General features: G+C 40.8%; 9 protein-coding genes and 1 non-coding gene across 20 annotated transcripts; 6 read left to right on the top strand and 4 right to left on the bottom strand.

Annotated features, from left to right (window-relative positions):
* The first annotated feature begins 7160 nt into the window (after positions 1 to 7160).
* On the top strand, positions 7161 to 11312 carry LOC120568781 (uncharacterized protein CXorf38-like). Of its 2 annotated transcripts, none has more exons than XM_039816485.1 (6): positions 7161 to 7380; positions 7766 to 7900; positions 9709 to 9831; positions 10430 to 10579; positions 10668 to 10862; positions 10971 to 11312. In XM_039816485.1, the coding sequence occupies exons 1-6, from the start codon at positions 7264 to 7266 to the stop codon at positions 11079 to 11081; spliced, it is 831 nt and encodes a 276-aa protein (XP_039672419.1). In that variant the 5' UTR covers positions 7161 to 7263; the 3' UTR covers positions 11082 to 11312. The 2 variants fall into 2 exon arrangements, with proteins under 2 accessions (XP_039672419.1, XP_039672418.1); XM_039816484.1 differs by having other exon boundaries at positions 7163 to 7467.
* Positions 11313 to 12503: 1191 nt separating this feature from the next.
* LOC120567607 (SH2 domain-containing protein 1A-like) lies at positions 12504 to 18511 on the top strand. Of its 2 annotated transcripts, none has more exons than XM_039814515.1 (5): positions 12504 to 12591; positions 13852 to 14026; positions 15230 to 15290; positions 15374 to 15521; positions 15729 to 18511. In XM_039814515.1, the coding sequence occupies exons 1-5, from the start codon at positions 12504 to 12506 to the stop codon at positions 15773 to 15775; spliced, it is 519 nt and encodes a 172-aa protein (XP_039670449.1). In that variant the 3' UTR covers positions 15776 to 18511. The 2 variants fall into 2 exon arrangements, with proteins under 2 accessions (XP_039670449.1, XP_039670450.1); XM_039814516.1 differs by having other exon boundaries at positions 12538 to 12591; positions 13820 to 14026.
* Positions 18512 to 19553: 1042 nt separating this feature from the next.
* Positions 19554 to 30092, bottom strand: LOC120568679. Of its 3 annotated transcripts, none has more exons than XM_039816336.1 (11): positions 30037 to 30092; positions 24097 to 24159; positions 23332 to 23405; positions 22789 to 22835; positions 22529 to 22686; positions 22193 to 22368; positions 21005 to 21138; positions 20726 to 20870; positions 20397 to 20502; positions 20184 to 20265; positions 19554 to 19978 (listed from the first exon to the last, which is right to left on the bottom strand). In XM_039816336.1, exons 3-11 carry the CDS (start codon positions 23396 to 23398, stop codon positions 19901 to 19903), a joined length of 993 nt encoding a protein of 330 aa, XP_039672270.1. In that variant the 5' UTR covers positions 23399 to 23405; positions 24097 to 24159; positions 30037 to 30092; the 3' UTR covers positions 19554 to 19900. The 3 variants fall into 3 exon arrangements, with proteins under 3 accessions (XP_039672270.1, XP_039672269.1, XP_039672272.1); XM_039816335.1 differs by lacking the exon at positions 30037 to 30092 and adding an exon at positions 26260 to 26448; XM_039816338.1 differs by lacking the exon at positions 30037 to 30092 and adding an exon at positions 25732 to 25750.
* On the bottom strand, positions 25198 to 25269 carry trnae-cuc. Its single transcript has one exon. It is a non-coding gene; the product is annotated as a tRNA-Glu (tRNA).
* On the top strand, positions 25338 to 28528 carry LOC120568677 (caspase-8-like). Of its 4 annotated transcripts, none has more exons than XM_039816334.1 (6): positions 25338 to 25577; positions 26279 to 26644; positions 26776 to 26813; positions 27083 to 27185; positions 27287 to 27836; positions 28239 to 28528. In XM_039816334.1, exons 2-6 carry the CDS (start codon positions 26299 to 26301, stop codon positions 28387 to 28389), a joined length of 1188 nt encoding a protein of 395 aa, XP_039672268.1. In that variant the 5' UTR covers positions 25338 to 25577; positions 26279 to 26298; the 3' UTR covers positions 28390 to 28528. The 4 variants fall into 4 exon arrangements, with proteins under 4 accessions (XP_039672268.1, XP_039672267.1, XP_039672265.1 ...); XM_039816333.1 differs by having other exon boundaries at positions 25339 to 25573; XM_039816331.1 differs by lacking the exon at positions 25338 to 25577 and adding an exon at positions 25710 to 25842.
* Positions 29118 to 35378, top strand: LOC120568680 (ciliogenesis associated TTC17 interacting protein). Of its 2 annotated transcripts, none has more exons than XM_039816340.1 (9): positions 29118 to 29457; positions 30085 to 30270; positions 30388 to 30443; positions 30560 to 30646; positions 30901 to 31068; positions 31158 to 31282; positions 32966 to 33042; positions 33175 to 33242; positions 35091 to 35378. In XM_039816340.1, the coding sequence occupies exons 1-9, from the start codon at positions 29316 to 29318 to the stop codon at positions 35274 to 35276; spliced, it is 1095 nt and encodes a 364-aa protein (XP_039672274.1). In that variant the 5' UTR covers positions 29118 to 29315; the 3' UTR covers positions 35277 to 35378. The 2 variants fall into 2 exon arrangements, with proteins under 2 accessions (XP_039672274.1, XP_039672273.1); XM_039816339.1 differs by having other exon boundaries at positions 33172 to 33242.
* Positions 35379 to 35787: 409 nt separating this feature from the next.
* Positions 35788 to 46669, top strand: casp8 (caspase 8, apoptosis-related cysteine peptidase). 3 transcript variants are annotated; one of them, XM_039816525.1, is made up of 12 exons: positions 35788 to 35967; positions 38425 to 38583; positions 38726 to 38901; positions 39063 to 39168; positions 39645 to 39774; positions 39862 to 39905; positions 39993 to 40026; positions 42862 to 42929; positions 43027 to 43138; positions 43310 to 43437; positions 44679 to 45070; positions 46273 to 46669. In XM_039816525.1, exons 2-12 carry the CDS (start codon positions 38476 to 38478, stop codon positions 46406 to 46408), a joined length of 1434 nt encoding a protein of 477 aa, XP_039672459.1. In that variant the 5' UTR covers positions 35788 to 35967; positions 38425 to 38475; the 3' UTR covers positions 46409 to 46669. The 3 variants fall into 3 exon arrangements, with proteins under 3 accessions (XP_039672459.1, XP_039672458.1, XP_039672460.1); XM_039816524.1 differs by lacking the exon at positions 35788 to 35967 and adding an exon at positions 36445 to 36604; XM_039816526.1 differs by lacking the exon at positions 35788 to 35967 and adding an exon at positions 37182 to 37200.
* A 781-nt stretch (positions 46670 to 47450) lies between these two features.
* On the top strand, positions 47451 to 57154 carry tmbim1a (transmembrane BAX inhibitor motif containing 1a). Its single transcript, XM_039816319.1, has 12 exons — positions 47451 to 47713; positions 50215 to 50580; positions 53240 to 53307; positions 53448 to 53512; positions 53600 to 53653; positions 53764 to 53814; positions 53904 to 53943; positions 54456 to 54493; positions 54591 to 54678; positions 54762 to 54857; positions 54952 to 55005; positions 55130 to 57154. Exons 2-12 carry the CDS (start codon positions 50220 to 50222, stop codon positions 55277 to 55279), a joined length of 1065 nt encoding a protein of 354 aa, XP_039672253.1. The 5' UTR covers positions 47451 to 47713; positions 50215 to 50219; the 3' UTR covers positions 55280 to 57154.
* Positions 57044 to 60124, bottom strand: si:ch73-71c20.5 (DUF4748 domain-containing protein). The gene is made up of 3 exons (XM_039816320.1): positions 60027 to 60124; positions 59505 to 59745; positions 57044 to 57709 (listed from the first exon to the last, which is right to left on the bottom strand). The coding sequence occupies exons 1-3, from the start codon at positions 60067 to 60069 to the stop codon at positions 57538 to 57540; spliced, it is 456 nt and encodes a 151-aa protein (XP_039672254.1). The 5' UTR covers positions 60070 to 60124; the 3' UTR covers positions 57044 to 57537.
* Positions 60125 to 60200: 76 nt separating this feature from the next.
* mcm6 (minichromosome maintenance complex component 6) lies at positions 60201 to 66583 on the bottom strand. Its single transcript, XM_039816866.1, has 18 exons — positions 66265 to 66583; positions 65941 to 66087; positions 65647 to 65757; positions 65328 to 65415; positions 65015 to 65176; positions 64743 to 64908; positions 64441 to 64589; positions 64154 to 64304; positions 63906 to 64047; positions 63619 to 63760; positions 63428 to 63535; positions 62897 to 63052; positions 62536 to 62664; positions 62270 to 62434; positions 61472 to 61598; positions 61113 to 61319; positions 60874 to 61013; positions 60201 to 60768 (listed from the first exon to the last, which is right to left on the bottom strand). Exons 1-18 carry the CDS (start codon positions 66360 to 66362, stop codon positions 60661 to 60663), a joined length of 2496 nt encoding a protein of 831 aa, XP_039672800.1. The 5' UTR covers positions 66363 to 66583; the 3' UTR covers positions 60201 to 60660.
* Positions 66584 to 67282: the final 699 nt, after the last annotated feature.

Genomic DNA, 67282 nt, shown 5'->3' with positions numbered 1-67282 from the left:
ATCCTCCCATTGATCTACTTCACAGAGTTCAGTCTGCACCAAGGCTTCTGGGTTGGGGGTTAAAGATGCCGAGGAATGTCTGTCAGAGTTTGCAGCACTGGGTGCCAGATCTTATTAAGCCTAACGCTGGCCGAGCTGTGCTTTACAGTACGGTGTCCAACTTGTTTTCAAGGTGCTTTGCTTATATGAGGCAATGTTAATGTTTTATGAGGTTTTCTTGCATTTGCATAGATTCTACCCAGATCATCATTTAGGCTTTTGTAAAGGATACAAAAATAGGTTATGTGTTTAGCACAAGCAATTAAAAAGCATATCCGCTGCAACTTGTAGGCACTGGATAGGGGGGCAAATTAATTCACCTTATTTTCTAGTTCCTTCCTTTCCTTTGAAGTCCAGGAGGGGGGGAGTTAGACTGGAAGGCAGAAGGAGAGAGTGGAGGGTGAGGATGAAGACAGGGAACAATAGACCAGTGAGCCATTACCTCAGCTCTGCCACTGGGCCTCCCTCTTCTCAACGTCTCCATCTACTGGGGGCTTGACAAACTGAAGGCTTGTCCTGGATGATTCTGCTGACTGGCACTGCTGAGTTGACAACATGGCAGTCTGTTTTAAATAATGTCTGTTGTAACTCAATAAACACCTGAATAAAAAAAAAGAAAAAGATAAAGTAGTTGCATTTCACATCACTTACCACCAACAGTTTAAAGCAAATATTTAGCTTATGAAAACACATTTCCAGGGGCAATTAGTCTGAAATCTTCATGTTATCCTATGGCTTCAAAAGAAATGTCTTGCAATTTTTGCTTTAAAGAAAAGTTAAAAAGACATAAAAGACATTTTGGGGATATGTTTATTTGCTTAATGGCCAGAGTAAAGTCAATACCACTCTTTGTCTGTAAGCTCCATTAAGCATAAAAACAGACAGCAAGAGGAAGTCACTGCACTCGGCACTTGTCATGCCCAGCTCCCAATCCTAGGTCATGTTTTTTAGTTTCACATCCACTTACTTTGCTCACTTCCTGTTTTATTTTGAAATTCACCGTGTGTTTGTGTTGCAGGTCACTTTCCTTCCGGTCTTTGTCTGTCTTCCCGCCTTGTGTGATCACCTTCCCAGTCCAAATGTCTTGCACCTGTGTCTAATTGTCTCCCCCCCTATAAGCCTATAAGAGTGGTATCAATTTTCTTATCTGACTCTTGCCAAGAGTAAAGGCCAGAGACACACCAACCCGATAATTGGCCGTCGGACAGTCTGGCAAGGTCAGTAACTCGAGTCTGTTCGGTGTGTTCCGTGCCATCGTCCGTCGGAGGGGCCATCGGCCTTCATTTTGGCTAACCTGACTTTCTGGGTCGGAGGGAGGGCAGTCGGACTCAATGACCAATCTGATTGGTGGAGTGCTAACGCGGAAATGACAAGCGGGATGAGTGACGGACGCCTCTCAAAATCTGACGAAAATCTTTTAAACTGACCTTTGTCGATCTGAAATGAAGACAGATCCAGCAACTGTATTTCCCGCTTAACAAGTTTTCAGAAACACGTTTAAGTGAACTATTTTCGTAAAATATGAGATTGTATTTCGAACAAAGCCGCCATTATGTTCGGCTGGAGAAGCCAGACCCACGTGACGCGTTCGTCATTTCCGGTTTTCGTTTTTTGGGTGACAATACAGATTAGCTCCGCCTGCTGTTATGGAGACGTATTACATCTCGCGCACGCACAGAACATGCACTCAAGTCTGCGTCGCTTCAGTGTGTTCTGAGGCACTTTTTAGACCTTGGGGAGCCGACAGATCAGTCCGACTGCCTTTTCTGCCGACGGTCGGCCGTCAGGTTGGTGTGTCAGGGCCTTAAGAGTGGCAAGTGATTCTTCCCAAAATGTCAAACTATTCATTTAATCTTTACTTTCTCTTACAGCACTAAAAAGTACAATATTGAATTTAACAATGCTTCGGTCAAAGTGAGGACAGCTCTGCTGCTACACAAATCGACATGTGTGAGAAATAGAGATACGAAGAATGAGCGAGAATGTGGTTCAGGTTGTAGAGGCATGCGGTTTGGTCAGCGTGTATTAAACTGATGTTTTTTTATTCACAGCCAACTGTGAACGTGTTGGATTAGACTTATCAAATGGCTTTTTTGCCTCATAAACACTATAAACACTCATAGGCTAACTCACACACATAAACACGCACACACCTACTCACACTCCTCCGTCTTAACCGCACAATTTTTCGAAGCTTGGCGAAATGCATTGATAAGCAAGTGCGCACATGCACACACACACACACTGCAGTGTGAAATTGGGTCAGCAGTGGAGAGTGGGCTTTAATGCTGAGCACATACGCTCTCTAAAACTGATCTGCATATTCATGTGGGTGGCTATCAAAATGACACACACACACACAAGTAGACACGCATAGATACATGCGTGCACATAAATAAGTACATGTACAAGTACACATTGGCCTGAACTTATCCATCCCACACACACACACACACACACACACACACACACAACAAAGCAAAAAGAAAACCCTGAATCTCATACAACGGCAACTGTCAAGGAGCCACAGGGGGCATTTATACTCATTCTAATTCTGTGGTGAAAAATTAGCTTTTTCCTCTCCCAGCTGTACCATGTCAATCATTTCTCTCCTTTTCCTTTCACTTTTCTTCCTCCATTCCCCCCTCTTTCTCCCGCTGGCAAAAGCAGTGACCATCTTTCAGAGCAAAGTGAAGTGTGGCTGATGCCGGCTGCCCAGCAGAACAGCTCTCATTACTTCACAACTTGTGAGTGAGTCGTAACATTGTTGAAAGTCTTAAAAGTGCTCACATTTCTCCGAAGAAAAATATTCGAGCACCAAAAACAGAAAATCACCAGGAATCTTTTGCTGCAGAGAGTTGGAGGAGGAGAGGCAGACTCAAAGAAAGGTGTGAGCGATGGGGGTGGTGGGGGAGAAAAGGAGGAAGATGGAGAGAGAACTAGAGGTCTTTCCCTAAGGAAATACTTGTCAAAAACCCCTACTTTGCGTTTCTGACTTTTTCAGCGATGAACAACAGTTTTCTCTGACAACGCATTTTTCTGCTTATTTGCAGACGGAGGAAGGAGACGGGGCTCAAGTTGGAACGTGAGAAACTGAAAGGATGTAACAAAGGATTCAGAGCCAGTAAGCAGATAGCTCTGAAGGCCGCTAGGGGCCGGGGAGAGGATGGGGGAGGGGGGAAGGGTGAAGGGAAGGGGTGGTCGTGGTGGTGTCTTTTGAAGAGAGAGATGGTAGGGGAAAGAGAAAGGAGGAGACGGAGAAAATGAGACACAGAGAGAGAGAGTGTGTGTGCGTGTGTGTCTCCTGTGTATGTGTTTGGGGACCCACACAGTGAGGCCTGAGCATGTGATTTATTTCAGAATACTAATGTCTCTTTGATCTCCTCTGCTTAAAAAACACCCTGCTGGGATTGTGGGCACACACACACGCCAACACATGCACACAAATGCATATATGTATTTATATACAAGCTAGCACACGCCTGTACATACCTGCGAGCACACACACCCCCCCACGTTTTTACCGTTCAGTGTCACACACACACACATACACACACACACACACACACACACACACACACACACACACACACACACACACACACACACACACACATACTCCAGGGTGTCTAATCTACTTTAACTATCGTCAAATCCATAGAGATCCAATTACAAAGATAGAGGGATATTTGTTTTTCTCTATGCATGCTAAAAGACTAATTAAATTTTCATGTAAAGATGAAATTATTTGATACACCACAAACGTCTTTTCATTTTCATAATTGTAATGGAATATGTTTTAATTGGGGATCCTGTGACTGTTTCTGTCTACCTCAGCTGCATTTCCAAGCCTGTTATCCTTTACAAGGATTAACAGTCACACAAAGAAAACTGAAACGTGGCATACTCTACTAACCTTTCTTGAATGTACTTACCTTTCTTGAATGTATCATTTCCTCATTATTCCAAGTCTGGGTCATGGGGGCTAGAGCGTATCCCAGAATGCACAGGGCAGAAGGCAGTCAATCAAAGAGCTAACAAAGAACACAAGGAAACAAATATTCAAATGGAGAATTTCAGACCTCCTGAGTTATTTGTCTTGATTGTCTCCCCTTACCCTGAAAAAATAAAGTGCATTATATGTAAATGTCAGATAGATGCATGTTTCAGGTAGTGTTACAATAGGAGATAGTGTGAGCACCCAAACTTAATGATAAAGGAATTCAACTTTAAACATAATCACAGCTCTAATTGTCCAGGCTAGGTCATTGCCCCTCAATATGTATTATAAGAACACACTACTACCCTCCATTGCAGGTCTCTTGACCACTTAACAAGACTAATAACAGTCTTAAGCCATGCTAGCAGCTCTGTGAGGCTGTACTACTAAATGCTAACATGGCAATGCTAATGTGCTGATGTTTCTTAGATGATGTTTAATGTTTACAGGGGCGGGGCTAGAAGGGGAGCACAAGGTGGCATCGGTCCGCCCTGAACAGTGGCGGTGCGTGGCAAATTTTACCAAGGAAGCCAGTGAGCTTAGTATGGAGATCATATTGCCTTATAGTTACATAATGACTCTTGAAACGAATTCCGGAAGTCAAATGTAATTTGAAGAGAATTACATAACAATCGATACTAATCAAATGCTGAAATTACTATTCAAATGTATATTTTTTACAAATGTGTTGGCCAGCAAATCTCGCCCTTATCACGCCTATCCCCATGTAAAAACGATATGCTTTTGTCACTTCACTTCTAATGAACAATAAAGGGACTGAGTAACACAAGATGCAATATTCCTTTATTTGTCATTTTTATGCACCAGCACCACATAAAAACGAAATTGTGTTTCACACATCCACTAGTCAATAAAGAAGTCAACACAAGGCATCGTCATATCTTAGGGCACGGCGCTAACTTTACGGTAGAAAGATTGAGTAATGTTAGTAGTACTGTTTTAACCTGAATTTAAAATTGACATCCACCAAGTCAAAATGCTTCTGTTGTCATTAATAAGCTCGTTCTTGTTTCCTAACTGCTTATAGGACCTCAGCTGGGAGCTTCATGTAGACAGCTAATGTTAATCCAGCTGTCAGAATCCGCATCAACTTCATATATTAACATCTGTATTCTCATTAACGGGACATGTGCTTTGATTTGTAATCTACATATTTATTTGTTTTAAGCCGTTCACTGTTTAAACAGAGTGCACACATTTCTACATTGTAGGGTTAAATAATTTTCTGTTATATTAATCATTATGTTTTAGTCCATTGTTACCATGCTGGTGGGGAGGTCCATCCTAGCAGAGAAAAGGCGTGGCCAAGGGTGGAGGACTGTTAAATCCTGTGGCCTTCCAGTATATAGTATGTCCCCCTGTGTCTCATTCAGTTAGGTCTGTTTGTTTTGTTCACATCCTGTTTTGTTGTTGCAATTTTAGTATAGTTATATTTTGTTGACCTCTTTTATAGGCCTTGATATTAAGTTCTGTGTTTATATTGCTTTGCCTTTTTTTTGGGTAAATAAAAAACCCTCTTTTTCATTCAAAACTCCTGTTTTCATTGACTCACTGCTTAATTGGTCCCTGACAGTGGTGCTTTTGGAAAGGTCAGGGGATGACCAAAGTCATTATAGGATACATCCCAGAGGGATCATGAATGTCTATACTGTAAGTTCACTTCAATCCATCCAATAAGTGTTGAGATATTTAAGTGTGGACCAAAGTGGCGGTCCAACTGACCAACAGAGCAACATTACCATGCCTAGAGCCACGCTGCTAAATGGCTAAATGGAATAGCTTGTAAGAAACAGCTCCTTCATTTTATGACGTTTTGTACATCACGTGAGTTGTTTGAACATTTTGAAAATTACAGTAAGGCTATGGTGGATTTATCTTGTCCACTCTTAGTTCAGTGACTAACTTCCTAAATGAAACCCCAGCTGTATAAGCACAATGGTTGCTTGATAAACTTATATCTGCCTTTTCTATAATTCATTCTTGTATAATTACAATTCAATATAAATAGGCAGCTCTGCACAATATTAATTAGCTGTGGACGAGCTGGGACACAAGCTCTGGGACACTTTAGTGCGTGCAAGCATTTTACTGTAATGTACTGATGGGGCTTTAGTGTTTTAAAGTGTATTTTCTTTTAATACTTTCTGCATATGTGTCCATCCTGCTCAGTCTAGCCTCCCTCCTGCTGCAAGCCCTGAGCCTCAGTTGATACATGGAATCTGTCAGAAACTCCAGCTCGCCTCCCTGATGAACACCTCCAGCAGCAGCCTCAGGGACATCAGTGCATGCAGCTGCTGGCCCGAGTCCTCTGGGTTTTCCAACCCTCGTCTTCACCGCAGAGGTATAGCCGCTTGGTGATGCCACCACTCATGAGGGGCTGCCTCAGGGTGGCACAATGCACCGAATCCAGGGTTATGAAACTGGATATAGTCTAACATTATACAAAGGCTATAGATGATCTGACCTGCTTAGATGCTAGCAGCTAGAAGCCTCTAAAAACAAATCCAGAATTGTAGGCTTCATTCATAATTTAAATAAGCAGCTATAATATAGCCATGGACCGACCCTGTCACGTCAAACATTCATCCTCTTTTTACATGCAAAAACATTTCCTTTTTTAATTATTATCCACACTTCCACTACTTAATCAAGCTAGACTTCCTTTTTCAATCATGAGGCATCAGCTGCAGCGTTCATCAGCCAGCCTTGCCAGCCTTGCCAGCCTTTAATGTTTGCAGCCATATCAGCAAAAGAACTATATAATGGTTGGAATAATTATTATTTTTAGATCATTAATTGTGCATCTGTATGCAATAGAGAGGTTCCCTCTAACGCACCCACACTCCCAGCTCTACAGGACGCATAGAAAACTCATTAGCATTAGCGCCTGCAGTTTCCTGGGGGAGAGTCAAAATAGTTCAACACACTATGGTCATCCTGACAAAGTTGTTAGGCTAACCTTACAGCAGGTGCTTTGCCGCTTGGAGCTTCTCTCTGGGCCAAACAAGCCCTGTCAGCACCCCTGGCCTGGACGAGCAGTCCATAACAGCCCCATCCTAGTGTTTCTAAAGTAGACGGCGCCATCTTGTGGCCGCTCTGTTGCTAGCACCGAGAGGGTGGAGCTAAACATGAGGAGTTAGCCTGAACTTGTCCTCCTGCTTCTTTGTTATGTTTTTATATCGGGATCGGGAAGTAAGGCCGAAATGGTTGGCGAGGAGCTGGCGGTACGTCTCAACGACAAGGAGTATAAAAACTGGCTGAAAGCTGGACGGTGTCTTCTCATACTGAAGGATGGCCTGCATCCCTTCATAACCGACCACGTGAGAGCTTTCCACCGAGATCTGCTTAATCAAAACACTCTGCTACGGAAACCGTGTGTGACTTCTTGCAAACCCAGAGGGAATAGGGTTAGTCTCTAAACCCTGCTTAGTTGAGGTCATTTAATTCTTGTTATTCGTGAAACTCCTGTGGTATAGCGGCTAACTATAACTCAGTAATTATGAGTTAATTGCGACCAAAACTTCAATCGCTGTAATATTTTCTCTTATTCTCACAGTAACTTGCCTCACAGTAACTTGCTACATACGTCGTAAGCTAAGCTAAGTGTGTGTGTGTGTGTGTGTGTGTGTGTGTGTGTGTGTGTGTGTGTGTGTGTGTGTGTGTGTGTGTGTGTGTGTGCGCGCGCGCGCGCGCGTTTTTGAGTAGCTTTCCTCAGCATGCAGGGTGTGTTCCGAGTGGCAGACAGTGATCCTAAAACACCACAGACAGCCAGATTCCACAGTGAACTGGGACAACTGTTTCCCTCCCAACTGGAGAACAGACCACTGGGAACTGGCCAAGGTAGTCCACACACACACACACACACACACACACACACACACACACACACACACACACACGCAGTGGAATAGTTGTCATAAACAACACAAGCACAGTGAGCCCCTGGATTTCACAGGAAATAACCTTTATGGGTGCACAACACAGCAAAAGGCGAAGTTGCCAAAGCAAGCAGGTTTATCAAGTGGAATTGGTCTTGGTGCCAATCAGATAAAAATAAAAAGGCTATACACAAGAATATACAGTACATAAAAGACAATCACATAGACAATCATTCAAACCAATAAAAAGCTGTAAATTATGGAGCCGCTAATGCCTTTTTTGTTATCGATTAATCTGACGATGTTTTCTTATTTGTTTTGTCTATTTAAAAGATTTGAATGCATGGGACAGCTCAAAATTATTGATGTTGATTGCCTTTTTTTTTCTACCAGCAGTCCAAAACCCAAAACAATTAATTTAATATATATATTCAATTCAGTTTATTTTAGAAGGGTATAGTGCAAGTTAATAAAATGCATGTTTATACGTGGGTTAAAAATGCCAGAATTACCTAAAAGGCTATTTTTCATCTACATATGTATGACAAGGAAAGTATCAATTCCTAATGTTTGGGAAGCTTGAGCCAGTACATATTTGGCATATTTTCATGAAAAATGTATATAATGATTAGGCCTAAGTGATTATCAAAATAGTTGGTGATTTATTTTATGTTGATCAACTAGTGAAGTTATTGTTGAAGCTCTTATATTTATTGTCACAATAACCAGTAAACTCCCAATTCCTGGAGCACTAGGTCTTTGTATCACATATAAAAAGGACTGTATCTTGAGCTGACAGGACTTAGGGGCTCCTAATTTTTTGACATTTCATTCGCTGACAATGATGGTGCACTTCTACACGGCCACTCACCCGCTCCATCACCATCTGGTACGCTCCTGCCACTGCTAAGGACAAGGGCAGAGTGCAGCACATCATCCTCTCTGCTAAGAAGGTGATTGGCTGCAATCTGCCGTCTCTCCAGGACCTGTACGCCTCCAGGATACTGAGGCAGGCAGAAAAGATTGTGGCCGATCCCTTTCACCCCGGACAAAAAAAAATGTTTTAACCTCTCCCCTCTGGCAGAAGGTTGCGGTCCATCATGACCAAAACCTCACACCACAAAAACAATTTCTTCCGCTCTGCAGTCATCCTCATCAGCAAGGCCCCGGACCCCCACTGAGACAATGCTCTTAACCCCACCTCCACCCCTAGTCACTACATTTAGCATTAACCTACATCCTGGACTATACACTTGCCCATTCCACATACTATATATTTTTTGCACATTCTGCACCCATTCAGCCAAACATTTTCTTATTATGTTAAACAGCTATTTTGTATATCTTGTTTCTGTTTTTATTGTTTATTTCGTATTAATGTTCAATATGTTTGTCTATGTATGCACCAACCATCCAGGCAAAATTATTGTAAGTATTTACTATAAACTTTTTTCTGATTCTGACTAAACAATTGATCAATCAATAGAGAAAAAGATGGAAATAACCATGAGTTGCTTGCAGGCAGGAATATGTTAAAACAAGTAAAGCTTAATTTGGTCAAATTAACGTCTGTCGAGAACATTGTATCACCTAACTGAAGCATTTCTTGATTTATCAGAACAATATGACAGGCCGAAAAGTTCTCAAAGGATCTGGATATTCAACATAGATTCAAGTGAATGTGTGAGTCTAATGGATGTCGTTCTTTCTTTCTCTCTCTCTCTCTCTCTCTCTCTCTCTCTCTCTCTCTCTCTCTCTCTCTCTGTGTAGGCCTACATGCCACGGGGTCAGGGGAAGGTCAAGGGGGCAGATCAATGCGATGCCTCGGCTCTGCTCAACCTAATCAACTACTGTGATTGTTTCTGCTCTGTGGATCCAAAATTTGTGAGAGAGGTAAACAGTCATATTGTTTAAAAATGAGCATGCTATGCATTGTCACGTTGTGAAGTCAAGCCTTATATACCAGGGGGCAGAGGCATAAAACTTGTAGGTTCAAGACTAAAACTCTGTGTACACAGACTACAAGAGTCTTCACAAATGGCTTCAAAATGAAATGGATGTGAACACCAGAAAGTGGGGGCAGCAGAATTACCAAAAGCAGAAGAAAACACTGAGCACACAAGAGTCAATAAAGAAAAAGTCAACGATGCACATTGAATAGCATCATTTAAACTGCTAAGAGTGAAGCGCTCAAACGATCATGTGCACTCAGTATTCAACTCCCCACAAAAATAATAAGTTGCATGTTGGATTCAGTTTCCCACCTTATTTTTACTTATTGTTGAATGCATATGAAATATTTTGCATCAACAACTTAGCTTTGGAAAATATCAGTGACTTGGCCGCGAAGTAAAGATGGAGGAGTTTAATTACAAAACAAAGAGCTTTGTATTTGTTAGATTGGTCCAGAAAGTGATGTCATCATCGCTGGAGGTTATGTTTGTTTTGCTTTCCGACCTTTTCAAACGAATGTGTGCGTGTGTGATTCTAGGTGATCCGGTTCAGGAACGAGTTGATGCACTCTTATGAGTTCCGTGTGACGGATGAATGGATGAGGCAATACCAGACCACTGTGAAAAAGCTTGTGCGGCAGTTCAGACACGTACCACAGATGGCAAAAGTTGGCCAACAGATCGAGGAGGTGAGCGTGTTTGTCTGAGTGTGTGCCGCTGCTGCGTCCGTGTTGTTTTGTGTCACAGTTTGTCTTCATGTGCATTTTGTTTGTCCAGATGCTCAGCGTTGACTTGTCAATATGTGTCTCTGGTTTGGACCAAATGGATTCTACTACCCTGTATGGAATAGAGTGTGATTCTGTCAGCCAATGGGAGGCCAGCGCTGACTTAATCTGCCAATGGGAGGCTGAGTTGCTACAAGAGAGTCTGCAGGAGTTACTACATGCTGCTGATGATGATACAAAGACACCGGTGCGAATAACAAATATGTCCATGTGCACTTGCACACTTATAAATAATACATACACACATATATAAAAAGTCGTCCCATTACTTTAACCGACTCTGTCTCTTCCTTAGGACACTGAGCAGCTGAAGAGGCTGGGTGGTTTCCTGCAGACCAACAGAGACCTGAGTGAGAGGTTTTCTGAAGAGCTCCGAACCATCAACTCACTAGAGGCCGGAGAATAAACAGGAGAAAATGGTGAAAAAGACAACAAGGAGCATATTGCGCATGATGTCTTTATATTTACTATCTGAGTTCCTTGTATGTGTTAAAAAATGTACTTGGCAATAAAAAAAAACTTTCTGATTCTGAAATAAGTCAAAGTCAGAATTGAAGCAGATCAAGGGATTTGTGACAGATTGTGCACGTGTATAGTATGTCATTGAAAATGTAAATAAAAAATCTGACAAAACCCATTGACTTGTTCCTGATTGACTCACTGACCGATCTTTATTTTGGTCTTTAACTTAAAGTGTTCATATTATGCTCCTTTTCAGGTTCATAATTGTATTTAGAGGATATAGCATATATTTTTTTCATAAAATATTTTTGCCATACTGCACATTGCTGCAGCTCCTCTTTTCACCCTGTGTGTTGAGCTCTCTGTTTTAGCTACCGAGATAGGCATCGCACTTCTGTACCATCTTTGTGGGAGTCTCTGATGCGCAGTAGCTAGGTAAGAACTACTAGCCAGTCAGAAGCAGAGTATGAGGGCGTGCCACGCTAACAGCTAGGCGAGCATTATAACGTGTGTTACAAAGTGACGAGCGTTTGTCTCTGAAGTAAAGCCTGGACTACAATAGAGCTGGTTGGAGCAGTTTGTGAACAGTGTTTTCTGTTGGAGATGGTAAGTCCCTTTGGGGTGGACCTTGGGCTTTTTCACTGTATAACATGCACAAATAAAAGATATAACACAATAAAGGAAAGGGAAAAAGCACAATGTGAGCACTTTAACTTCAAATAATGATGAGAACCATATTAATAAAAAGTACCCAGGTGTTTATACAGCCAAAAAATTACGAATCAATCAAAAAAACATTGATAATGACCATAAATGTGTAGGCTGAAGACATAACTTATTACAACTCTCCCTCTCACAATGCAACAGAAACTTTATAAACTGCTGCAGTATAGACATTAAGTAAATGTTAATTATGCCTATACACATTCCTGACTTAGTAGAGTTAGCTTGTGAGGCTTTCATAAAATCATGTAATTTAGCCTTGCATCTTTCCAATAATAAACAGTGCTTCAGTGTCAAGTGTCTATCTTTGACATGGGCAACTAGTGGGGGCATTTATGTGTAAGCAGCATTTCAAAGTTGTAGCTGTGCTGGGTGGAGCTGCTTTTCCCTTCTTGGTATCCTGGGTAGCTTTTTTCTTATAATGTTATAATGTGTATGAATAATAGTGCATACAGTTGTATTAGCGGGCCTTTAAAAGGAGATGTAATTCCTCAACTTAGCACTGTATTTCTCCACCTCATTGTTGAGTCTGAAGGAAAGGCACTTGTGTGCAGCCACAATACCCAGCTGAGAAAACCACACCCTAGCTGGTGGCAGATTGATCGCTTTCTATTCGGTTACAATTTTTTTTCTGCCCAACATGATGGATGTCTGGACCCAGTTTGCCTGTGGTGCAAGTAGAGGTTTTAGAGGAAAAGGATCACTCAGTACGAACAATCTCGGGCAGAATGGTATGTCTAATTTTGATATTCAAATGTATGCAGACCAGAATTTTTGGACAACAGGGCAGGACCACATCATGTGGAAGAGACGCCCACCTGGCACCCCCAGCAATTCGGGCTATAGGGCCTACTTTAATTTCACCCTATATAATAGAGGAGGACCAGTATACTCTGTATACATTGTACTAGTCTGGTTCTGAGTTCCAGCAATGTTTTTTATAGCCTAGTTCTTTAAAGTGTTCTTTTTCTGTGAACTATAGGTTAAGATCAGCCTCCCAGGCTAATTTAAAATTATAGACTGTGTTGTAGGCCTATGTCTTTTGTTTTTAAATAGACCTCAAGTCTAACAATAAAGCAATAACCTAAGCAATGCACATGTTGCTTTTTCCGAAAAGGAAACCGCTCTATTTTATATTTATTATTGCTCTTCAATAAATCAAAAGTAGAACTTTATTAATCAATTGAATAGGCCTAAAATAATCGATAGCTGCAGCCCTAGTTTGAACTAATTATAACCATTAGATGATGTCGTATTCTGTTGAAGTTCTCGTTAGTTTTATCTTGTTAAAGAAGCTGAATAAGGACTTCATGTAACCACTTTAATAAGAAATGTGCTGTGAAATACTTCTTGTGTTTGAGTAAAAGCTCTGGAGACAGCACCAAATCAAATCTCAGCTATAGGTTGGATGTCTTTGTTTTTGTGCATGTGTGGGTGGGTGGATTGGTTGGTGGGGGGGGACGTTGCTTTATGCACGTATCTGTCTGCTAAAACTCATAAACCTCTGTCTTCTGACTTTATCATAAACCACTTTCACACAGCTTTTAAATCCTTTAAATCCGCTTTTCCTGCTTCACACCCTGATGGTGTAATAAAGTAAATGCCATCAGAGTCCAACAGACAATATTTCATCTTTCATCTTTCATCATTCAGGCTACATTGTGACAAAAACACAATACACACAGGGGTTATCAGAAAGGCAAAATTATGGAGCAGGACTGAGTAATTAGTTGTGTTGTGTGAGTGTTGTTTGTTTTGTGACCCCAAAAAAAAAAAGTCTGCTACTTTTACTTTTACTTTATTATTACTAAAAATATACGTTTCCATTCGAGAGATAAAAGACATTATTCTGGTTAGACACAGTGCACGAGGTGTGAGGTGCAGTTGCACGACAACAAAAAAAAAAGTGTGAAAAGCTTTTCCTGTCTCAGCGTTTCACACACTCATCTGCTGCTACAGTCTGCTGCACCCTCACCTCCTTAAACACACAGGGGTGCCAGTCTCAGAGGCAAACATGGAGAGGGAAGGGATGCTGGTCCGGTCTATTTACTACGGGAGAATTGGAAGCGGAGCCACAGAGAGGCTGCTGGAGAGGTTTGGACATGATGGCAGCTTTCTGCTGAGGGACAGTGAGACCGTGCAGGGGGCCTACTGTCTGTGTGTGAGGTGAGCTCTGAGAGTGGTTGTACAACAATTAGCGAAGTTCATGTACAGTATGTGACACCTTCATGAGTGTGTTGGGTCATTGTACAGTATTACAAGTACAATTACAAAATTTGAAAAATAAAACAATTTAAAGTAGAAATAACTGGAAATCCAAATCTACAGTATGTTCACTTTACTAAAGTAGAACGCTATAAACATGCACAACATACTGACCGTGGTGGAAGAACTACTCTTAGTAGTAGTAGATCTTTTACTTAGTAAAAGTAGCAACACCACAATAAAAACATACTGTTAATAGTAAAAGTCTTGCATTCAAAATCTAATGCTAAAACTATTATAAGAATTTAATTCCTGATTCATTACTGTCTGAGCAGCATCTGACTGTCTAAGCCGCATTACTGCAGCATCATCTGAACATGGTTATTTTAGCAACTATATGTACTGCTGGGTGGTTTGTTTCATAACAATATATATTTTATAAACTGATTATACCTGTACATTTGACGTATAAAATCTTGATCTGAAAAGTAACCAGTAGCTGTAGCTGTCAGATAAACAGAGTAGAGTAAAAAAAAAAAGTACAATACAACATAGTAATGGTAATAGTACAACATTCCCAACAAGTATAAAGTAGCATTAAATGGGCCTATTTAAGAATTTAAATAGGCCCTAGGGCCTATTTACCTCAAATTTGTACTCACGTATTACTTGAGTAAATGTATTCTATTACATTCCACCACTGTATACTGGGGACTCCTAGGACAAAACATTCTACAAGCTTTGTTTTCAAGTAGTTCAGCCATAATATTTTAAAGGTCTAGACAATAAGAATTACAGCCAGAAGTCATGACATTTTTTTGTATCTTCAAACTTTCTCAGTGCTTCAAAATGGGAGTAGACCAGACTTTGAAACATATTTACATAATGAATCCATATACAACATTTTTGAAAGACAAACAGAATTATAATAGGGAGTGAAAAATTAAGAAAAAAGACAATTGAGTTCCTAAAGAAAAGAAAAAGCCTATAATGTATCCTAACACCAGTGTGCCAAACACGTAACTGAAATAGTTCAGCCTCCGCCCCCAGATCCACATACAATCTCTCGTTGCATTTAATTATTACAACATGTGAGTACACAGTTTCAGATTTTACACATTCACAGCAAATCTCTTAAAATTCCTAAACTTGGTGTTTTTGCAGGAGAGCGCCGTTTGTGCACACCTACAGGATTGTACGCTCCGCTGAGGGCTGGTGTCTTCAGGTGGGTGAACATCTTCAAGAAGATTTGCACATATCCACACTCGCACACACAAGGATGATATTTATGGTTTGTGTGATATGCAGGATTTAGGAGTCAGACTGCGTCTGAGTTTTCGGAACCTGGAAACACTGATAGAGAGCTACAGAAGGGGTACAGGCTCAGATGTCGGTATAGCCCCCCTCACAAACCCACTGGACAAAACCCAGCTACAGTACACCAGCTTTGGACAAGGTATGAAAGACACACACACACACACACACACACACACACACGTACACACCATACTTGTTACACTACAGGTAAATATGGTCCATGGACTCACACAGGCACAAACACACACACACAGTGAGTTTTATTTATACTCTGAAATGTCCATCGTGGCTAATGGCTCATGTACTCGCTCAACTCTCAACACATTTTCAATGGTGTCCTCCACAGAGTTTATCTACATGGAAACGTGTAACAGCAGCAGCTCGGTCTATTGAATCCTGACAGAACGAAGCCATTAATCAGGTGGACAAACAAGATGGGAGTAACAGTACGTGGCACATCAAGGATCCGTGTACGGTCTGTCATAATTTTTGGCAGGGTTTTTCTTTCTTTTTTTAATCAATAATTGAGTCACTTTAGTATAAGTTTAAAACAAAAACTTCCCATTCGGTGTATTACATTTGACAAGATTATCAAAAAGAAGTCACTGTAGTGTATGCAAACCTTGTCAATTACAAGTACATATTTTACCACGTACTCCAGAGACCTTGAACTGTTTTTAAATTGCTGTTCGAGTGAGTGTGGGAAAAAAAAAAAAGAAGAAAGAAAAAAAAGATTCTGTGCAAATATATCACACACTATCTCTATTGCTGTGGTTTTATTTCGGAAGACCGATGTCCTTCGTATGTGGTCCGTCATTTTCTGTGTGAGGAAGGCTGTGTTTGCCTGTTAAAATACACAAATGGTTTCCAAACTAATGGCCTCAGTAATAAGTCTCTGGTCATCTGCGTGTATTATGATGTTTTGTGTGATAAAAGAAAAATGGTTTACATCGTTGTGGTGATGTATTGTAATTGTTTTTTTGTCTGCCGAACACACAGACAAAGAGTTTTTATGTTTCATTTCTGCTTGGGGAAGTCACCCTTGAGTACAGTAATCTATTTAATCTGTGTGGCTTGTCTGCATGCATTTTATCTTATCCGAAGCCACTGTGGCAGAACAGAGGGTGAAAGCAGCACAGGAAATGTGAAATGTGACTTTTTTTATTTTGCAACTCAAGGTTTTTCTCAGTCACTGGCGACATCCAACCTACAAGCCCATTTTCAGGTCTTATAATGAGCTCATACTGATCTTAATCTAGTGTAAAAAAGGAAGGAAAATGTGTGTTTGCTGTTCTCAACATATATGTCAATCTGCCAGACTGAAACACTGTTTTCTCCAAAGTTCCTCTGTGACATTTCCTCTTACCCACTGAACTGTGAACACTTACTTTGTAGCAGTCAAATTGTCAGATTTGCCACATTTTGAGCCTTCACTTACGGCAAACTTGAATCCGAGCTTAAATATTTTCAGTCTGAAGTATCTGCAAAGTGTTCCAGTAAACATATTTTGTGCACAATGCAGTCATAAAGCGAATAAACAACTTTGACCCATGACTGTGGCCTCAGAAAGTACCATTTGACTTGAACACACAATGATGTGGTTACTATCTGAGCGCTGCGGCAAGCTCTGCAGGGCTTCATCTTTACTTGCGTCAGAGGCTACATCTACACTGCTACATTTACGCCTCGTGTCCACATTACTGCAGCATTTAGGAGCCCATAAAACTGATCTTGGAAACACTGCCGCCCCCTTTTTTGGTTTAAAAACTCCAGGGTTGTTTTGTAGTGTGGAGGGGCACGAACGGAGACCTTTGGAAACGATGACGAACATCAGTCAGTCTTAGGTAGGCTTACAGACCTTTCAGTAACAGTCCAACCTCGTCGTCAGTCCAAGCAAATACATCTCTGGACTTACTTTTCACCATCGTGACCAACTTATACATTATTGATTTTCAGCCGCAGAGTAATATCAGACAACCTGCTTCCTGTTTGCATGTGCACGTGCATGCCCAGTAGAGCCCGGCCAATATTAGGCATTTTCCAAACTATCGGTATCGACATTTATAATGGCCAATAAATTAATATTTAAAAAATAAAAACGGACGAAACACCCTTCAACCATATTATGAGTGTTGGTGTTGAATAGTTTGTTCACCAGAGGGCGCTCTACCACGTCCCTGTTGGCAACACTCTTGATTTTTTTTTTGTTATTGTGTTTTTGTTCAAATGACTGTAAATTTCATATCTTAAGTTTGTATTTTTATACATTTTATTTATCAGAACTTTAATATATTTTGATGTTGCTCTGTTCTGTACAAGTTTATTTTCTGACAATATATCGGAATATAACATTTTTAAATCACCAAATATTTTGTATTAAAAATCCTTTATCGGTCGGGCTCTAATGCTCAGTGTATGCGAATGGTCGCTATATGATTGTCAGACGTGTTAATATGGAGGGAGATTAGTTCTGCTATGGAGCCTTTTTAAAACTCGTGTGGACGGAGATTGTGTTTGTCTTAAAATTATGCTTAAAAATTAAAACGTAGTAGTGTAGATGTAGCCAGAGACTGAGCTCACCACCACTACTACTACTGCTGCTGCTACTACTAAAGTTATCTTTTGCTTTGTCAATTGCTGTGTTTCTCTTCATTTTTGCCCCAAAATTTTACAAATAGACAGACGATAGATTATCGTCCGTCCCATGCCATGCTTAGCATCGTTAGAAAATAGAAAGTTCAAGCTATAAAATGAAACTTGAAGGCACCTTAACACAACAAAACCCATGAAGACAATGACATAAATCTATGTTCTTGTCAAAATATTTTACCATGGCTTATGTTATTTTAGCCCAAAACAGCAGATTAAGTTACTCACATGCCTTCTGTGGGTGAAAATAGCCTGACACAATTGTCTGAGCGTGGTATCCGCCATTTTAGTTCCACTTTTATCACATGTTCCATGCACTAACAAATGATTAGCTGGATATTTATCAATATCAATTGTGTTTATTGTGATTTCAATGTTTTCGGAAGCTTTATGTTATTTGTAACATGGCTATATGAAAATAAGTATTTTGTAGTTTGAAGTAAAAACTCTTCATGCAGTACAATACAATGTGAACTACAATGTTTTGTGTGTATTGATTTCCTTTCCGTTTTATTGGAACAAATATATTGGATACATAGTTCTTAAAGCTATTATGTAATAAAGTAAAACGCATATTTATATAAAGTGGCCTAATAGTTTATATTTGTTCTTGTTTCTTTGCATGTTTAAAGCTATAGTGCGTAGTTTTGGTCTCCCCCATGAGGAATTTTTGGTGATGACAACGAAAATGATTAAAAAAAACATGATGGTCTCTTCAGAAGAGGTTAATTATCTTCACTAGATTTGCTGCGTGTGGAAGTCACCAGACAACACTATTTTCTGAGCATAGCCATGGTGAGAAATACAGAGAGAGCTGATAATCTTAATTATCTTTGTATCAACTCATTTGACAATGGCTTAAATTAAACGGATGTTCATTAGCCTACTGTAATATAAAAAAGTTACACACTAAGGCTTGAACTTAAAATGCTTATTTTACACATGACTCCAGAATTATTATTTATTTAAATTTACTAATGATTTTTAGTAATGACTACTAATGTAAACTTGTTTTGTCTACTGCAACAATTTACTGCTCTGTGTTAATACAACTTAATCTGTTAAGTATCACCTTGTGTAAAAACTTAGATGGTTAAAGGCAATAGGCAAATTTGTAGTATAAGTCAACTAATTCGGAATTCTATTCCTGATTCATTTTGCATATTTTGTTTTAGTCGTTTTGTTTCAAGGGATAGGGCTATAATGCAAGATCTGGTTTGCTGTTATTTTAAAAAAACGCTTTAAACTTTTTATCCTTGTGCTTTATTTGCTCGATGGTGTTTTAAGCCCCCAACGTCTCATTCCAGGCAGCGCTGCGACCCTAACCCTAACCTTAACCATTGCCTAATCGACTTCATGGCAGCGCTGCGACCGTTGACTTCAAGGCAGACGTTGGGGGTCTTAAAACACAGATAAACGCTTTATTTGCATTGTTGGCTCCCAAGTGTGTGAACTGCTCTCATTGGACCGCCGTGCATAAATACAGATTGAATAAATGATTTCATTTTAAATGAGTACATGATATTAGTGCATCACTAATCTTTATTTCACAGCAAAAAGGTTTACATTTCAGAACTAGCTCATCAGCTAGTTCAGGCAGAGCAAACGTATTTCATCAAAACTCATCAACTGACACATTCCCTTTGTTTCAGTAATAAGAAGTCCATGAACAAGCAGAGCAAAAGCTCCCTAAATTTGAGATCCTTAGCATGTTTTGCAGTCATATTGGTATACTTTTACATGTCACAAGAGTCACATATAACTTGAACAAACTTGCTTTGCTGGCTAAGGCTATAAAAGACATTAGCAAAATAAAACCATAACTTAATGTAATATGAATGTGTCCTTCACATATTGCTTTTATTATATCTATCGAGGCTTTAGTTCTGTGTCCTCCACCTCTGTGATCTCCTCTACAGGCTCAGCTGATGGGGCAGGGTGGAAGAGCTGGAAACAACACACACACACACACACACACACACACACACACACACAAAAAAGTGTTTGTGATTGGGTGAGTGGTAAAGTGTGTGATGTCTGCGTCTGTGTGTGTGTATATGTGTGTGTGTGTGTGTGTGTGTGTGTGTGTGTGTGTGTGTGTGTGTGTGTGTGTGTGTGTGTACGTGCGTGCGTGTTCAGTATGTGTACTTACATTAAATGTGTCATTTTTTTCCAGGAAATATTTGTACTTTGGCGGGGGGCAAGGAATCTGAGGAAACAAAACCTTAGATACCCTGAAACACAAACACACACACACAAAATGAGCCTTGATATGTATATATAACAAATAGTTGATCAAAATATATGTCAGTGTGTGTATGAGTCACGCAGGAGTCAACACACAGTAGTAGAGACACAACAGTACCTCTGATGGCGCACCAGCAGCAGCGCAGCCAGGAGGATCATGGGTATTCCAAGTGAAATTGAGATGATGACCAGAGTGTTGAGTTTGTAAAATGACCGTTTCACCGCTACAAACAGACACACACACACACACACACACACACACATACACACACACACACACACACACACACACACACACACACACACACACACACACACACACACACACACACACAGACACACACATACAGACCGAAAATGTAACATAGTGTGCAGGTGGCTGGAGATGATAAAAGGTCACCAGCCTTTGGTAAAACCACTATTCCAGATTACTTTAATAGCACTCACTGACGGTGTGACTCCAGTCACTCCACTGAGCAGATTGTTGGCACATGGCACTCATTCTCGTTCTCATCCTCACATTGTAGGTTCTGTTAGGATCTGGACTGGGTTCTATATATAACAGCTTGTTGGTTAAGGTTTTGAATCTTTCCTGTTTTTAAAAGATAAAGATTCACCAGGAAACACTCAGTAGGTTCACTTCATTTAGATAGTTCTTGTTTATGTGCACTGGGACATAATGCACTAAATGGTATATCTAATTTCTACATACTGTCCATACTGTACCTGGTCGCCCATGTCTAGCTGGTATTCAAAGCAATGGGAGTGAGGGTTTACACGACTGTGGGGTAGACCCCATGTCACTACCAGTCCTTCATCTTTGACTGATGCAGAGATGTTTGGGGGTGGAGACAGGACCTCTGTGGCACACACAACCACAAAATCAGTAAAATCATTGATAAAAGATTAAATTCAGAAGGTCTGCTGTAGACTCTTTACAACCTACAGTGTTGTACCTACTAACCTGAACATTCAGCTACCAAATGAATATGTACCTAACTATAGGTGGCGTGTGCCAAATTAACCAACAAAATGCCAGTCAGCCTACCATCAGGCCACCTATAGGCTGGACAAACTACACACACAAACGATAGAAACAATCAACTATTGATGAAAATGGGCACAGTTTAGTCACCTGAAAGCAAGAAAAAAAGAGCAAAAAAACATTTGTATGACAATTTATTAGGAAGTCTGTTGGAGAGGGGCGCTAGATTGTGAGAACAAGGTAATAATGTTATAGAAATAAAGTTTTAAATAGTATTTAAAAAAACTTTGATGATATTTTATCCAGCAGGGGCCCCAGCATTCACTTGTAAAGTCAAGATTTGATGATGGGCCTCTCTGGACTTTCAGATATAGGAAGGTACATTTAAGTTGGAATGAAATCTAGTTTGGTATTCAATCATCAAACACAAAATAGATAATATGCATTATTTTTAGCCATGGTGGCAGCTTTATGGATGGCAATACCGCTCTGTCTGTTGGACTGTCGGTTGACCTCTTTGGTCCAGACTGAAATATCTCAACAACTATTAAATGGACTGCCACATTGTTTTGTACAGACATTCATGGTGCCCGGAGCAGAAATCCTAATAACTTTGCTAATCCCCTAACTAGTCTTGCAGCGCCACCAGCAGGTCAAAGTTTTCACTTATTCAGTAAAATATCTCAACATCTACTTGAAGGATTTAATCCAGACATTCATGGTTATCACACAGCGCCACCATGAGGTTCACATTTGTGGTTTTGAGTGATGGGATTCTGTCCACTGTTAAAGAGTCAGTTGGGGAGAATCTATTAAAGAAAAGGGCTACCTACTGCATTATTCAAATAGTTGATGCCATTGAATACCATCTGTGGTATTATAATTTGCAAATACTCAACTCAATGACAGTGTTTGTCTTTGAGTATTACCTAGCTTGTTGATGTCGAAAGGGCTGATGTAGACTGTCCACTTGTCGTGCAGGGTTAGGTTAAAATGGAGGATTACATACAACCCATCGTACGCGTGCAGAAATGAAGACATCGATCCGACTCTCTCCTCAGACGAAAGGTTCAGAGCGGGACCTGCTCCACGATCATCACACACACTAGGTGAATAGACAGAGAAATTGATACTCAGTCAAAACAATTTATACATTTGTTTTTTATTGTAAATATGCATTCATATTTATGAAATACTCATCGAATCTATGCTTTGTGAGTAATGTGTTATTTAAAAAATTTAATATTGTAAAATAAAATTATAACCTGATATTGACAAAGATCTGAGTATCCTTTTGCAAAGTGGGAAATGACCAGGAGCAGTTGAGTATATTTGTTGGGTAAAAGAGGCAGTGAAAGTTTTTTGCATCCACCGTATCCTCCTCTACGTCATGTCCTGGGTCTGAAGAAATGTGTGGATAGATCTGAAACAGTTCCACAAACATAAAGGACCGAATATAAAAATCAAAATATACATCTGTCTTATCTGTGGCCTTTAGAAGTTAAAGTTAAAAGGTGATTCTCACATTGCCATGGTCATCAGGACAGACATCTGGATTGATGGCCTCTGTCTCTGTTAAAAGAGGCCATATATCTAGAGTTATAGCATGAGGAAAAACACTATTGCATAAAAGCCATGGATCATCAAGTTCTAACTTTGAGAATGCACACACACACACACACACACACTGCGATATGCAGACCAGTGTGGGCATCAATGCAAGTCCATTGAAATTTAAAACACTTCTGCACATTCTTTTCTGCGGTACACCATGCTTACGTAATTCATCAACGTTTTGGGGTATTCTTAATCAGGGTGGTGGCTGTATATAAGGAAAGAGGAAACTGCGACACCACCCTGATGGAAGCAAGATAGCCAAAAATATGTGACGGATCAAACATGGTGTACGTAAGAAGAGCTGTGGGACATGTTTTAACTTTAATATCCATGGATCATCATTCACTGAGTTGTGTGTGTGTGTGTGTGTGTGTGTGTGTGTGTGTGTGTGTGTGTGTGTGTGTGTGTGTGTGTGTGTGTGTTGTGTGTGTGTGTGGTCAAAGTTACCCACCATTTTGTGAGGCACACAAAACCAGCAAACTGGACCAAAGTATTGAATGGACAGGAAACAGCTTCATAGCCAATCTAAGGGTTTTACACACACACACACACACACACACACACACACACACACACACACACACACACACCACACACACACACACACACACACACAGACACACATACAGACACACAGAAACACACACACACACACACACACACACACACACACACACACACACACACAGACACACATACAGACACACAGAAACACACACACACACACAGACAAACCCAAACACAAATACAAATACAAACACAAACACAAACACAAACAAACACACACACATGCAGTTCATAGAGAAGCCATTTCAGTCCACGCTAAGTGATTTCCTGGCTGTTCAAACTTCCCCTTTTTTAATGGTACAGTAAATGATTTTGTGACTGACACATCTCAATGGGCATATAATCAAATACAAACAAACAGCTTTTCTCATATTAGTCTTAATTCTCCTCTCGATTACATTTAATTGGGAGTTTACACACATACATACACATTTCCACTACCTACAAAAACCTTTTACATTTTCCACACAAAAAAGAACAAAAGTAAAAAGTTATTAGTGCTTTGGATTGTTAACACACTCAGCTCTCAAAAATGCTAAATAAATAAACCCATGATTAGCTATTCTAAGTATAGGCTTTATTAGAAATTAAATCTAACACAAAATCTGAAGCACTGTGATTGTAAATAGCATTACTAAGAAGCCGTTACCTCCTGCTGTCCGTCCACTCAGTCGCTGACTGTCGGTGTTGGACTGAAGACAATGACACATTTCTGGGGAAAGAAGAAGCATGACGTCACATACTGTACAAAGCTTCAGGAAACAATGAGTTTCTTCCTGTTTCTTTATTTGTATTTTTCTAGAACATAACACGGAAAAATTTCTGCTTTTCTGGTTACATATTAAGCAATGTGTTACTGGTACATACACTAAAAACTAAGTAAAAAGACTCAGTCAATAACTTTTTAATAAATAATTGATCAAATTGGTTACATTTTTAAACCTTACAAAATCAGTAACCTTTTTATAAATATCTGTAACTCTCAAAAAATTACAGAATCCTTAACGTTTTAAATACATTTAGTAATTTTTGAAAATGTTACCAACAATAAATAAAGTGGACATATTATGCTTTTCCGTATTTTCTGTCATATCTACAATGTTATAAAGTCAGATTTTCATGTTTAAACGTGGCCAAAACTTCAAATGATGAGGTAAACGTAGTTTAGAGAAATCCCTGTGAGCTAAAGCTTTCAGATTTCCAACTGTTCTGAATGTTTTGAACAGGTTTTATGATTCGTCATTTGCGCCAGCCAGGCAGGACTGGATTGTTGTTGTTTGAACTGGCATCTCTCCAGTACATTCTGTACTTCGGTCAAATTTCCAGTGTATTTGTGTGATTGTGGGACTTGTTATTGATGATGATCTTGGTATTTCTAAAATCGTTTATATACTGTACATCTGTTGAACTGGACACTTATGTGCTATCCACTATTATGGATGACTTTCATTCAGCTATAGGCTAGGCTACTTGAACAGTAATTTAAGATCTAAATTTGTTTAGATATTTCTCTGTAGGATGGTAAGAGGTTACAAACATCTTCCCTTGACAACACATGACCACTACCAGCTCTGGGTTGCTACTCCATAGCAACTGAAAACATAAAATATTTTGGCCTACAACAATATGAAAAAAATTCTACTAATGCATTACTTTTCCTGAAGATTCCCGTTGCATGAATTTGGTGATTGGATATTATTTGATGTTATCGTCGGTGTGGCTACTAGACATAATTGTGCAAAATGTCCAGTTCCCTGACCGGGAATCGAACCCGGGCCGCGGCGGTGAGAGCGCCGAATCCTAACCACTAGACCACCAGGGAAAGCTGCCCTGTATTGAGGAAGTATTTATTTTATACGAGCTGGCCTGTTCGTGTAGTACCTGGTCTATCTTGTCAAACAAACCACTTGTCCTCAATTCTGAGGCACTTTCTATTTAAATCACTTCCAATAAAGTATAAACTTCAACTTCTTCACTTCAATGCGGCGCGTCACTAAGGGAGCCTCATGTTGATCCTAGTGGCCGATGGTAGAAAAACACCATAGCTGTTTTCCCTCACTCACCATCGACCACGATCAAGAACGGATTTACAACTTTCTACAATCACTACTCTACAGCACTAGGTGGTGGGTAAGCAACACACTCACACACTTCCGTTGTCTGAATCTGTCGATGCATCCTATTACTTACTCAATGAATTGCTTGCATAGGGCACATTAGACCTGAGCAGACGAATGAAGAATTGAATAGCTTGTAGTTACTGAAAATTATGCAGAGACGTTACCTTTGTTAGGGTAAGGACCAACGCCTTCTGCCATCTCTGACCTCCGAGTTTTGAAAACGAAAGCAGCCCTGCTACTCTGTTTTACGCGCCACGAGGACAGGGAATTCACAGGTAAAGTCCACTGAAAGTGGGAGGAAGACTACAGTAATCAAATATTTATGTAATTACTGTATTGTTGCGGCTATTACAGTTTCAAAGTAACGTTAGCTTGCGGTTCTTTGCATGCCATTATCGTAGAAAAAGCGTTTAAAGTGAACTAAATTCTGACTAACATGTCAGTCTGTAGACCTACATGATGTCACATAAAACACAAGTTAACATACATTCTAGCTAGTAACGTTAGCCTACCTAACTACATTTTAAAGCCATGTTAACACATTTTGAGGACTTAGTTTTTGCTGCTGTATTAAATGATTATGAATCTGCTTTAATCTACACTCACGAGTAGGCTAACGTAACGTTACAACGTTATTCATTGTCAGTGGTATCACAATACTTTGCTAAACATTTTGCTTTACTATAGGCTACCTCTTCTTTCTGTCTCTAGTTCTCTTTGTCAGATTCAGCATGCCAGCCAAAGACACGGTGAGACGTAATAAGACAGCCATTCAGGCGACTTTATGTGGAGACCACAGGCTAATGCTCAACAAAGTTCATGAAAAGAACCTGATAACTACGCGGGAGTACAACAACCTTAAAAGCATAAACAAAGAAGATGTAGAGGGCCACGTCGTTGAGCTCGTGGATAAGATCATGAACAAAGGAGAGGACACCTGCAAAGCCTTCCTGGACCTCCTGCAAACCGATGAGGACATTAAAACGACTTACCCTGAGCTGAAGAACATACAATTGAATGAAACCTGCCTTTTAAATACGCCTTCGCCTGTTCAAGAGTGTGCATCTGTCGACAGCGGTAGGCCTGTGTTAACATTTATGTATAGTTTTGGTAAAGAAATGACTCATGCCAGCATTGTGTGTTTCACATAAAGTTGACGACTTAAGGGTTTATTTTTAGAGGTATCTGTTTCCGTCTGATTTCCTCAGATGTTCTGCCACAAGAGAGCAAAAGGATGCGAAAGGAGGTGAGTTTTTTTTGTTTGTTTACCTAATATTGAAATAAGCTTGAGTCAGTGTTTTTAGTTAGGCTTTGATGATCCTATATTAACATATAGAATATATCCTTTGTAATATTGTCATAGCCTACTTCATAAGTTTTAAACCAGTAAAGAAAAGAAAAGGTACCTCTTAAGTAAAAGTCTTAAAGTATAAAATATTGAAATGGAAAAAAATATCCACTCCAGGTTAGTTTCTTAGTAATGTGTTTGTGTCAAACTGTTTCCATTGTTTTCAGGACAAGCCGTATGAGTTGAACAGCCAGCCTACTGGCCTCTGTGTGATCATAAACAACGAGAATTTCCCGGCTGAAGCAAGAAATGGAACCAGCAAAGATGCTCGTATGTTACAGAGTAGACAGATTGACAATTTGTTTTATGTTGTCCTGTTAGTTGGTGGTTGAAGCTTAAATAAATAATACAAATTATTAAATCCCCTGCAGAAAGTTTGGCAGTGGTGTTCAGCTGGCTGCGGTTCAGAGTGCTGATGTGTAAAGACCAAACCAAGGACCAGATGGATCGCGTGCTGAAATGCTTTGCTTCTCAGAGCAACCTCGCTCAGCTGCAGGAGTTCAATGTTACGGAGTGGTCTGGCAGCACATTCGCTGATCTTCAAGAGGCTCCTAAGCATGGCGATGCCTTCATCTGCTGTATTCTGAGTCACGGAAGGAACGGTGAAGTCCTAGGGATCGATCAGAAGCCCCTCTCCATTAAACAAATAACAAGAACTTTCAAGGCAACCAACCAATCAACCCTCACTGGCAAGCCAAAAGTCTTCCTTATCCAGGCCTGCCAGGGAGGGCAGAAACAGCATGGAGTGTTAGAAGAAGGTCTGCAGACTGATGATGATCCTCACTCTCCATTCATCCCTGAGGAAGCTGATGTTCTGGTTGCCATTGCCACTGTCGAAAATCATCAATCATTCAGACACAAAATAGATGGGAGCTGGTTCATCCAATCCGTGTGTCAGCAGCTAAAGGAGGGCTGTCCAAGGTAAATGTGAAACTAAATTAAATATATAAACTCAGCAAAAAAAGAAACGTCCTCTCACTTTCAACTGCTTTTATTTTCAGCCAACTTAACATGCGTTTAACAACACATTTTTCCATTTCTGTTAGTCACATGTCTGTTCTGTTCTGTTCTTAGTAGTTGAATTTTTTTATGTTCATACAAAGTTACACATGTTAAGTTGGCTGAAAATAAAAGCAGTTGAAAGTGAGATGACGTTTCTTTTTTTGCTGATTATAGTTAGTCCTGTGGCTTAAAATATCTACAATATTTTGTAGATCTGATGATATAATCGTTACCACGTAGTTAATACTGTACACCTGTCTTGATCATAATGTGCCCTGATAGGGATAGTAATATGTTTTCCTACTCTGCATATTGTTTTAGGAGTGAAGACATTACCACCATTCTCCACCGCGTGAACAATGAAGTAGCCCAGAAAGAGGGCTGCAGACTGAAGCCTGGTGCAGTAAAGCAGATGTCTGAATTTAGGTCCACCTTAAGGAAGAGCCTTGTGTTGTCGCCACATCACAAATGAAGCTTAATCACCAAAATAAATCATGCATAAACATGTACTTTATGTCTTAATTAAGGGTGTATAATTAACTCAGGGTTAGGGTTGTCTTAAAATGTACTCAATCTTTTTTTATATTCTAAATCTTATATTTTTAAATCATCACATTGAATCATTGTATTTTTTATTGTCACAGATTTGTGTCGCAAAATAAACTTTTTGATCATCACTGGTGGGTTTAGGTTTTAATGAGGGGGGAACATTTTACAAACAGAAGCCCTAAAGAATACTGGTGACATTTACATATCTAACAAATAAGTTACTAATGTAAAAAGTGTTATTATTATTGCCTCCTAGATTTATCATTGCATATCTGAAAGTGTTCCTGAAGCAATATTTGTTGGACAAACCATTTATGGCTTAGAGAATCTCTTTTGAAGCAACATTTAGAGCATAAGTACATTTATATGAACATGCCAAAAATATATCAACCAGTAATGGCGTGATAAAGAAAAAGCAATTTGTCATGTTATTTTTTAGCATTTCTTTTTTTAAAGAATCGCTTTAAAAAAAGCTATTCTTTACGTTATTTTAAGGCTTTTATTTTTATTTTTAACATTACCTAAAGCACATGGAGGATTTTAAAACGGATTCAACCAACACGTTATGGAATTGTGTGCACTTGCTTTGGTGGGAATTCAGTTGCGCATATACATCCATCTTTACGGGACTGCAGCGTCGTTGCCCTGACAACTTGGAATGTGTTTGTCCTCTTCCGTATCGGAAAAGAGGCTGAAGAGACGGTATATAGAGGATCTTTGATATAAGTAAGATCAAAAGGCTGCTTGCCATAAAAACTACAAAACAACCTATTTGTGGCAACAAAAGTCTGTCTCATAAAGCTGTTCCAGATACGTTGGGACTTATTTTACTACCGGGAGTATCTGCCAATGATGGATACTCCGCTGGAAGCAATACATCCATGGCTGGAAGACGAGACTCCTGCCGGAGCCTTAGCGGGCATTGAGGGACTAGACCTCGGAGAGAAGTTGAAATCCTCCGACGAAGCTATCACGTTCATGTCCAGCATTGGTGAGTTGTCAGTGTACTTTGTTGGCAATTCGAGAGGGTCAGAAAGAAACTGCGTAGGCTACGCCTGAGAGTTAGCGCCACCTGGTTTTGGCACATGTTGAGAAGACAGATAACGTTAGTTGAAAACTTGATCAATTAACTGATCAAATTTATCAACTAATTAACGTTAGCCAAAAATAGAAAATAAGCTCTTGACATATTTTTAACTGTCCATTTTTTTTCTTATTTTTTTTTAATTTAACCTTTATTTAACGAGAGAACTCATTTACAACGGCGACCTGGCCAAGAAGACAACATATAGTTTCACATTCAACATAAGTAAGTCGATCGATATGCGAAAGTGGTATGGTGATAACATAATATCATGGACGTATTAAGAGAACATTCACAAAATAGACATCTATAACATTGCTGAGATGTAGTAAAGAGTCAGATTACAGTTAGTGCAAAAATTAAATTGTGGGTAAGATATTGATGTGGATCCAGTGATCAGTTATAATGCAGTATATATAAATAGATAGTAAATAAAAATAAAGAGTCTATATGAATGCTGAGAAGTAGTGAAGTCAATATACGTACATTTGTGGCGTTTCACGTTCAAACTTGAATATGCCCCACTTCCCTCAGAGCCTGCAGAGCTGCTGAAGTGTGTGTTTCCAGACTCTCTGGTGACTGTGTCAGAGGGGGGCCGAGACCTGGGGCAGTTCAGTGTGACGGTGGAGTTTGCCCGTAGAGTCCAGAAGCCTTGTTTGCTGCTGCATGCTCAGAGCCAGGGAGCCATTGATGACTCCCCCTGTGGAACTACAGTGACAGGTGAGGGCAGGCAGGGGCTGCAAAGGCAGGTTGGCCTCCAATGTTTTGTCTATTTCACAGATGTGTGAGCATGCCTTGTCTTCATGTCCTTTGTCCTGCCTCCATTGTCCATTTAAGCCTACATAACCACGGACCTGGAGGTGCTGGAGGAAGATTACCACGAGTATGTCAAGGTGGGTCATTGCAAACTTCCCATACTGTCTCATTTTAACAAATGCAAGTGTGGCGCCTGCTTGCCCTTCATTCTTATGCCAATTCTGTCTTTCAACACATTAAATCATCTTTTCAGCTTAAGGGCCACAGTTTGGACAAGAGGTGTCACATGGTGCAGCATAACGGGCAGATGGTGATCGATAAAGTTACCACTGTAGGAGAGGTGAGATAAGAAATTAAAATAAACTGCCCAGGGCCCTTTTAAAACATTTATATGTGAAATAGATGGTAATAAGATGACCTTCACCATGGTTAAAAACCTAAAATGTGAAACAGCAGGCAAAGTCAATCTGGATCTGAATGTCTTTCTAATAACAGTTCAAAACGGTTTTATACAAACATTTCCCATTGGAGATGTCAACAAACCTGCTGTTGGGAAATAACTGTAGGTGTTAAATCTTTTTTGTGTGGGTACAGGAGGCGGCGAAGGAGAGTGTTTCCTATCCCATGTCTGAACTAAGAGGGCTGGTTACAGAGGGGTCCAACTTTCTGCTGATGCGCCTGATCGCTCTCAGAAAGAAGGCGCCAGAACACATGACCTTCCTCTCCTTCGACCAGGGATTACACATCATCCACACCACTTTTGTAAGTAATTATGCCAGTGAGACCTCTTGGTCATTCTTTGTGTTGTTTGAATAGTGAACTCTGACTGAAATCTGTTTCTCTGTGCTCAGAGCGAGCTGGGTCTTAAACAGCTGGAGGTTGGGGGTAAGACCATGGAGGTATTTGGGCTGGAGAGGATTGTTCACTCTGTGGAGGACAGCCCCACTACTTGGCAATGCTACTTCCTGGCTGATGGGTAAGCTCAGTGACTGTACAGTACCTCTACAGGTTCTTAAACGTGTTGGAGTTGGTAGTGTTTGCAGCTCCTCAAAGGACTATACTTGTGTTTAGGACAGCATGATTAATCAAATTTAATGTTTTGGTAAGTTTGTGTGTGGTTTACATATAGTCTGGGAAACCAAATTCCAGGCCTGGAAAGGTTTTGGAAACATAAAAAGACCCAGAAAGTTTTGGAAAAGTCATGGAATTTTTTTTAACACAGCATAATATTTCATTAATAAATGTATTTTCACGTCGTCTTAACCTCAACGTTCAATTCGGGGAGCGATATTATGAATCCCACTATGAACCACATAAATTGTCATTCATTTTATAGTTAAACCTCTGAGGGTAAACTTTAACACAGATTTCTGTTCTTATTGTATAATGTCGACTGACATTTTCAGCAACACATAGTCATGGAAATTTGCCAAAAAGTCATGGAAAAGTATTGGTTAAATTGCGTATGAACCCTGACAGTGTTACAGCAGCAAAATATCAGTCACACAGCACAGAATATACATGAAATACTAGGATACAATATACATACATACAATATACATGAAATAATAATAGGATAGAATACAAGAACAAATATTTAAAATATATACATGTTGGTAACAAAATAAAAATAACAACACTTAGCATGTACAAGTGGCTTCAAAGTTTTTTTCACTTTAGAGTTTCAGGTGCACCATGACGAGCCAAAAACACGCAAAAGCTAATTTTTCACCTGGGTCGAACATTGGGAGAGTTAGCGTAGAGTAGCGTTATCAGCTAAATAGCTTAGCGCAGGGGCTAATGGATCCAAGAGTGTATCTTGTACATTACCCCACTAATAATGCTCAAAATGATACCAAACTTCTACATTAGTACAAATAGGTTATACACTCATAAAACGATGGATTGGAAAGTTTGTAAGTACACCAGAAGTAAATAACACTTGCCTGTTGGCTTCTGCTCTCTGCTGCTGCTGCTACCAGCAGTAAGACGAGTGCTTAGGGACGTCTACAAATTACAACACCGAAAAGAGATGCAACAAAAATATTTATTAATTTAACTTTTTTTTTTAAGTGCTGAACTATAACTGGCAGGAGATAAGTTATAATTGAGGTAAGTTTGGAGACACTACCTTATTTAATCATTAAATTAATAAATATTTTTGTTTTATGAGAGCATAACCTATTTACTAGTGTAGAAGTTTGGTATCATTTCAGGCATTATTAGTGGGGTCATTTACGAGATACAAACCTAATCCATAAGCCCCTGCGCTAAGCTATTCAGCTGATAACGCTAACTCTCCCAATGTTCGACACAGGTGAAAAAAGCTTCTGGGGGGTTGTTTGGCTCGAGGTCATGGTGAAAAGGACCCTAGGGTGAAATTACTCCGAAACATCACTTTAACTAGTAATGATAAGATGTAGATAAACCTATTGTGCAAGTTGCACTTAGTGCAGATTTGATGTCTAAAAGTCTTATCTAGCACCCAGTGATGAGGTGTTATAAACTTGTAAGTGGATTTGTCTGGAAATGAGACCCATGAAGACAAATGTAAATGAGTGTGCATTTATGACTTTCAGGCTCTGTAAATAACTTTGTTAAAAAATGTCACAATATGACTTGATAAATGATTTTTGAGCAGTTAATGTTCTGTGATCAGGCACTTGGCCAGCAGAGTGCAGGTGGGATCACCAATCACCATGAGGCTTCTGCAGCTGCCATCACAGCCAGAAAAAGGTAACCAAGCTCAAACATAAAAACTGTTCCTCCAATGAAACAGAGTCAGTGATGTTTTGTGTGTGTGTGTGTGTGTGTGTGTGTGTGTGTGTGTGTGTGTGTGTGTGTGTGTGTGTGTGTGTGTAACAGCAGGTTTTGAGACGATCCCTCTGGTTTGGGAAGAAGACATGCAGATGCGCTCCAAGTTCTTGGACAGAAAGGTAACCAATAATGTTCTCCTATGATTAAGACATGTATTACAGTTTTTTTCGATTGCTAAACGACAGTGGGAACAACTGGAGTCACATGTGCAAAACTCTAACAGTCTGCACAGCAGCAGTTCATGTGGACCAAACTCTAGTTCATTTTTCATTGCTTGAACACAGTTTTCAAAACTCTACACACTTATCCCATGACTTTAACCACAACGTGCACAACACTGTAGATTTACAGCACTTTGTTCAAATGCTAACACACTGCTGTCAAAACTGTAAAGCACACATTCAAAACAGAATGGATTTCAGTCTGGTGCCTATCAAACACTGCTGATTGCAATTTTAGCTGAAAGCCTAAGCAGGTGTCTTGTTTTAGACTAGTTAGTGAACATATATGGTATTTATACAGAGAAAGCTCAGAAAGTCTTTTTTTGTATACAAACACCTAATAAGAATGAAACAATTCTACACTGTACTGTTTGAGAGAAACAGGTAAAAGAGCAAAGATACCAATATGTCCAGGTAAGATGTCTGAGGTTATGTACACAGCTATAAAAAAAAGTGAAAAACACTTTATCTTTACAATAGTAAAACTGCGTTCTTACTGTTTTTCAGAAAGTAATGGAGGTGAAAGCAATAGAAACACCACATTAATTTCTATTTAGAGATGATGCAGATATCCAATGTGATGAAGAAAACCTGCCACATGATGCTGGAGAGAGGCAGGATTAGTCACACTATTCTTTTGTACTATTACCTATGTACCTTTAGTTTTTTTCCCCCAGTAATTCCATAAATTACTAGAGACAAAATACTTTATTGAAGAAAACTGATGATTTTCATTCCTTCTTGTTTACCTTATGTAAAAATTGGTATGCTATACAATCTATATTTTTTCCTTAAAAACACTGTTGAGTAGTGTCAAGTCACTCAAATTGTTCAAACTGTAAAGATGAGAAAGTTTGTAATTTCTGTATTGGTGTTTGATGCTAGTGTTTTTACCCTCAGTGTGTTCTGAGTGACAGTGTGTGTTATCTCAGTGAGGCCTGCGCATACTGTTTGAGACGTGTGTTAAGAGTTGTGTTGCTTTGAATGAGTTTTGCAGGTGATGTGAACTGTTTAGCTCAGGTGACTGTAGGTAGTGCATACTGTAGTTTGAGTTTTGCACATGTGACTCCAGTTGTGCCCACTGTCGTTTAGCAATCGAAAAAAACTGTAAAGGTCCCATGACATGGTGCTCTTTGGATGCTTTTATATAGACCTTAGTGGTCCCCTAATACTGTATCTGAAGTCTCTTTCCTGAAATTCAGCCTTTGTGCAGAATTACAGCCACTAGAGCCAGTCCCACAATGAGCTTTCCTTAGTGTGTGCCATTTCTGTGTCTATAGCTATTGAGGAGGAGAGGGGAGGGGGCAAGGTTGAGGGTGGGGGTGTGGCCTTGACCAACTGCCACTTTGCTCGTTTGAAAGCCATGATGTCTCTCTCTCATGGGTTGGCCAAATTCTCTGGGTGGGCAAAGCAGAGAAAGGGGAGGTAACCTTGATTCCAGATCGGTCCATCTGAGCTTTCATTTTCTCAAAGGCAGAGCAGGATACCCAGGGCTCGGTTTACACCTATCACCATTTCTAGCCACTGGGGGACCATAGGCAGGCTGGGTGAGCTCATATTAATTAAAAAAAAAAACTCATAAAGTGAAATTTTCATGCCATGGGACCTTTAAAACTGTGCCTGAATAATATTGTTTCCTCCCATACATCTTATCTTATATATATTTATATACCCCATCATCTTACTCTACAAATCCTTTGAACAGAGAAGGATATGAATGTGTGTGTTTATGTCTCATTGGGGCAGGAGGAGCTGAAGGCGGACCATGCCTCATACCTAAGACAGCATCCAGATATCCGTGCCCTCATATCTGACTTCCTGCAGTTTTTGCTGCTGAGGAAACCAGATGATGTCTTCCAGGTTGCTAGGGAGTACTTCCTCCCTTTTGCCTCCCATCCTCCAGAACCAAGCCTGAAAGCCCCATCACTCTAAAAGCACACCTCAGGGCTCATATGCTAAAAGCAGCCTTTTTTATTTATTTATAGCTTTCTGTTTATTTATCCTTTTAACTTGAGATTAAATCTTAAAATTGCATTTGGTTATGCTCTTGTCTTTTTTCCTGAGTGACAGATGACTAGTGGCACAAAAGGAAACTTGGTGGAGAGGAACAATAAGTTTTAAAGGGGTGATAGAATGATTATATAGGGTATTTCACACTGTTCCTTAAGGTCTCCTAATAGAATATTTAGATGAGCTGCACGCTGATTGGTTGCACACACACACACACACACACACACACACACACACACACACACACACACACACACACACACACACACACACACACACAGAGCTGCACAGCACACACACATCTGCGCGCACACACAAACACACACACACACACACACTAACTCTGTTACCGAATGTACAGACATGCCCAGACATGCCCGGGCTGCAGCCGAAACAGCAGAGAGAAAATATCTCCAGCTGGCTTCAAACTTCATTTCTCCTCCAACACATGAACTCATCAACTAATGTACCAGATACAGTTTCGTTACAGTTTCAGACTCCAGTGTGTCGTGCACACACACCAATGCAAAGTTAAGGAAAGGGATGTCAATGGGACTGCTGTGAGGTACTACCTATTTTACCCACCGAACTGTCGTAATTCAACTATGAAAAGGTAAACTCGGTTTTGCATTCCATCACCCCTTTAAACCTGAGACTTCATCTGAGCTGTGTGATCTTCCTAAAAAAAAAAAAAAAGTAGTGATCTGAATAAAGGGGTTTGTTTCAAATAGTGTTTGTGGTTTCGTTTTGGTACTTTGCCAAGCAAAGCAGTTAAGGCAAGTTAAGTTAGCTATGGTTTGTCATCCGTCAGTGAAACTAGGAAAAAGCGAGCCTGTCTTCAAAATAAAAGTGTAAAATATAAAAAATAAAATACACAATGAAAGGCGTGGTAAAATCTTCTCCAAACAGGTAAAACCAAGAGCTGTAGGACAATTGTGTAGACTGGTCTTGGACCACGTCACTACTTGCTTATGCTTATTCGAAATAAGAATTACGTTTGCATCCTGTTTGCGTGCCATAAACAGCTTTTATTTTGAAGTTTTGAAGCGGAAGCGACCATTCTAAAAAATCCTGGCGCTCAGTGATATATATCTATGTGAAAGTGAAACCGGTCGAGGGAGCATACGAACAACACACACGAAAATACTTCCTTACTTACATCCATAAAAAAAGACAACTTCACTTGTGAATTGTTCGCTTTTAAAAAGTAAAAAGATTTACAGTCGCTTCTTGGGCGTAAATCGACAGCGGTAAGTTTTAAAGTCGTAAATTTACTAACCTGTGGACAGAGATTAGCCTGTAACGTTAACGCTGCTGTAAATTATTTAACGTTACAGTCTATCAAGTAACCTACAAGTTTGGCTGTTGTTGAGTGTAATGTATGTAATGTAAACGTTATAATGATTTGACATTGTTGCGCTACCCAGGCTTGGGTTAAACCAAATTTATAATTTTCACTTGAAGTCAAACAAACGTCGACTAGCTAGTGTTGTTTCCCGTGACGTCACTTTAGCATATCCCTGTGAGTTTTCGCAGTTTGACTCCACTCTAACTATAACAAAAGTACTGGTAATGATAGTAGACTACATGTTATGCAGTACTAGATTAAAAAGTGGTATTCAAAAGGCAAATATAAAACAAGAAAAAGGAAGTGAACATATTAAAACCAAGAATAAAATAAGTAAAATTGGATTAATATACTGTACGAATATAGCACACAAATACACATACAAATATATATACCATTTGAAATACATATTCGTCTTAAACCTGTCCATGGGAACAACCAACAAGTTCCTGCCTTGGACCTCAGACTGCTCCAGGTTGGGAGTAAAGGGCTTTAAAAGTAATGAGTACTCTAACAACAATGTCACAGTGATTTTACTTTACTTTCTTGTATGTTTATCACGTATGAAGGAAATGTATTCAGTATTTCTGTTATATTCCGCCACATCAAGTATAGAGGTGGTATTTGGCATTCAAGCTCATGTTTTCACTTGTTTCATCTTCCCCATTAAATGCCCACTTTTCCTTTTTACCATCTGCTTTGAATGTATATATTTATTTTTCTGTATTTATTGTTAATTTTATATTAATATTTAAAGGTCCCATGGCATGAACATTTCACTTTATGAGGTTTTTTAACATTAATATGAGTTCCCCCAGCCTGCCTATGGTCCCCCAGTGGCTAGAAATGGTGATAGGTGTAAACCGAGCCCTGGGTATCCTGCTCTGCCTTTGAGAAAATGAAAGCTCAGATGGGCTGATCTGGAATCTTCTCCTTATGAGGTCATAAGGAGCAAGGTTACCTACCTTTTCTCTGCTTTGCCCGCACAGAGAATTTGGCCCACCCATGAGAGAGAGAGAGAGAGAGAGAGAGAGAGAGAGAGAGAGCAAAGAATTTCTAATAAGGGAAGGAGTTCCACTCTCTCGATACGTCCGGCTTCTGAACTGGTTGCAGTTCCACTCTGGTTCCATATAGGGGGTGCTCACAGGCCAGTGCAGAATTAATGGTGGCCTATGGAGCTATACCTCTCAAAATCCACTTTTGTCAGGATATCATTTTTTGTCTGGTAATTTGAATGTTGCATTCGAAAGGGGGGGCTAAGAAAATACACACTGCTGGGTGATTTTTTTAAAGTGGCTTTTTTGTTCTAAAAAGCCTTTTTAAAATGTCAATGACGTCATACACATACGGCCAGAGATACTGCTTTATCGCAAGCTCTGAGTCACTTCCTTTGTTCTCTCGAGGCATCAACAACACAGCTGACAGGTTAGGTTCTTCAGACAGAAATGGCACATCCTAAGGAAAGCTCATTGTGGGACTGGCTCTAGTGGCTGTAATTTCAGATACAGTATTAGGGGACCACTAAGGTCTATATAAAAACATCCAAAATGCAGCAAGTCATAGGACCTTTTAATATGTTTGTTTGTTTATGTTTGCACCTTTCACCAAGTCATATTCCGCATAAGTGTACTTATTGTGGCAATAAACTCTTTTCTGAATTCTGAAAACCTTTTTCTGATTCTGATTTCTGATTTTTGTCTCTATTGTTTCTGCCTCTGATAGCAAGTACAGTGAGCTTAACACCAGGCCTGTGCTGGAGGGAGTGGGTGTGTGATGGATAGGCTGAAGCTGTCCCGCATAGATGAGGAGCTGGTGTCGTCTGAGGTGGCAGCTCTCTGCTTCTTGTGTCGTGATGTCATCAATAGGAAACGCCTGGAGGGGGTGAGCACCACATACCTCGTACTGTTGTCTTTGCACTTGTCTTAACCACATGTCTGAGGAAAAATGTCTCATTGACCTGGTTTCCTTTCGAGGTTTGTCCTCTCAAAGGTTTGTCTGTGTGTCTGTGGCTGTTCTCATACAGATCGTGGATGCAAAAGGCCTGTTCTTGAGACTAGAAGAGAAAGGACAGTTGGAGAACGATTTCTTCCTGAGTCAGCTGCTCCAAACTATCGGTCGAGCAGATCTCCTCAACCTGCTGGAGACAGACAGCAGGCGACCAGAAGAAACCGACGCAAATCCCGTGCTGTCGGATTACAGGTACATGTAAAGGCAGAAACACATTGACTGTAACCGGAAGAGATAACAGTACGCCAGGATTTCAATTCAGCTTTATTCCCAAAGTTGTATTCTTCTGTCTTCTGTTTCTTTGTCTGTCCCTCTCCTCTTTCTCTTTTCTCCTCTTCTGCTCTTCCTGTCAGGGTGATGCTGTACCGAGTATACGAGGACATGACAGGGGAAAATCTTGAGAAGATGAAGTTTCTGTTGTCCAACAAACTGGGCAAAGCAAAAATTGAGGCATGCAATGTAAGAGAACACACCCACAGTTACATAAGAAATAATGACATGGATACGTCTTCATGTTTATTTGTTATGAGTAAAATGTCTAATAATGCAACATTTGGCCCTAAACGTACTATAGTAAATAGTTAAAATCTCTTTTTCTGTGAACAGCGGCAACCAAAATTCATAACTAACACTATTTATACATTTTCTCAATGCAGTGTTAACTGTTACATTTACCTGTGTCTAAATGTGTCCCCCCGCAACATGTTAAAATGTGAATGTATCTACTTAGGTTAGTGCTGCTAGTGTTAGTTCAGTAGGTTCCATCACGGGTTAACTTAATGTAATTGCAGTTAGGCTGAATGATATAAACATAAAGATATACACACAGCAACAACACAATTACTGCACAGGAAGTGATTTCTAGATTTGAAATTCAGCTGCAAAGCCTCTACACTAACAGACACACACACATTTTTTTTTCCTGTTAATTACAGACAGCACTGGATGTGTTTGCTGAAATGGAACAGGCTGGTTTACTGTCAAACACAAACCTACATGAGCTGCATACAATGCTGCTGGAGTTTGATCAACAACTGGCATCGACTTTACAGCGCTACAGGGAAGGTATGATATGCACTTACACACACAAGCACATACACATTTAAATGTTGTATTACTATGAAACTCGTGGAATTCTTGTATTCTTTTTAGCAACCCAGCTGCCTCGAGTTCCTCGCAGCAGTGTGGATTCCCAGGTGGGTTTATTAATGTGTGTTTATGTACAGTTAATCCTATAATGAGCCAGTTTACTGAGGAGCCGGACTCTGTTTTTCTTCCCACAGAGGGTCAACACCTTTCAGCCATCACAACCCAGCGGTAAGTCTTTTTTTTCACTGTTTAACTCACCAATTTTACCATTAATTTGAGCACACAGCCATTGAATAATTATCTCCAGTGACAGACTGATCTCATGAAGTGGCGTATGTATGCCAGTATTGCCGTGTTATCAAGACGCATACTCATTTTTTAGCGTTATTTTTATTTATTTATCAACGCCGTTTGGCCTCCATTGACTTACATTACCTTGCTATTGCGTGTGTATTGACGCCATAGCGAGAAGTATGAAAGGCTGAAAATCTGCGTAGGGAGATTGGTCGGGGTGGAGGATGGGTAAACAGTGTTTCCTCTAGGATTTTTTTTTAGCAGTGGGGGCAGATCTGTCGGACCCCCCCGCGCCCCGCCGGCAAATGTTTTACATATTAAACAGAACTGACACTTCGCTGCAACACAAACAAATATATTTATTCACCTCTATTCACACACAATGAGGCATATTTTCATTTCGTTTTGATTGAACTGTATTTTTGAGGAACTGTAGGTCTACAAAATGAATTTTACAAGAACTTCTTCATAGGGAAACCGAAACGAAAGTAGGCTATAGTATGAAACCATTCATAATGAAACTAATTGCATATTTGCCCCAGTGGCAAAGTTGGCAGCCTTGCAGTGTGAATTAGATTTTTCTTGGCTTTTGGAAAAAAAACTCCAAGGCTGGGTTACACTAGAACGGCCAGGATGGTCATTTTGACAGTTTTGAAATTTATATGTGTAATAACTTTTCTAAATAAAAAAATACAATCCTGCTGGTACCTGACTTTTCCTAAAAGAGTCTGTATTTTCATTTAAAATAGTTTTTATATACTGTACATTACACAAAAGGCAAAGAAAATACAATCACTTTGACCTATTTTGGCCATACTGTCATATTGACCGCTCAGATTTTCGTGGCTTTGTTTTTAATCTTTTGCGTGGTCGAAGATGCATCTTGGTTGCTTAGTAATAATCATAGTCTCTGTCAGAGAAACGTAACTAGCGGTCTCGAGGAACAAGTGTGGGCAATGCATCACCGATGGGCCGAAGGCAAAGCCAGAGTCGGTAACGTAGGCTACGGCGTGGATGGTTCTGAATCAGAAGAAAAGCACCGGGCAATCGCTGTGTGAAAGGCGCAGTACACGTAGACGGTAGCTGTCTACGTGTTCATATAACTTTATACATGCTACAACTGGCTGGAATCATTACACACATCCTCTCCAAGGAGTGTACCAGCTGTAAAATGTCCAGAGGAAGTTCATGCAGCAACTGGCAGAGGAACTGAGAGCGGAGTTTATGGAGGAAAAAAAGGGCAGCGGCGCGCGGTCCAAACAGCGCTGCGCACCGCAGCAGACTCCAAATTGGAGGCAGTGCCTGCCAGGTTAGGTTATAAATGTTCAAATAACATAATTTTAATTGTTATTTGGCTGTGAATTATGTTGAATGAATTTCCCCCAATATGTTTCATGAATGTATCAAATAATCACGGTTTAGACTATGCCATGATATGATATCAAGAATCAACAGCCACGTGCAATTTAGCTAGCAAAATGTGCAAGAACTATAGACTAATACAGGCTTAAATGAACTGACAACATAAGTTATACGACTTACAGTTGTAAAGAATGCACACATGCCATCTCAACCGGGTCCTCCGGACAGCCTGTCTTTTTTTTCTCCCTTTTCTCAGAGTGGCACGCGTTGTGAAGCGCGTGTCTGCGCTATTCTCCGTCGACGTGCTCTTTACAATCACTGCTGATAGACGGCTTTTTGTATATATACTTCTGATATCGTGGCGGGAGAAATCTAACCGTGGCGGACCGCCACTTGCCAGTCAACATAGAGGAAACACTGATTAAAACACAGGACTTTCACCCAGGAGAGTGGCGATCGCATCCCGCATGTGACTTTGTGTCCCGCATGTGATGTTTCCTTTCCACGTTTTTTGTTTTCCTAAACCCAACCAGTTAAAGCAAAGATTTGGCCAACTAAGGCTACATCTACACTCCTACGTTTCCGATAAAAAACGACTATCTTTTGCTACGTTTACGCCTCACGTCCACACTACTCCGACGTTTCCCACCCCCCTGAAATGGAGACATTTGGAAACAGAGCTGCCCCCTCTTTGGTTTGAAAGCTCTGGGGTTGCTTTGTAGTCTGGGTGGGCACAAACAGAGACTTTTTGGAAACGACGATGCACGTCAGTCAGTCTTATCAGCTAGGTAGGCTTACATAGCTTTCATTAACAGTTCCACCTTGTTGTTGGTCTCTAAGCAATAAAATCCCAGGTCTTACTTTTCGCCATTGTTGTTCTCTGTCCAAAGTAGGTTTAGGAAAAGTTCTCTTCCTAAACCCAACCAGTTATTCTTTTCCTAAATCAAACCCCGTTCTTAAAGTAACAAAAAATTGCCGGTGCGACACCGATGACTTCTTACTTAATACTTTTATTTCTTAAGGTGCATAACCGTGACTAACGTTTCGATGTAGGGTTACATCTTCATCGGAGTCCTTCCCGTTCTTCTTTTCCTAATCCCAACCGTTTCTTCTTTTCCTAAACCGTAGCCTCGCGATAACACGTGGCTTTATGTTTACGCTGTGACGTTGCAGACTGCTGTCCACTGTATACAGCATAGACATACACGCGGATAGCTCAAAATGCGTACAGATAACACGCCACGTGGCTTTAGGAAAGTGGCGTGTATGTTTACGCAAAGTCATGATATGACGTTGCCAGTGACTAGCCTTCCACCCCCCTCACTGCTATAGATGTTCACTCTCATGCTATCATTTGTATCATACCCATAGAAGGGGATGTAAGTTTTCGCTGTTTTTGTTCTTCAGACGCAGGACCATCCGATGCATTCGTTGTCTCCGATGCAGAACCAAAGACCTCCCCTCTTTTTGATCACGTAACCATTCACACAAACACAAATATCTCTCATTCATTTTATATATGGAGCATGATTGTTTATGATTTGTCTATGTGCATGTGCTTGTGCCCTTTAGACAGACTACTACTCCCTGAGTCATATCCCACGTGGTTTGTGTGTGGTCATCAATAATGAGAACTTCTGGGGAACAGGATTGAAAAATCGAGGCGGGACTCAGGAGGATGCAAGTGTGTATCCTTGTATTTGAACAACCATGTGATTTGTTTACGTACTGTTTATCTATTGATAAGTTACCTAGCAACATTCAGGGTTGAGGATGCTCAGACTTTATACTTATTACACATGATATGATGATATAAAATAAAAACAATCAATCTGTATGCTTTAATTTGACACAGAGGCTCTGCACACAGTGTTCACCCGCCTTGGCTTTGAAGTGGAGGTACACGACGACCTGACTGCCCGCGAGATGCGTCTTGTACTGGAAAAGCTGGGCTCAAGGAATTTTTTGGATGATGATGCCTTGGTGAGCAGTGTTACACATCTTCAGAGCTGTAATATTGGTGACTACTGTATATGCTTTATTTTTTGCTCTTTAAGGGAATAGTTTGACATTTTGGAAAAAGAGCAAATTTGCGGACTTAAAGGAAAGTTTGGATGTTTTGAAGTGGGGTTGTATGAGGTTCTTATTCATAGTCAGTGTATCACAGTACAGCTGTGGACCGGGACAGCAGCAAAATGTATTTTAGCCACCTTTTAAAAAAAAAAGAAAAAGAAAATAATAATAATTCCATGCTAATGTTAAGCATATCGTGATTCAAGTAGTCTGACAGAAAACTAGACTTCTGTATCTCCTCTTGGCTCTGTTTTCAGGCTTTAGAAAATCTTTGGTCAATCATAGGTCATTTCAGAGAGAGCAAACTAGTTTTTATTGGCTGTTCTGTGCATGCATTGCCCATGTGACAGAGAGGGGAGAGGAAAAGATTAAAAAGATAGATCATAAAGACATTCAAAATTCATTCATTTATAGATGCGGGCGCCATCTTGGAAAACAGTCATGACCAGTCAAACGACGAACGCCATGCAACCAGTAACCAGTAACATAGCTCAAGCACAGCGTTCGCAGTTCGACTGGTCATGACTGTTTTCCAAGATGGCGCCCGCATGTCAACATGAACGCTACGGTCTTTCTAAACTATCTTTTTAATAAACTGTCTGTACACTTACAAAGTTCTCAATGCTTCGGTTTACATGTAGGGACCCTCATTATGCTACCGTGGAAGTGTGGTGCTATTTTGAGCCTTGTTAGTGGTGTAGAAATAGCGATTTACCCTCTGTCCCGGAAGATAGCGTTAGCAGCTAATCACCGGTTTGCGCTAGCTTGTTTCAAGAGACATTCGATTAGCACGAAAACCGATCCCAGAGAACGGACAACATTTTGCGCTGGAATTGTCCTTTTTAAATTGAACTTGGGGAACCCTGCTATAGCTTCATATTATGTACATGGTACAACAATGAGTGGTATTGATCTTCTCATCTAACTCTGAGCAAGAAAGCGAATAAGCGTATACAAAATGTTGTAAAACTATTTCTATTAAACAGTATGTTTATAATAGTCCTTTCAAACTATTTCCAATGTGACCTGTGACTGCTTGCATACACAAATCATCATGTGTCAGAGGGAATCCTATCTAAAAATCCAAGTTAAATGGAGATGTAACACATTAAAAAGAAGAAGAAAAAAAATCTGTCTGCCTCTGATCTTAGGTGGTTAGCGTGCTGTCCCATGGAGAAAAGGGATGTGTCTATGGGACTGATGAGAAGGCGGTGCTTTTGCAAGAACTCTCCAAGCCCTTCACTAGTGGGAGAGCTCCCACCTTGGCAGGGAAGCCCAAACTCTTCTTCATCCAAGCGTGTCAGGGAAACAACTACCAGAAAGGATCCCTGCCGTGTCCTCCAAAGCCAAGACAGGAGGAGGGGGAAAGACAGAGCCGCCTGGAGGAAGATGCAGGTCGCGTGGAGGGTGAGACAGTGCCTTGGGATGCTGACTTTCTGCTGGGCATGTCCACCGTGCCAGAGTGCAAGTCGTTTCGAAGCACTGCCACAGGCTCCATCTACATCCAGGAGCTGTGCAGGCAGCTGATGAGGTCAGCAGAAAGGTGAGAGATGCCTCCATCCAGAGTTTAAGATGATGCTTGTTGAGTTTTTTTTATCCACTAGCTACAGTTAAGGCAAAGATTTGGCCAACTAAGGCTACATCTACACTCCTACGTTTCCGATAAAAAACGACTATCTTTTAATACGTTTACGCCTCACGTCCACACTACTCCGGTGTTTCCCACCCCCCTGAAATGGAGACATTTGGAAACAGTGCTGCCCCCTCTTTGGTTTGAAAGCTATGGGGTTGCTTTGTAGTCTGGGTGGGCACAAACGGAGACTTTTTGGAAACGACGATGCACGTCAGTCAGTCTTATCAGCTAGGTAGGCTTACATACCGTTCAGTAACAGTTCCACCTTGTTGGTCTCTAAGCAATTAAATCCCAGGTCTTACTTTTCGCCATTGTTGTTCTCTGTCCAAAGTATTTTTTTTACTTACATCCACGATTTTCAACCGCAGAGTAACTTCCAACAATCTGCTTCCTGTTTACATCAGCACGCACATGTCCAGTGTATGCAGATGTTCATGTGATATGCATTGTCAGACATGTTAATGTGAATGGCGATTAGTTCTGCTACAGGAGCTAAAACCCTTGTGTGGACAGAGATGGGTTTTGTCTCAAAAACGCAGCTTAAAAATGATAACGTTGTGTGTGGATGTAGGCTAGGTCAGTCTTTAAAACCAGGCTTAACCACAGCACTTACTGACTGTCGTACTACACAGATGTGATGGGTGACACCTTTCAGTTTGAAAGTATACTATCCCCAAACTATTATAAACACGTCCTAATATAAAGGTAAAAAGTAGGACTTAAGATTCAGGGAGAGTGATGCGTGTGTATGTATGTATGTCGAGAGTCAAGACTAATGTGCGACGCATACATCAGCTGTGTTTACTATAGGCCTAACTGTCTGACATGATCCAAAACCTCTTAGAACCCCATTATAAAATGCAATTTTTTTTTTATTGCGCAAATCTAACCTTTTTCCAGAAAAAAGGAACATAGAAAATTCCTGTAGTCCCAGTTTAGGGACTATAATTCTGTTGCTTTTTCTGTAGGTCCGCTTTTGGTGTTTTTCAAATGTATGTGTAATGCTGTTGATATTATACTGTATGTTAGAGAGCATGATGTTGTATTAAAATATACCCACAATTTAAACGAGGATTATCATTTGTCATGCTTTTCCTCTGTTTTCTGTGCAGCTCGGAGATGGATGATGTGCTCACTGTGCTGACACGTGTGAACAGGGAGGTCAGCAAAAGAGAATATTTAAACTACAAACAAATGCCAGAGCCCAAGTACACCCTCACCAAGAAGCTCGTCCTCAAATTTGTTTGAGCTGACCGGGACCAAGTGCAACGCTGAAAATGTGCCATATTCACATAGAGTCACATAGACCCAACTGGTTTACTGTGTGTATGACTTTTTTTGTTTGTTTTTTAATCCGACTTCATGATACAACTTAAAGGATGAATTTGAATGTAGGCGTCTCTGTCTGGAGAGTCTGATATCTCTTAATCTTGCAAAAGCATCATGTTATATAAAATGTAACAGAAGCCACTCCCGTGTGATTTAGGAAAAATAAACAATCAGACCTCATGTGGAAAGTTTCTTTGTGTCACAGTATCAGATCACAGAAAAGCAGTTGCGCAAAACCTCCCTCAATCTTTTTATACTGACACAATGAAGTCAATATGCAGTGCACATACTCAACATTTGAGAATAGTTTTATTACAGGTAAAACTAACATAAGTCTTCCATTAAAATACAAATTATTTCTGAAGGTATTAGTGGTTGTATGGAGTCAGAAGTATATAAAAACAATAAAGGTAGCTATACCAAAATTAAAAAATGCTCTGTTACAGGTAGAAGTCATTTTAATCAAATACATCTATCCATTATCTACTCCTTTGCAGCATCATTCACAAGATAATTAAAATAAAGGTATAAGAGTAAAATGATCGATGAGTTGATGTGTAAAATTGACATGTTCATTGTTTTAATGTTGAACGGTAACTAATAGTGTTGGACTCATCTATGAATGTAACATGTATTTCTGCTGTCAGATGAAGGAAGGATAATAAAAACTACCTTTTAACTCTAAAATGGAAAAAAATATATTTTATTGCACTAAATGGAAATTCTCAGTCAAGCATGTGCAAGTACAGTATTTTTGTTAATGTCCTTTAGCATGTTGTAATGCACCTTTATTCAGTAACATGAAAAGGGCCTGTTGAAAATAAGTCGGCTAAACCTGTCAGGCCTTGGCTTTCCATACACAGGGCGTGCGTGCGTGCGTGCGTGCGTGCGTGCGTGCGTGCGTGCGTGCGTGCGTGCGTGCGTGCGTGTGTTTTTGTGTTTGACAGATTCCTCTGGACTCCACCCTGCTCTTTACTGTTCCGGGAAATGTTCTTCCCTACTGCTGCTGCTCAACCTACAGGACAGACCAGAGAGAACAGACGGGCAGGCCGCCGAACAAATTCATATTAAACACAAACCTAACCGAAACTCTTCAGTACTTTGGAGTTTTTTGAAAACAGAGAGGACTTTCCGACACCGCAAAGACTTCTAGTTTTTCCATTTTACCGCTAAGAAATATTAGGTTACGACCAGACTGTTTCTTTCGTTGACATCTCATAGTTGGTAAGAGGAGCTCATTTTAAGATGTTATCATGTTTTCGTAGCGGGTTAATGGTCCCGAAATATATTTTAAGTTGAATTGAACCTGTTGCTAGTGGTGTAACCTTGTATTTTCTGTTAGCTAATTCGTGGCAGAGTGTAGCTAACGCCACACACCTGGAAATACTTTATGTGAGCCGGGGTTGATTTCTCAGTAAACAGGGTGGAGTGGGTGTAGTCAACCTTGTGTTTGAAACAGCTCATATATATCCGTGTTCAGTCAAGTTCCAAAATTAAAGTTTAATGTAGCCATAGTTAATATGATAGCTACAGAGCTGTCTTTGGTCCGAATCTGAGATGGGGGAACTGATGGTGCAGATATTTTCTGTCTGCAAACATGTGGTTACGTTTACACACTGGGTTGTTTGTTTACTGCATCGCTCTCAGCTGCAACACCAGATATAGCTACAGTGCATTTCAACCCAGGAATAGTTTTTTATTTTTTATTTAGGGCAGACATTTTAACTGTTATACTAGGAAAATCCCAGGTGTAACCATTGGGTAACCACCAACATTAAAGATGGCTTCATTCAGTCCCAGTGAGCCAGCATGCATAGGACCAGGGCCCCAGACAGACCTGAAAGGGAATGTAGCTAGCCATAACGAATACTGATTTATAATAACTAATTAATTCCACCCGTTTCATCTGGTGTGATAACTTGTTGTGCATTGATGGGCATATTCCTCTTGATTGATTGATTGATTGATTGATTCATTGATTCATTCATTCATTCATTCATTCATTCAGTTGTCAGCCACCATACTGCCCATAGACACAAACACTGCTGACGTAGCTGAATTCCAGTAATGGACGCTATGGAAGTGTGGTTGGGGGGAGAGGGGGGTGAACCTTATGTTTCACTTTAAAAAAACAACGATTGTAACGATGATTTCATTATTGATTAATTGGCCAAATGTTTTCTCGACTAATCAAATGATCATTTGGTCTACAATCCTCCCCCTCCCCCACCCTAATGCTTTTTGTATAGTCCCTGAAGAAAACTTGCAGCCCCTAACTTTACTATGGCTTGACAGAATAACAGAAAGAAACACTTCACAAAAATGGTCCTGAAACAAAGAAACACAAGTTATTAGGTTAATAAAAAAATATGGCTGTTTTGACATTGGTTTTAATTTGATGGTCAGTTTCAAGTCCACAGTTGTAAACATACAAGATTACATGATTTGGAATACATGTGAAAAGTCACGATGACAAAGCCAAAATGCAGGAAGTTATTTTAGTAACAGTAGTAGCTCCTCACCAATATAAGCTAAAATACACTTTATGGGTTATCTACTCAACAACAGCCTCATATATATATATATATATATATACACACACACTTTTTAACATGTTCACCATAAACTAAACTAACAGTTAAGTCAAAACCTTAGACAGTCTCAACAAAAAGCAAAAATGAAAATCTTTGGCAAACCGGTTCACTCTGTTATTGTCTTGGGTATTACAAGATTATGATGTCCGTCCAAATGACAGGCTTCATTAACGTTAACTTTTCTAGAGAAGAGTTAACACCCTCCCATTCAAACACCTTTAGCCCTCATGTGCTAACTTGTGTCTCAATGACCAAAGAAGTGACCAGTTCTGTGGTGCCTCCTTAACTGCAGATACTCTGAAGCACTTTTTCCATTTAGTGTTTTCTGTTCTGTTGCTTGGTGCTCTGGATGTGATGTAATGGCAGCATGAGGTGGAGCCAGCTCTTGAATTCCTTTACTGTGCGTATTCCCCTAAAAAGCCCCAGTGAATAAATGCGTGATCGCAAAGGAACCTACTTACACGGTCTTTTCAATATGGTGGTTTAGTGTTTATATTGTAACGAGTCAGAAATCATCTGCAAAATGGGTGAATCCATTTTTGGGAGAAATGTGTTTGAAAACTCAAATTATTCACGTTGTAAAAGTGGCTTAATTTTGTTGCTAAAGCACTAACAATATCCTGTAAACATACCGCAGCACTTTTAATAGGCTACGTAGGAATATGTAATAGTTTGGCCTTATGTGACAACATTATATGTATGAGTGGGTGTGTGGTCTATTGTAAGACCTTTCCCTCAGAGACGTATGTGGTTGTTTCCTGAGCCTGTGGTGGTTTTTGGGACCACATTGCTTAGTAGAACCATATGTTCACTTTAACCTGATACAACCCCAAATGTATCCTTTAAGTCAAACTCAAGTATGATTATTATTATTTTTACCCAGCCAAATCTGCGTGTTAGATAAATATGTGCGCACACAAATTCACACACACGCCAATAGCTGCTCAGTACACTGGCCAAATGCCAGTCTGTGCTTTTGTGTAACTGAAGTCAGGATTACCCATTTATGTACGTGTATGTGTACATGTTTGTGATGGCTTATATGATACTACTACTGTTCACTCTCTCAGCTTGTGTACATTGAAATGTGAAACCGACGTGAACTGTATTTTCTCCAACTTCCCTCCTTAGGTAAAATGTCCAGGTCAGACTACCCTCCAGGGTACGATGACTCCCGGAACCTGCTATATGCACCTCAGGGTGGAAATTACCCACCACCCCCTGCGTATGGCTTCCCTGGCTTTGGTGGTCCCCAGCCAGGCCAGCCCTCTGCTCCCTACCCCGCTGGTCCAAACGCTCCTGTGTATCCAGGCCAGCCTGGGGGCTATCCTCAGGGTCAGCCAGGGGGCTATCCTCAGGGTCAGCCAGGGGGCTATCCTCCCGGCCCTTACCCAGGACAGCCTCACCCTGGTGGGCCTCCACGAGCTGGCTACCCCAGTCACCCTCCCATGCCGCCTGTCATGCCACCTACCATACCATCAGATATCCTGAGCTCGGGTAAGACAGGGACTGCTGAGCATGTCAGCGTGTGTCTTCTAATTTTTTATTTAAACAAATGTTTAATATGTGAAGTAAGCACTGTGCCACTTATGACAAACCTTTTAAAAGGATGATGCATTTTGGTACTTTGTCCTGACATTTAAAAAAAAGAAAATACACTGGCTTGATGAATCAGTTGAAAAAACAAAAGCTACATTCAACCAGCAGAACTTTAGAACATGGCCCTGGCCAAATACTAACGCTATAATTAAAGGTAAAAAAAATAAAAGTTTACTTGAATGCCTCATAATCAATCAGTGCTGTCAGTTAAACGCATTATTAACGGCATTAATGCAAACCCATTTTATCGTTGTCAATTTTTTGATCGCGAAATTAACATTCTTTTTGGCCTAGCAAACTTTGTAGTTTTTTTCACATGCTGTTGCAACAACTAGTAATGTTAGAAAAACTACAACAGCACACGAGATCTAGTCAGACCGCAAACAAAACAACAGGCACGCCGCACACACTTGTTTGGGCTTGCGAGCCGGCCAAAGAGTAGTAGGCTAACGTTACGTTTTGAGTGGATGGCGAGCGCAAGACGCCGAAATGGATGGCAATAAGATTCTGAGTTTACTTTTGAAAAGTTGCCAAATGGTTCCACTGACAACACCAAAGTGATCTGTGTGTTTTGTTGTTGTGAACTGAGCTATCATCGCTGCATGTCCAGTCTGAAATACCACTTGATGGCCAAGCACACAGCTGATGCCAATTCTCCACGCCCTCGTCAAAGCCAGGCGACAAAAGCACAAAGCAAGCCGATCCACTTTTCCATGTTGATCAAAAAGAAATCAAGGGACATTTAGAATAGATAAAAATGTGCGATTAATTGCGAGTTAACTATGACATTAATGAGATTTAATCGCAATTAAATATTTTAAGCGTTTGACAGCACTAATTACAATCAAAATTAAGAGTAAAACATGGGAAAATATGCGTATACACTTTTTTTGGGGTCTTTTCACACTGAAAGTCTGAACCAAGGTTCACGCTTCTGTTACATTGTATACATTTGATCCAGTTAGTTTTGGTTTCACATTGCAATTATGCGAGCTGCGCACTAAAGAACTATACATGTCATACCTACGTCCTATTGTCATCACCCACGTACCTGATCTCCCTATACTCTCAGTTGATTGGTTTGTAGACAGGCTCTCCTGTCCTCTCGTATCCTCTCTCTCTCATCCTCGGAAAATAATTGAAAATTGTCGAAGTTTTGGGATTTATTTTTCCAGCTGAATCTTTGTCTAACCAAGCGTCAAATTAAACACTCCTCCTCTCTCCATGTGCTACCCGCGGCGTATTTAGTTCTGTTGCATTGTTTTCCCTTTTTTTCCAGTTCTGACCATAGCCTGCCAGAACATCTTGTAATTGGTCCGAAAGGCTGAACCATCCAAAAAAAGAATGTCACACTAGAACCGAACCATGGTTCAATTTGATCCGGACCCGAGATACCCTCTTTTCGTCGGTTGTTTGGCCCGGACCGTGGTCCAGGGGAGGTTTCACACCTGTGTCATTTTTGTTCGGATAAAACTGAAAATTTCGAAAGATCAGACCAAATGAGGTAGTTGTGAGAGGGCCCTTAGATGAGAGAATCAATACTACTCGCATCTGTACAGTAAATGTGAAGCTACTGACAGGAGAGGGTTGGCTCAGCAGAAAGACTGGAAACTGTTCCATTTTTGTACAGATGAAACAAACTAGATGTAACACATCAACAACCGTGAGCTGTAGTGGTGCTGGTAGGCAGATTTATTACCTTTTGGACTGAGCCAAGCTAGCCGTTTCCCCCTGCTGCCAGTCTTAAGGCTGAACTAAACTAACGCAGAGTTTCCACCAACTGCAGAACGTCTGCGGATCGGTTCCGCTGCGTGTTGGCTCCGCCGTCCTTCAATACCCACCAGCTCCGGATTTGTTGCGTAACGGCTGCCGCCACGAGATCTCGCAAATTCACGTATGATGGCGCGATATAACAGGATGTAGTTTCTAGAAACGGAACCACAAAACCAACAACAGTTTGTTTCCATCCATTATGACGTTTTCAAGGTGTAGTGCAGGGAAATATGATCTGCCGTGAGCACGGTGTATTTTATTTTGAAAATTAACAGGATTTTTTATTTTGTTTCTGTGATTTGACTTCCTGTCCCGCACTATCTGCCCTGTGCTGAAGTGCTGCGGAGCTCTCCACCGTCCGGCAAAAACAGAAGCTCTGCCTATCTGTTCCGGAGGGCTGCGGACCGCCGCAGTAGGGACGGAGTAGGAACGCAGCCGTTCCACAGTCAGTGAAAATACACACGTTGACTTTAATGGAAACCTAATGACTCCACGCCGCTCCGGAGCGGATCCGCAGACGTTCCGCAGTTGGTGGAAATTAGCAGTAACAGTCGCCCCGCTGTAGCTTCATATTTAGAGTACAGACATGAGCGGTATCAATCTTCTCATCTGGCTCTTGATGGCAAGAAAGCTAATAAGCGTATTTACCAAAATGTCAAACCATCACTTTAAACTTTTGATGTTATGATGCCTCATCTCTCACTCTTGATGGGTGAGGGATGACACGTTTTCTGTAGCTCTTTGTGGTCAGTGCTCATATTTCTGTTTTCTGCTGACAACACAGGTGAGGAGTTTGCGGCAAGCGACAGCGGTTGGGACAGTCTGAGCATTCGTCATGCCTTTATCCGAAAGGTAAAACACACATTTCACACAAACCATAATGAATTAGCCCTAGTTTGTGTCTGTCGTGTATTATCATTACATTTAAGTCACAGAGCAAAGAGAGGAACGACGGGGTGTAATGTCCCTTTCTGTATGCATGTGTTTTTCAGGTGTATTTGATTTTGGCGTCTCAGCTCCTTGTCACCACAGCCATTGTGGCCGTATTCACATTTGTGTGAGTATACAGAGTGTGTTTTGTGTGCCTGTTTGTATTTGCGGCTGCGCGTGTCACACTGTTAACTCTGCCTGTGGTTTCTCACAGCCAACCTGTCAGATCCTTCGTACAGAAAAACCAAGCTATCTACTGGGCATCATAGTAAGTCCTACGCTGTATTTACCTCAGCACATTTAAAGTTACGTTTAATAGGAATCAAAATGAAAGTTTGTGAAGTTCAATACATTCATCTCTGCATTTTGTTGTTTTAGTGCTGTGTATATTGTCACCCACCTTGTGCTGGTCTGCTGTAAGGGCCCCCGGTGAGTGACTGCTCAGTTTTACAAAGAATATTTGCACAAAGAATATTCTTCAAACTGCATTTAATCTTCTAATCACACTGTCTTTGTAGGAGAAAGTTCCCATGGAACGTCATTCTGCTGTTCCTCTTTGTAAGTAAGATGACTTGTGGTTGACTTGGGAATCACGAAAAGGAGACTCATCATTACTGGCAGTTTCCTGGACTTGGATCAAGTCTATTCTTAGACTAAAACACTGTAGCTTTCTAAGTGAAGATTTCCATCAGGCTATGCTAGTATCGTTCCAATGCTAGATGTTTGACTTTGATAGTAGAACATACAGAACAGTGAGTCAGCACCACACCTGACTCAGGCTGTGTTTGCATAATGCCTTTCGATATGTTGTTTCTGGGTTTTATCAGCTCTGTGCACAAAATGGCTCCATTTATTATTTTGTGGACTGATAAATATATATATATATATATATATAAAAAAATTATGTATTATCATTTATTTAAGGGGACCATCACTTTTTTTTCTGTGTATTGCTTTTTATAGCTTAATATTGATAGATGTTTAGGTCAGTTACAGGATTTTTTTTCCCATCATGTTGTAATGTGACTGTATTTTTTTTGATGGAAAAATAAACTTTTGTTTTTTTACAGACCCTGGCTTTGTCCTACATGACTGGATCCATTTCCAGGTAAAACAAAGGTGCACAGTCCATGCTGTAGTAGTATATAAACATCCAGTGGTTGGTTTCCCCCAGAATTGACTCTGTCTGTGTTCTTTGTTTTTAGTTACTATGATACAAAAGCAGTGTTTCTCGCTCTGGGGATCACTGCCGTCGTCTGCATCGCTGTCACCGTCTTCTGCTTCCAGACAAAGGTAGGGTGTGCGCGTGCTTATTAGCTTCAAATGGCCACTATGTATTTGTTCGGCCATGTGTATCAACCTGTTTCTCTTTCTAGGTGGACTTCACCAAGTGCCAGGGCCTCTTCTGTGTCCTGGGAATTGTGATGTTGGTGACTGGCATTATTGCAACTATTGTGCTGTCATTCAAATATGTGAGTTTTCTGTTAGGCTGATTAGAACAAAACACTGCTTCCTGGTAACACTTAAGTTTCCATCATTGTAATGTCTGTTTTTTTTTTGTTGCAGATTCTGTGGCTTCATATGCTTTATGCAGCGATGGGAGCCATAGTGTTCACTATGGTGAGTGTTACGCAATTTCACTGTTGATGGTGGTTTGTGACTGTAATTTTTGTTAGTTGTCCATGTATGACTCTTTCAGATCGTGTTCCAGTGTAATATTGAATGTTTCTTGTTTGTCTTGTAGTTCCTAGCGTACCACACGCAGCTGCTGATAGGGAACAGGAAGTACTCCATCAGCCCAGAAGAGTACGTGTTTGCCGCGCTCTCCATCTACGTTGACATCATTCAGATTTTCCTTTTCCTGCTGCAAATTATCGGTGCCTCGACCAAATAAGTGCACACAAGGGTACACAAGCAACTTGGGTCAACAGAGTGCAGATTAACACCTCCAAAACCATTCTGTGCCTTTTTTTTTTTTTTTTTTTTTTAAACCTTTTGCTTTGTTTTCAGCCAGAATCAGAATACATTTTTAAAATCATGATGCACTCCGGTGAAAATGTCTTAGGCATGAATTTGAGATTTGGTCATAGGTTAATCCTATGACCAAAAAGATTTCTTTTCCCTGAAATTAATATTTGTGTGTTTCTGTATTAAGCAACTTATCAGTGGTTTAAAAAGAATATTAATACTACAGTATAAATACAGCAAATACCTTTAGACACTGGATTTAAGTTGAGGCAGACAGCGTCTCAACCTTTCTTCTCTGCATGTACAAACTGTGGCCAATCTGTATATATGTTGAGAAAATGGGCAACCATGTTTATTTTATGTTCAACCTCCCAATTTGCCAACAAAGAGGCCCATCTCTCTGGTTGACTTTGAAGTACAGTAGGAGGGGTTGGCAATACCAGAAAATTGGTTTCCGATACCAAGTAACATCAGGGCCAGGATCGTTTTTAATACCGATACTGATACGCTTTATCTTTATTTATTTGTGTATGAATCATTAATAGGCTACTTCTGAATAAATTTTTATTTACCAATAATTAGTTTTTCAAACATAAGGCATTATACGCTGTTTATAGTTCCACACTTTTCTGAGTTTGATGAAAGGATTGTCGGGTTAAAAACAATTTGCCTACCAGCACTTCTAAAGCTAACCACTTATCTTATAATACCTCATTTGTTTAATCCCTAAAAAAAAAACAGTGTATACTGGACCTTTTCTACTAGTAACTTCCTGAACTCATTTTTATAGTAAGGTTTTTGTACAGACTAAACAAACAAGGTAGAAAGGGTTATTTAGCGAGCTTTAAACGTGCTGGTAGGTTTGTTACTTTTGGACAGACCAGGCTAACCGTTTCCCATTTTTTTGTCTTTATGCTAAACTAAGCTAGCCTGTTGCCAGCTCGCTTCATATTTAGCATACAGACGTGAGCGTGATATCGATCACCTTTTAACTCTCAGCAAATGTATCAAGTGAATGAGCATAGTTCTCAAAATATTGGAACTTGTAATGATTTGCATGTCAGAAGGCAAAACAGGCTTTCATGGTAAATAGTAATTGAGATGTGAAGAGAAGTGTTTATGTGCAAAAAAACGTGATGTTACATGATGTAACCTTTGCATTAATCCTAATGATGCTAGTATGGCTGCTCAAAACTACACTTGGTATCTGCAGTATTGATACTTTAGTGATAGATAAAAAGCAAAAACAGCTCAGTACACCTAATGATAGCCACTGACCTGCTGTCATGGCTTCATATTGTAACTATATATCATAACTATATGCATTCTACATCCCTACAGTGCCTTCACAGGGTGAAGTTTCTGAGTTTAGATTTTGTATTTTTTTTTTTACTTTAAGAAGTACAGGGTTATATTCCACCAGTGTTTTATAGTATTGATACATATGTCTGTTCATGTATTCTCGTCCAATCTGGGTCAGATACTGAGTGCCAGCAGGGTGGGTTTGTCCATACAGGATAACACAATCGGGGCCATGGTGTTAAATTATTGGAACATTCCTGAAAGTCATTGAGTTCAAACCAATGCGTGTCTAAAAGCTCCTAAATGATCAACCCCAACCAGCTGGTCCTCTGCACATGTTTATATTCAGTATAGACCCAAGTTACATACAACCCTTGACTCAAACAACTAAGGCAGACATTTTAATATGTGCAGCACAGATGATCAGTGTGGGGGTATGGTAGGGTGATGAGGAAAATGTGTTTGCCTTTTCATATTAAATAAACATTTGTATTTCATATGTAGTTGTACCATTGGTGATACTTTTCATTTTTGTATTCACACATTTATAAATATACATTTATTTGCTTAATCATATTTATAGAACATCAGCATTTAGGCTAATAAATGGCGTAATTCCTTAGATTCAATGAAGTGGTCAACCTAAGCACACATCTTTGTTCATAAGCAAGATCAATCTAATAAGAAGCAACAACAAAAAGGCTGTCCTGATTAAAGGCTCAGTCAAAAGCACGTTCCTGCATCTGCCTCTAGAAGAAATAGTCTCAGAGGTTTTTTCAGAGTTATCTTCTGTAATCAGTCTTTGGGCTGTAGTGCAGTGGAGTCACCGTCTCAGTTGTGACATTCAGGATATGGTAGAAATCTTGCAGCCATATATGTACATCATTGTTCCAGTTTGACATCCTCTGCATGATGACGGTAGCGACTGCCTTCGTATTCTCCCTCGTTTGACCTTTTCATCCTCTGGCGAACTTTCAGCTGCTTCAGTCGGTTCTTGTCCACTTCTCTCTTGGCCAGGAGGAAGCCGATGATTCCAGTGGGTAGGCCTATCATCCTGGAGGAGGGGGATTGGTAATTATATTGATTATCATACTCGGTGGGCAACACATACCATATCCATTATTGATGCTAAATCTTGATAAACTCCACGTATTGTAGTACAGAGGGAGCCAATTGGGTGGGAATGCAAAATGTTTGATTCATGGTTGGAAAGCTAGTTTTAGGATATTTCAATCTCTTGTGTTTCTTCTTGTAATTAAATCAATTGGGGCGTTCATGCCACCTGGGAATAACAGGGACCGCGCCTGTGATTACGTTGTTCTTCCGACTGCCACCGTTCACATGGTCGGGATCTTCTGTTATATTGGCGTTTGGCATACCAACTTGTTGCCTGACTGCCACCAACTGTTTTCCGTAGCCTAGAGCATCAGGTGTGTGAAAACATGGAGGCCACAATAACAAAAGATTTGCTGCGGTTTTCTTATACGAGCATACAAACAGCACATCGCCAGGTGTTTGTGTTATCTGCAGGACAACGAACCGGAAAGGACACGGATAATTTTTTTTTTTTTTATACATGGGCCAATTTATGAATAATTTGAAACATGTTATGTCTGTGTATGTTTCATGGCAGAGGCGTTTGTCCACAATAAACAGTTTGTCATTGAAATATTTTCAGTGAACCAAAGTCGCCTCCATCAAACGTCAGTTGTCAACGACGCTTCACCAACTGGGAAACTTGGCATAATCTAGCCCGTTTCCCACATGAAATGACAATAATGGTGACGTTTTCACTGGAAACATTTTTTTTCCGATGTCCATGAACGCACGGTTAGCTCTCTAGGAATACACAATGTTAGTTGCCAGTTTATTAGGTACACCTAGTTCGAACCAATGCAGTCTAAATACAACAGCCCTGCAAAGGATCGTTACCCTCATGAAGGTTTTTGTTGAAGCCGTTTCAATCAACTTCATGGTCATGTTTGAGGCTGTTCTTTGTGGTGCTGTTGAGTTGTATTGTGTTAGAGGTTATTCAAATATTCTGTCCATCTTGTTTTTACAAGCGAGTGTAGAGATTATAATGTAGGTTATATTATCTTCATGAAGATAGGATTTGCAAAACTGCTGTACCTAATGCTGCCCAGCAGCAGTAGTCATAGTGCAGAGAAGCATTTATGATGCTCAAGGCAAATTGCTCCTTATACATTACGAAAAATGGTCGATGTTTGGTGCTAACCTAAATTACAAACATATTGTCTCATAAAAAACAAACTGTAGTATAACGCCTTATGTCTAGCAGAATGTAAATCAAAACCAAAAGGTCTATGTGCACACTTACGTTCAGATTTAGGTGAGAATGACTAAATCCATTTCATAATATTTTATTGCTCATTAAACGATGACTTAGGGGCTACATTTTGTAGTACAATGTCTGGGATCTTTTTTGTGGAAATCTCTTTGTTGAGCGGGGGGGGGGGGGGGGGGGGTGTTTGTTTTTGTGGTGATAATAATTAAAAAAAAAATTTTTTTTCCCATTTTTATTTTTTGTGTTTTAAAAAAAAAAATTTTTTTTTATTTTTTTTTTTTCAAAAAAAAAAACACATTGTTTTCTCCTACTAGTAATGCTACTGATATAGTATATATAATTATACTACTTCTGTATACATGTGCTACATCAGCACTACCACATACAGCAGCAAATACCAGTGTTACTGCCGATACGTCTGCTACATTTAAATCAAGGTAAATTCCAACAAGTGTGGTTTAGTTATTTTTGCTTATCTACAAATCCTTTCTAGTTATTTTTGTTAGTTACTAAGGGTGTGCATGAATGAAGAGAAGAGACTCACCAGGCATAGCCAATCCCCATCATGGGGTTCTTCCCCTTTTTCTTAGGGATGTATTCAGGACCCTCGTCCTCCTCGGCCCTCTTATCTTGTGTGTGGCTGCCGGCTGTGCTGTGGGGCTGGCTGCTCCTCTGTGGACCGGTCCTTGAGCTGCACAGGGAGGCACCAGGGGAGACATGTAGCGGCCGACACTGAGCAGCATGCAGCCGCAAACACCGACACACTGTCGAAACAAGGTGCACACCTAACAGGACAAAAAGACGTTTGTTCTTTAACGATATGACTTCTGTCCCCTCTGCGACGGGGTTAATGTGAGCGTTGAGTCTGGTTATAGGGTCATGTAAAAAGAAAATGCGCGTTGTCCAAAATATTAGAAAGTAACGTTAACGATACAATGACGTTATTTCATGTTACACAAATAACTCTGCCACAGCTCCTGCCAAAACGTAGCTTTAATGTTAACTTGATTGTTTATGTCTTGGACACTTTTACAGAACGTTTAATGTTATCACATTTGTATTTTACCTTTCAGTGCCGTCCCGACTGCTGTCACGTAGCGTGCCGCCATGTTTGTTGAATAATGTTAGTCGGGCATGCGCGGTGACATTTTCACCATATCCGACTGCTGCCACCTAGTGGATAACATCGATGTAGCGCTTCTGTGAACTACTGCAGGAAATAATTAACAGCACCAAGCGGTTGTGTGTATGTCAACATTTTATTTATTAAACATTTCCATTTACTCCAAGTCATCATTTTACAAAAGACACACAATAGAACTTGAAACCATTGAGGAAAGTAAGCCTCAGCGTATGTCTTGAATATACAGTTATGGATAATCAGCAATTACACAAACCAGGGTAGTTCCCCTGACAGAGCCAAACAGACCGAAGCCAGCAAACAACTGGAGGACAAAGAGCAGCATATTTACAAAAGTCTGTTTGACTAAGACACGCTTTTTGTTTGAGAGCCCCAGAATCTTCTGTACAGTACAAAACATGTCAAATAACATCTCCAATGCTACTTTTATGTATGCGTTACATATGAGCATTTAAAAACACCTTGAACATCAACTTCATTGTTGAGGTTTAATAACAACAATCATGGAAGCTGTAAGGGGAATGGAGAAAAACCTAAACAGAGGCATGAAGGGAGGAGTTTAATCTTCCAGGATGTAGTTGGGGTTGACAACCAGAACTTCTTCTTCTGTGGTGGCAGATTCGGAGCCCTTCAGCCCCCCCTGAGACAGCTCGATGAGGATGTGATCCTGGAAAAGCAGACACACTTGGTCAAGTTATGTCCAAACTTTGATAGGCTTGTCCTTCGGTTTGAAAACAGTGGCTGTATTTTTTTTTGCAGATGGTGGACTTACAAAGTGCACGAGCCTGTGAAGGACCTTCTCTATCAGGCCCTTCTTATTGACGAGCTCCTCCTCGGAGTCGATCTCTGACTCAATCTCCTTCAGATACCAGTTCACCACCGCACTTTTCTTCAGTTCTTCCTCTTCCTCAGCTGCAACACAGACAGAAGTTAAAAGGTTTAACTGTATAATAAAGAAAAGACAAAATAACTAATAATTCTTTTAGTAGTATACAGAGAGCAGTCTCCTACCTTCCTCGGCCCGGCGCAAATGCAGCACCAGCAGGTTGGAGATGCGTTTGTACTCCGTGAAGGACAGGCGGAGAGATGGTTTGGACTGGGTTCCAGACTCAGCGTGGCCGTTCACACCGTTGACATGTCCGTTAGTGCCATTGGCGTGCCCGTTAACACCGTCCACGTGGCCGTTTACACCATTCACTCCGTTAGGGACGGCATTTCCTGTAAAGATAAAGTTTGCGTTAGATAAAACCTGGGTCTCTTTTCAGTCCCGATACAAACTGCAGGTCTAGTATAGGTACGTCATGGCTCTGCATTTATACGTTAATGTCTACATTTGTCTCCAAGAGAGTGTGTTTTTTGGGTGTCTGTACCATCCTCCTGCTGCTGCTCCTCTTCCTCCAGCTCGTCGTCCTGCTCCAGGTTGATGTCGGGCGTCTCCACTCTGATGATGGATTTGTTCAGAAGACGGAAGGCTTCCTTCACATGTTTGGGCTGCACCTGAAGACAAAAAGAAAAGGCCAACATTCTGTAAGATGTAATATGCTTGTGAGTAGTTACAGTGCTATACATTATTTCACCATCACTTAAAGATAATACTTTGCCCATATTGTAAAAAGTGTGATTTAAGCAGGTCAAGGTGCTATATAAATACTGGGAAAGTATCAAACGCTCGATTCATAAAGAAATGCACACAGCCAGTATTCAGAAACGGTGCCTATCAGGACTTCCGTACGGTTGTGATGTCACAGCTATACTACGTATAGGACATCATTCCCCTGTTGCAATGACGGTGCAGAGACATCGAGGGCACAGATGTGGAAGACCCCGGAAACGCTGACCAATCAGAGCAGAGTGGGCTTTGTCAGAAGGGGGGTTTAAAAGAGAGAGGCGCTTAAACGGAGCATTTCAGACAGAGGATGAACACAGGCGTAGTCAGACAGTATGAGGAAAATAATGTTTATAACAATAAAGCATGTAAACATGTTCTAGCAGAAACCAAAAATACAAGTAGGATCCAGAATTTGAGCGTAATATCGGACCTTTTTAAAAAAAATAAAAAAAAATGCATTGGGGTTGTTAGTGTCAAACTACTGTTGTGTTACCATCTGTGCCAAAGTCCCTGAGCACCTTTTGTGCTTGCTGAATAGGAAATTGTTGTTGGTACCCACCTCGTCACAGCAGTGCATGCGCGCCATGCCCTCTGAAAGGCGGATCATGCTCTCCAGCTGTCGCACAGTTATTCTCCAGGCAGACTTGGACACACCTCCAGAGCCGTCGCGTTGGCGGAGACGCTTGTACTGCTCAACGATGAACTCTTCAGACTCGCTGGAGATCTACACGAGGAATACGCAACGGTTAAATGTGAATCGCAAGCGTGCAAATCGTTAGCCTTATGAAAAAAAACACACAATCGGTGCAGCAGGCAGATGCACACCTTAGGTTTGAACTGCCTTGCAAAGAGCAGGTATCTGCGGATTTCATCCAGAGAGTACAGTCTGTCCACAGATTGCTCCATGCGGGTGTGCAGGTCCACGATGCGCCTGGCGATGGCGTAGTCTGTCACCTGGGATACACACAGATGAACATGCAGCATTAGACCAGGTCAAATAAAACGTTAATAATCCCCGTAGGGAAATTGGATTGTTATAGCATCAGATATGAGGTTGCAAGAAATAAAAGGATTTAAATAATAGAAAATGAGAGGTAAACATAATGTACACACATTTAACCCATCTACAGTTAAAAAACAAAGCAAGAATCGGTGCAGGAACAAATGCACAGGCTATACTGTGTACCTCATTACACTCGTCCACCAGGATGAAGAAGAGGTCGAAGCGGCTCATGATGGGGGCGGACAGGTTGACGTTCTGCTTCAGACTCTTGCTGCGGTCGTAGCGCCCACCGACAGGGTTGGCGGCAGCCAGGATGGAGGTGCGAGCATTCAGGGTGGCCTGGAGGAGACGGAGGCAAAGTCTGGTTATTCTACTGAAGAGATGACTGAAAGGCTTCCTTTTAGTTTTGGCTTATAGAACAGTGCAACTTGAAAGCAAGTTGTAAAGCCTTTAGTTGTATTGCACGTGTATGGCCATGCTATAGAAATGGGCGTTAAGGTTTCTCTTGACTAAAATGAGGTGCGAAATTACATTTTTTGATCTTTATTTTTTAACCTTTACCACACCCGAGTCAGTAACGAAAACTCAGTTTGACGAATTTCTGAAATTGTTTTAGCAGACCAAAACATCATAATCCGTAAGGAAACACCGCGGTGAGTCTTGAATTTCAGAATGTGTATCATTTCCACGATCGGTTTAATTTGGCTGCATTACCTTGACTCCAGCCTTGGTGATGCTGATGGTCTGCTGTTCCATGGCTTCATGGATGGCCACCTGGTCCTTGATGTCCATCTTGTCAAACTCGTCAATGCAGCACACACCCTGGAGGAAAACACCGCCATTAATACCACTGAATACACCAAATCATGTCCTTCACTGCCCGCTTCATGACTTGTAACGCTCACGTTGTCCGCCAGCATCAGAGCTCCGGCCTCGATGACAAACTCGTGGGACTCCTCGTCTCGGACCACCGCCGCCGTCAGACCGGCAGCGCTGCTGGCCTTGCCGCTAGTGTACACTGCTCTGGGACTGAACTCCTCCACGTGCCTGCACGCACATTTAAAATTACCATTCAGACTGACCGATCTGTGCGCAGAGTCAATACTTTTCTCTATTTGATGGATTACAATGTACAGCACAAGTACATACATACAAGTAGTTACTGGTAATTTGTCTATATTGTGTTACATACTTGAGGAACTGGCTCTTGGCAGTACTGGGGTCTCCTACAATGCAGACATTGATATCTCCTCTCAGTGAGGTTCGCTCCATGGTCGTCTTCGGAACGCCTCCAAACAGCATCAGCAGGACGCCGCGCTTCACCTCGTCATTGCCTGCAAATCACGGTCACCATTTAGCTGAAAATCTGCAGCTTTGATAACCTTCAACAAAGTTTTCCTGGATAGAGAAAATGTTCTGACAGCGGTTTCGAGCACTGACCGTGGATGGTGGGGAAGAGGCTGGTGCACAGGTGGTGGTACAAGTTCTTGTCCTGGCTCATCTCAAACACTTTCTCCCACTCCTTCTCGGTCATCTGGCTCTTTATGCTTTCTGCAGTCTGCTCCTCATCCCGCAGCTCCTTACCACCAAACTACAACAACAACAAACACACACACTATAACTGAATGTTTGGAGCTTAATTTGCTCCTTTGGTTTGGGTGAGAACAATGCTGTAGGTGTGTTTGCTATGAAAATGCCTTCATTATTAGCTTGTGTGCGTCTCTTACTCGTGGGTTGGTCGGGGCCACATTGCAGGCCAGGAAGGCCAGTCTGTATGAAAGCTCTCTGACGCCCAGCGCTTTCAGTCCTTTCAAACCCTCAGCCTCAAAGCCCTGGGGTCCTCCACCTACGCGGGTGCTGGTCTCTGCTCGCACACCTGGAGACGGGGACGCCCATACAGACGGTCATGAGGTGTCAAATAAATCAAACTAATGTTAATCTGTTCAAATAGGTTATTGCTTCCACACAGTCACAATATGTGACCACTTCAGTGAATTCAAGGCTCAAAGCGTGTGGTCAAAAATCACACCTGGAGTGGTGAGCTGAGAGACGTCCGGCACGACAATGAGGGTCCCGGTGAAGTCACAGCGGTCTCCAGCCTGAGCCGTCTCCACAGCCTCGGCCCTCAGGACCACCTCCAGGGAGCGTGGGATTGATCCGCGAGGAAGCTCCGCCTGCGTCTCCTGGATACGCACCTGAACACACAGCGTTAGACTCCATCAGAAAGCTCAAGCGGTCATCAGTAAACCCGTTTCCCCATGTACGCATACGCACACATACATCCTCCCTCTCATTAGTTACCTTCTGGAAGTCGACAAACTTGGATTTGTGCGTGTCGAGGTGGAAGCGGGAGCGGTTGTTGCAGACGGGGTTTCTGCAGATGGTTGGTGGGGAGTATTTGAACTGCTGAGGGACATCTTTGATCAGTGCCTGGCAGTCCATGCACAGGAAGGTGCCACTCACCTGCAAAGTCATCATAAAAGATAATGCTATAACAGACACGCTCAACATTACCATTTACGCACCACAGCTTTCATTTGGTTTTCAGGCACGGAGCACCTCTGGATTGCTACCGCACACCACTAATTATTGTAGCGCATGTGTTGAATCTTACCAGTTCAGGGTGTACTGGGTGTGTCCTCACCACCTGACCACTGATCCTCACCAGGGTGCCGATGCGCATGGACGACAGCTCACGGATCCTAGATTACACACAAGAAAAGGGTTGACATATTGCTCCAGCTTTGCTCATTTAACAAATTTAAATCAAGTCTTAGATTAAATGTAATTCAAAAGACAAAATTACACCAACTTCATAATTTCTGAGACAACTACAGTATGGGAATCCACAGTATAGTATGCCATATATCATATGCCAACAAAGTGATTCACACCAAAACCAGCAATTGGTGTAGGTCTGTCATGTCTCTTACTTGTGTCTAGTGGGAAGATCCTCGAGGGCTACGTAGAACTCTTTGTTGAGAGGAACATTCCCATGATCCCGAGCAAAGTTGCGCACTGCCCGACAAAGGAAGGGGTAAACTCTGAAAACACAATCCTTTCATGTTAATCCACAGCTGCCAATGCCATCAGCTGGTTGTTAATTTGCCAATACACATGGCATACAACTACAGTGTTGCTCACTCCAGCATTGTCATTAGAGATCAAACTGAGGCTGCAAGGCCACCAAAGTGCTAACGCAGTGGGGTTGATGCGGGTTAGCTCACCTGTAGTACTCCTCCTGGATGGTGGTAGCCAGCTCCTGGTTGAAGCCCTCCAGGTCTGTGAAGCTCACCAGCAGCGTGTTCCTCTCAGGCCTGATCAGCTCCTCGGCCTCCTGGACATACTTCACCTCCCCATCCCCGGTCTGGAACCTACACACGGGTTCAGGCAGCGGGGGAAAAAAAAAAAGGTAAATATTATACATGAACAACAGCCGATCAACACAGCAGTGAATCCTCATAGTTACTGCTAACGAATCTTCGATTAACTCGTGCACAGCCCGTTTCGACCGACAACAATACAATGAAGCCTGTTGCTGGCTGACTTACTCCTCCAAGAAAGCCTGGAACAGCTTCTGGCATTTTTCAGCCAACTCGTCTTTCACCATCTCTCCGGCATTCTCCGCAGTTGCTGTGGCAACATCCATGCTGAAACACCGTCAAACTGGAATAACAGACTCAAAAACTTGGGGGAAAATTCACAGAGCCGTACCGCTCTTCTCCGGACAGACACAGCACGCTGTAAAAGTCCTGACAACAGAGCAACAGTTTCGCGCGAAAAGAGGGACACGTGATCTTTGGCGCGCCGCTTTCGTCCAATCGGTAATGCTCTCTGGGTTGTAGCCAATCAGGAGTGATGTGACTGCTCTTTCCCGCGGCACGCTTCCTGCTTCAAGCCACTCAAGCAACTCCCTTATATATATGTCAATGGCAACTCCAGGGTAAAAAATGGTGAAGACAGACAAGGTTAAAACCAAAACAAAAAAAGTTTACATTTTTCTCCTTTCGTCTGTGCGCGTGTCAAACAGTTGCTCATTATATTATTTCACCTAAGGTGGACGAAATACGGACAGGGTCCCAGCCCCGAAATAATTATCTTTCGTTTCCAGTTTTGCAAAAATGCTGCTAGAAATGCAAAATAGATTATCATTGTCCATGGCTACTCACATTGTCACCAGTCAGATAGCTTTCTCTAATCCTAACAATACATCTCTAATAATACATCATCTGTTTTGCATACAACAATAATAGATGGTGGAGAGAATAATAACTCAGTGTTATTGCACAGGGTTAATATCCGTAATCATTATTATCCACACGTAGCCTACAAATCGTTAGTGTGATTATTAGCCTACCTAATGTAAAATAAAGTAGCATCTGTGTTGTTAATATGTGCCTAAATTGAATGTAGTGCTACAGTTCCCAGCTGTGACCACTGTAGGGCAGTAAACACAACCATATAGGCCGGGAGCCAGGTCCACTCCTCAGGATGTTTTGTGCTACCTTTTTTTTCACTATTATTTCCTATAATCTTATACCTTGGGCCATCACAAGTTGATAACGACCA

This window comes from Perca fluviatilis, chromosome 11 (assembly GCF_010015445.1).
Source record: "Perca fluviatilis chromosome 11, GENO_Pfluv_1.0, whole genome shotgun sequence".
Taxonomy (NCBI): domain Eukaryota; kingdom Metazoa; phylum Chordata; class Actinopteri; order Perciformes; family Percidae; genus Perca; species Perca fluviatilis.
This window is presented reverse-complemented; position numbering and strand designations above follow the sequence as displayed.

What these genes read in the sequence shown, in the direction of transcription:
- LOC120568781 (XM_039816484.1), top strand. Translation starts at nt 7,264, where the DNA reads ATGGTTGGCGAGGAGCTGGCGGTACGTCTCAACGACAAGGAGTATAAA. An exon ending in GCAAACCCAGAGGGAATAGG is followed by an intron (nt 7,468 to 7,765) that starts GTTAGTCTCTAA and finishes GTTTTTGAGTAG; the next exon opens with CTTTCCTCAGCATGCAGGGT. An exon ending in ATCCAAAATTTGTGAGAGAG is followed by an intron (nt 9,832 to 10,429) that starts GTAAACAGTCAT and finishes GTGTGATTCTAG; the next exon opens with GTGATCCGGTTCAGGAACGA.
- LOC120567607 (XM_039814515.1), top strand. Translation starts at nt 12,504, where the DNA reads ATGGATGTCTGGACCCAGTTTGCCTGTGGTGCAAGTAGAGGTTTTAGA. An exon ending in GAACAATCTCGGGCAGAATG is followed by an intron (nt 12,592 to 13,851) that starts GTATGTCTAATT and finishes TTAAACACACAG; the next exon opens with GGGTGCCAGTCTCAGAGGCA. An exon ending in GTACACCAGCTTTGGACAAG is followed by an intron (nt 15,522 to 15,728) that starts GTATGAAAGACA and finishes TGTCCTCCACAG; the next exon opens with AGTTTATCTACATGGAAACG.
- LOC120568677 (XM_039816334.1), top strand. Translation starts at nt 26,299, where the DNA reads ATGCCAGCCAAAGACACGGTGAGACGTAATAAGACAGCCATTCAGGCG. An exon ending in GTGTGCATCTGTCGACAGCG is followed by an intron (nt 26,645 to 26,775) that starts GTAGGCCTGTGT and finishes TGATTTCCTCAG; the next exon opens with ATGTTCTGCCACAAGAGAGC. An exon ending in TGGAACCAGCAAAGATGCTC is followed by an intron (nt 27,186 to 27,286) that starts GTATGTTACAGA and finishes AATCCCCTGCAG; the next exon opens with AAAGTTTGGCAGTGGTGTTC.
- LOC120568679 (XM_039816335.1), bottom strand. Translation starts at nt 26,339, where the DNA reads ATGGCTGTCTTATTACGTCTCACCGTGTCTTTGGCTGGCATGCTGAAT. An exon ending in GTCCTGATGACCATGGCAAT is followed by an intron (nt 22,687 to 22,788) that starts GTGAGAATCACC and finishes GAACTGTTTCAG; the next exon opens with ATCTATCCACACATTTCTTC. An exon ending in CTGCTGGTGCGCCATCAGAG is followed by an intron (nt 20,266 to 20,396) that starts GTACTGTTGTGT and finishes TTTGTGTTTCAG; the next exon opens with GGTATCTAAGGTTTTGTTTC.
- LOC120568680 (XM_039816339.1), top strand. Translation starts at nt 29,316, where the DNA reads ATGATGGATACTCCGCTGGAAGCAATACATCCATGGCTGGAAGACGAG. An exon ending in TGCTACTTCCTGGCTGATGG is followed by an intron (nt 31,283 to 32,965) that starts GTAAGCTCAGTG and finishes TTCTGTGATCAG; the next exon opens with GCACTTGGCCAGCAGAGTGC. An exon ending in GCCATCACAGCCAGAAAAAG is followed by an intron (nt 33,043 to 33,171) that starts GTAACCAAGCTC and finishes TGTGTGTAACAG; the next exon opens with CAGGTTTTGAGACGATCCCT.
- casp8 (XM_039816525.1), top strand. Translation starts at nt 38,476, where the DNA reads ATGGATAGGCTGAAGCTGTCCCGCATAGATGAGGAGCTGGTGTCGTCT. An exon ending in GCAGCAGTGTGGATTCCCAG is followed by an intron (nt 39,906 to 39,992) that starts GTGGGTTTATTA and finishes TTCTTCCCACAG; the next exon opens with AGGGTCAACACCTTTCAGCC. An exon ending in TCAGCCATCACAACCCAGCG is followed by an intron (nt 40,027 to 42,861) that starts GTAAGTCTTTTT and finishes TTTGTTCTTCAG; the next exon opens with ACGCAGGACCATCCGATGCA.
- tmbim1a (XM_039816319.1), top strand. Translation starts at nt 50,220, where the DNA reads ATGTCCAGGTCAGACTACCCTCCAGGGTACGATGACTCCCGGAACCTG. An exon ending in ATCAGATATCCTGAGCTCGG is followed by an intron (nt 50,581 to 53,239) that starts GTAAGACAGGGA and finishes CTGACAACACAG; the next exon opens with GTGAGGAGTTTGCGGCAAGC. An exon ending in TTGTGCTGTCATTCAAATAT is followed by an intron (nt 54,858 to 54,951) that starts GTGAGTTTTCTG and finishes TTTTTGTTGCAG; the next exon opens with ATTCTGTGGCTTCATATGCT.
- si:ch73-71c20.5 (XM_039816320.1), bottom strand. Translation starts at nt 60,069, where the DNA reads ATGGCGGCACGCTACGTGACAGCAGTCGGGACGGCACTGAAAG. An exon ending in AGTCGGGACGGCACTGAAAG is followed by an intron (nt 59,746 to 60,026) that starts GTAAAATACAAA and finishes TTGTCCTGTTAG; the next exon opens with GTGTGCACCTTGTTTCGACA. An exon ending in ATGGGGATTGGCTATGCCTG is followed by an intron (nt 57,710 to 59,504) that starts GTGAGTCTCTTC and finishes CCCCTCCTCCAG; the next exon opens with GATGATAGGCCTACCCACTG.
- mcm6 (XM_039816866.1), bottom strand. Translation starts at nt 66,362, where the DNA reads ATGGATGTTGCCACAGCAACTGCGGAGAATGCCGGAGAGATGGTGAAA. An exon ending in ACCCAGTACACCCTGAACTG is followed by an intron (nt 65,177 to 65,327) that starts GTAAGATTCAAC and finishes ATGACTTTGCAG; the next exon opens with GTGAGTGGCACCTTCCTGTG. An exon ending in TTCACAGGCTCGTGCACTTT is followed by an intron (nt 60,769 to 60,873) that starts GTAAGTCCACCA and finishes CTGCTTTTCCAG; the next exon opens with GATCACATCCTCATCGAGCT.